The sequence below is a fragment of the Wolffia australiana genome, chromosome 6, assembly GCF_029677425.1.
Source record: "Wolffia australiana isolate 7733 chromosome 6, ASM2967742v1".
Classification (NCBI taxonomy): domain Eukaryota; kingdom Viridiplantae; phylum Streptophyta; class Magnoliopsida; order Alismatales; family Araceae; genus Wolffia; species Wolffia australiana.
Window position 1 is genome coordinate 3098896 of NC_135840.1, and position 70686 is coordinate 3169581.

Genomic DNA, 70686 nt, shown 5'->3' on the forward strand with positions numbered 1-70686 from the left:
TGTGAATATAAGTTTCATCAAATTTTAAGTTAAAATACTATGTACAAATAACCAATAACATGTTTATTCATTAAAATACTTCAATTAACGTACCACATACAAATAACAAATCATGTACTTCTAACTCATTGACACGAGTACATTATTATTTTATTATTCTATATGTACCAGTTTAATCACCGCTCCTCAGAATGATGATAAATATAATTCTTAAATTAAAGCAGCATGTACAAATTATCTATCATATACATCTTATTGGCTAACTTAAGGTTACAGTCGATTATTTAATCATCACATTCGAATTAATCGTTAAATCAATATAATTGAATGATAGGTCCAAGTTTCTAAATTTTTTGATCGAACTATATTTAATAGATTTATTTCCTCATCGGACCCACTAAATAGTATGGACGACATCATGCTTTAAGACGGAAGAGTTATTTAAACATGTATGACTTTCTCAAATTACAAATTATTCAAATGAATATTTAAACAAGCAGAATGTATTACTCAAATCACCACTTATTAGAATGAGAAATAAACTATACTTCAGAAAATCACGAATATTTGAGTTAATAGAAAACACGAATTTAATTATATAATCAACGAATGACCTACTGGCATATTTATTTATTGGATTTTTGAAATAAAATTTCTTAGCTAAAAAAGCGATCCACTTTAAAACCCCGCTCCATCATTAAATAGCGAAACGACCCTGCGCTGCTGTCACGTGCGGCACGTGCGAGCGCTCCCCTTTCTCAACCACTCTCTTTCCCTCACAGATAGAAATCCGATTCCAGGAATCGATTCCCCGCCCTTCATCTCACTCTATCAAGTCCACAAAATACTCTCTCATAGAGAGGAAAAAACTAGAGCAAGAAATTAGAGAGAGAAACAAGAGAGAGAAACTGGACAGAGAGAAAGTATAACGAGAATCTAGAGAGAAGCTAGAGAGAGAGTAGGGAAGGTATATGCTGAGATCAGAGAGGCCAATCCGTAGTGTAGGCGATGGAGAAGAGAGATAAATAGAGAGAGAGAGACTAGAGAGAGAAAATAGAGAGAGACTAGAGAGAGAAAATTGAGCTCAGAGAGGTCAATCGGTAGTATGGCGATGGGCTACAGTGAGAAAGTAGACAGAGTTAGAGAGAAAGTAGAAAGAAACAGCGGAGAGGAGGTAGAGAGAGTATAGGCATCCAGCATGGCATTAGGCAATGGACCACAGAAGGAAAGTAGAGAGAGATAGGAGAGGGGAAAATAAGAGAGAGAAAGTAGAGAGAGATAGGAGAGGTGAAAATAAGAGAGAGAGAGAGAGAGAGAGAGAGAGAGAGAGAGAGAGAGAGAGAGAGAGAGAGAGAGATAGGAGAGGGGAAAATAAGAGAGAGATATATATATGAGAGGTGAAAATAAAAGAGAGATATATGAGAGGGGAAAATAAGAGAGAGATATATGAGAGGTGAAAATAAGAGAGAGAGATATATGAGAGGGGAAAATAAGAGAGAGATATATGAGAGGTGAAAATAAGAGAGAGAGAGAGATATGAGAGGGGAAAATAAGAGAGATATATGAAAGGTGAAAATAAGAGAGAGATATATGAGAGGGGAAAATAAGAGAGAGAAAGTAGAGCGAGAGATACATGAGAGGTGAAAATAAGAGAGAGATATATATGAGAGGGGAAAATAAGAGAGAGAAAATAGAGAGAAATATGAGAGGGGATAATAGGAGAGAAAGTAGAGAGAGAGAAATAAAAGAGGAAGTAGAGAAAGAAAGTAGAGAGAGAAACAAAGAGAAAGTAGAGAGAGAAACAAAGAGGAAGTAGAGGAAGAAAGTAGAGAGAGAAACAAAGAGGGAGTAGAGAGAGAAACAAAGAGGAAGTAGAGAGAGAGAAAGAAAGAGAGAAACTAGATAGATAGGAGAAAGAAAGGAGAGATAAAGTAGAGAGAGATAGGAGAGAGAAAGTAGAGAGAGAGGAAGCAGAGAGAGAAATCAGAGAAAAGAGAGAGAGGAAAAGTAGAGAGATAAAGCAGAGAGAGAAAGGAAGAGGAAAAGTAGAGAGATACAGCAGAGAGAGAAAGGGAGAGGAAAAGTAGAGAGATAAAGCAGAGAGAGAAAGTAGAGAGAAAGCAGAGAAAGAGAAAGCAGAGAGAGAAAGTAGAGAGAAAGCAGAGAAAGAGAAAGCAGAGAGAGAAAGTAGAGAGAAAGCAGAGAAAGAGAAAGCAGAGAGAGAAAGTAGAGAGAAAGCAGAGAAAGAGAAAGCAGAGAGAGAAAGAAGAGAGAAAGAAGAGAAAGAGAAAGAAGAGAGAGAAAGTAGAGAGAAAGAAGAGAAAGAGAAAGCAGAGAGAGAAAGTAGAGAGAAAGCAGAGAAAGAGAAAGCAGAGAGAGAAAGTAGAGAGAAAGCAGAGAAAGAGAAAGCAGAGAGAGAAAGTAGAGAGAAAGCAGAGAGAGAAAGTAGAGAGAAAGCAGAGAAAGAGGAAGCAGAGAGAGAAAGTAGAGAGAAAGCAGAGAAAGAGAAAGCAGAGAGAGAAAGTAGAGAGAAAGCAGAGAAAGAGGAAGCAGAGAGAGAAAGTAGAGAGAAAGCAGAGAAAGAGAAAGCAGAGAGAGAAAGTAGAGAGAGATAAGAGAGAAAGTAGAGAGAGATAGGAGAGAGAAAGCAGAGAAAGAGGAAGCAGAGAGAGAAAGCAGAGAAAGAGGAAGCAGAGAGAGAAAGCAGAGAAAGCGAGAGAGGAAAAGTAGAGAGATAAAGCAGAGAGAGAAAGGAAGAGGAAAAGTAGAGAGATAAAGCAGAGAGAGAAAGGGAGAGGAAAAGTAGAGAGAGGAATGGAGAGAAAAAGTAGAGAGATAAAGTAGAGAGAGAGAGTAGAGAGAGAAATAGAGAGGTAAAGGAGAGGGAGAAAGTAGAGAGAAAGAGAGGAAAGTAGAGAGAATATAGAGAGGAAGAGAGAGGTAAAGGAGAGGGAGAAAGTAGAGAGAGGTAGGAGAGAGGTAAAGGAGAGGATCAAAGTAGAGAGAGAAAGTGAAGAGAGAGAATGTAAAGAGGTAAAGGACAGAGAGAAAGTAGAGAGAGGAAGGAGAGAGAGAAAGGAGAGAGGTAAAGGAGAGAGAGAGAAAGGAGAAGGGTAAAGTAGAGAGAGAAAACAGAGAGGAAAAGGAGAGAGGAAGTAGACAGAGAGAGAGAAGGGAGCGTAAAGATTGAACTCAGAGAGGCCAAGCCAATCCGTACTATAGGAGATAAACTAGAGAGAGAAACTAGAGCTAGAGAGAGAGAGAAGAAGAAGGTATATATAGAGCTCAGACAGTCCAAGCCAGTCCGCAGTTTAGGAGATGGCCTAGAGAGAGAAAATAAGGATAGAGAGAGAGAGAGAAGGGAAGGTCGAGATTAAGCTCAGAGAAGCCAATCCGCAGAGAAAGTAGAGATAGAGAGAGAGAGAGAAGGGAAGCTATATATCGAGCTCAGAGAGGGCAATCTCGTAGTACTGGCGATGGACTAGAGAGAGAATCTCGAGATAGAGAGAGAGAGAACGGAAGGGTATAGATAGATTGAGCTCAGAGAGGGCAATCCTGCAGTATTGGCGATGGACTAGAGAGGGAAACTAGAGAGAGAAAGTAGAGAGAGAGAGAAGGTCGAGTGGAGTGGCGATGGGGGAGCAGAAGGACAGATGGACGTGGGAGGTGGCGGGGTTCGAGCCGAGGAAGCCGGTGGAACAGGAGAGAGCTGCGCGCAGGCAGGCTTCGCTCGCCGGAGGGCTTTCTCGGAGGTACTCCATCTCCGCTTCTTCGTCCTCGCCTCGATCCGAGGTTTCTAAGCTGGCCCTCGGCTTGAAGCTCCAGAAGTTGAAAGATCAACTCAAGGTATTGTTTCCGCTTTCTGTTCTTGCGTTTCTGCGTAGAAAATTTCAGGAGTTTGCTTTTTTTTTACTCTGCAAATAGTTTTATTTAGTAGATATTGCGTGTCGAATTGAACCGTTGGCCATTCAAAATGTGTAGCTAATGTTTCAGAAGGGGAATTATCAAGTGCAGTTTGTCTGAAAACAGTTTTGATTTGTGGCTGGTGTGTGTCGAATTGAACCGTTGGCCATTCAAAATGTGCATTTAAAGGTTCAGAAGGGGAATAATCAAGTGGAGTTTCTCTGAAAACAGTTTTGGTTTGTAGTTATCGGGTGTCGAATTGAAGCGTTAGCCGTTCAACATGATTATTTAATGGTTCAGAAAGGGAATTATCAAGTGGAGTTTGTCTGAAAACAGTTTTGGTTTGTAGTCGCTGGGTGTCGAGTTGAACCGTTAGCCATTCAAAATGTGTATTTAATGGTTCAGACGGGGAATTATCAAGTGGAGGTATTGTTTCCGCTTGCTGTCCTTACGTTTCTGAATGGAAAAAATCGAGAGTTTGTTTCCTTTTTTAGTCTGGAAAGAGTTTTGATTAGTAGATATTGCGTGTTGAATTGAACCGTTGGTCATTCAAAATCTGTATTTAATTGTTCAGAAGGGGAATGATCAAGCGGAGGTATTGTTTCCGCTTGCTGTTCTCGCGCTTCTGCATAGGAAAGATCAAGAGTTTGTTTCGTTTTTTTTTGAAAACAGTTTTGATTAGTAGATATGGTGCGTCAAATTTAACCATTAGGAATTTAAAATTTGTAGTTAATGGTTCAGAAGTTGAAAAGTCCAGTGGAGGTATTTACACGGTTGTTCTTGTTTCCCTTGGAGTCAGAAAACAGTTTTGATTAGTAGGTATTGCGTGTCAAATTGAACCATTTTTTATCAGCTGCACGATTATTTTTTGAATAATGAAGGATGTTTTAAGATACCATTCAAAATTGGTCATCAGCTACTGCATCAAATTGGTCTCGATATTATCCCAATACAATACTTTTTGAATGATCCCAGAACAATATTGCTAGAGATCTCTGACTATAACCCCTTCCGCAATCAGAACCGACATTATTGGTGCCTACAGTTTATCCATTTTTGAGGTGGGCAATTTTTGAGGCATGTTTAGTCAATGATATCAAATGGTAGCAATTTACAATTCTGTTCAACTGCGTTTAAATGCATGGTCCAGAAGAGCAGAAATTTACCTACATGTTACCGGAGGCTAAAAACTCAACCCCTTCAGGAAGGCCAATTACTGCTAACATTGAGCATAATTACTGCTAGATTGGCTTGTTTCAGCCTGATGGAAAATTTCCATGTGTCTTTTTTGTTTTATTAATAATCACGCCAGTATATTGTTCTGTCTTCTCTTGTAGAATGCGAAAGAGGAATACTTGGAACTAAGACAGGAGACTAGTGATCTCCGAGAGTACTCCATCGCAAAACTTGATCGTGTTTCACGTTATCTTAGTGTTCTTGCCGAGAAGGTCCAGAAGCTAGGTAACACTTTTAGCTACTATATGCATTGTTAAAGAATTATCTGCCATTATTCTTGTTCTTTCTTGTTTGAACTTTTCTCTGTTCGTCTTATTCATTTCAGATAAACTTGCTGTCGATTCGGAGGCAAGAGCCAATCCTCTAGTTATTGAGCGTAAGCAGTTGTTCAACGAACTGCTAACAGACAATGGTACAAGATATTTATGTTTTTTTGACATTATTCCTCATTTTTTAACTCTTGATTTCAGTTCAGTCTGATGAAGTGTCATGATTTTTCAGCGAATATAAGATTCTTTTGCCGCACTAGGCCGTTGTTTGAAGACGAGGGTTTGTCAGTTGTTGAATTTCCCGATGAGCATTCCATTCGAATCAAGTCCAGTGATAGATCATTGTCGGGCCCTAAGGAATTCCAATTTGATAAGGTTTATGGGCCCCACATTGGTCATGGTAATGACACATGCCTTAGCTTATTCCGCTGTGTTTTTTCCTGTTAGAAGTATTTTCTTGACAATCTTCCTCTTAATGGTTTAAACGTTTTCAGGGGAAATATTTAATGATGTCCAGCCACTTGTACAGTCGGCCCTGGATGGATTCAATGTCTCTATATTTGCATATGGATCGACTCGTGCGGGGAAAACATACACTATGGTTGAATTCTGATCAAAACTACGCCTTCTGTTTGCGAATTCCTGAGTCTTATGAATTTAACTTGAACTTCGATTTTGGCAGGAGGGATCGAGTCATGATCGTGGCTTGTATGTACGCAGTTTTGAAGAGCTATTTGATTTGTCTTTTTCTGATACGACTGCCAGATCCCAGTATGACTTTTATGTGACCGTTTCAGAACTTTACAACGAACAGGTTTTTTTTATCCATATACTTTATCCTTTTTGGCGAATTTCCATTACATTAGATTTTTTAATGAATGCTGCTTTATTTATTGGTACAGGTTCGTGATTTGTTGTCAGCAGCTGGTTACCGTTCTCCAAAGTTTTTGATGGGTCCCCTTGAAAGTTATACAGAGCTTGTCGCCCAAAAAGTCGATAATCCACTGAGTTATTCACGTATACTTAAAGCAGCTCTTAGATATCGTGAAACAGAGGCTTCCAAGATCAGCTTATGCCATTTGTACGATCTGAATATCTCTATGTGATTTTTTTTCTTTCCATCCACACGTGGACATTATTTATAATTTATACTTTTTAATTGAAGTTTTATAGAAGTGTTTATGATTGTCGAATCATAAAAAATAAATGATTGACGAGAAGTAATTTTTCATGGATGGTCTCAGGATGGTGACGATCCATATAAGGTGCATTGATCAAGTCAGCCAGGAGCAACTGGATAGTAAGCTTTCTCTCGTTGATTTGGGGGGAAGTGAAGAATTACTTGGAGAAGATAGCTATGATATCACACACTCTCCTTCAAAGACAAAGTCACTATCCGTGTAAGTGCTATCATCTAGGATCTTCTTTCCTTGACCTAGTTCTTTTCACGATAATGAACTGTTGAACTTTGAGAGATTGCTGAGTGAAAGAAGGTAATGGTGGTGGGGGTCTCCCCTGCCTCCCAGGACAAGAGATTAAAGCTTATAACGGTGCAAGTCTCATTACATCTATCTACCTTAAGTACATAGGAGGTTACTACTTTGCAGTAGACACCCTAATTAAAACAGGAAAGACTTCTTCTCCTTCCTGTCTGGAACCGCCTTCAAGTTTTATCACGCCTTTGACCGCACTGGCACCAGTGATCGTTCTTGGGTTCACCATCGAATGAAGGAGAAAGGTAGTTAAAGAATTTTAACATTTTCACTGTCCCCAATATTCCGATAAAGGCTAATTCTCTTTTAGCAAATTTGTCGCTGGTTTGCTCTGTTCCTGGTGTTTACTGTGATACGAAAGTCGAGTCACATCATGCCCAAAGTAGTGTAAGCTGATTTTAGGATGCCAAATTTTGCTCGCGAGACTGGCCATTATATTTACGGAAGCTGTTGTTTCGTCTAACGTTCATTTGGATCATTTCCTTAAAGTAGAATTTATCCATTTGAAACTCAGTTCTGTAGACTGATGGCCGATGTGAGCCATTTAAAATCGTGTTAGGGTTCTATTTAAAAACCAACTGGCCACTAGCATGTGCGCCACCTTTGTTTTCATGTATCCATCATTTCTTTGATTTTTTGCTCTTTAGATCAGTTTTCATGCCTAGATTGTCAAAATTTACTTCAAAAATGGGGACTTATAGTTTTTTTTTGGTGGAGATGTAACAATCTTCACGGTGGGTATAGTATCCTTGGTTCTTTCATATTTCTTGTTTCAATATCCTGAAACTGTCGGGTGACCGCCTTAACTAACTTTTCAAAAAATAAATCCTGAGACCGTATCCCCATTAACTTTCAGTATGTTTCAGTTTTGAAGTTTTCTTTATTATTTTTGAAGGTTAGGAGACGTTTTGTCTGCCGTGACTTCCAAGATGGATAGTATACCTTACGAAGATTCGATGCTCACCAATCTTCTGTCAGATTCCCTCGGTAATGTTCTTGATTTCATGCTAGAGGAAGTCTAAATAGGTTTTGGAATTTTTCGAAACTAGATTTTCTTTGTTTTTTTGGAGAAAAGACAGAAGATTACCAAATAATGTGCATCAACCTGTATGAAACATGAAATACAAAAATCCTCACTGATAATGATACCGGCTTTCTGATATGTTCTTGAAACGTATCTATGTAATTTGACAATGGAAGATTTCCAATTTCCTTGGGCAAATCTTGAATATGTAACTGTCACCAAGATTTTTCGATATGATAGAATAGAAGGAGAGAGAGAGAGAGAGAGAGAGAGAGAGAGAGAGAGAGAGAGAGAGAGAGAGAGAGAGAGAGAGAGAGAGAGAGAGAGAGAGAGAGAGAGAGAGAGAGAGAGAGAGAGAGAGAGAGAGAGAGAGAGATAAACAGCTATGGTGTGGGTGATCGTCACCCTTGGAGCAGCAGCTTCGATTCTGCTGGATAGGGGTTGCTGGCCTGGTGGAAAGATGTGAGTGGACGGGAACAAGAAGAGGTAAGGGTTAGTGCGAGAGATGGTAGGAATTAAGGGAAATTCAAGAAAGGAGAGGGCGACTTATGGTGGAAATTCTTCATGTCCTTCTTTCTTTCTCGTATGTGTATATATATGGGAGGAAGCCCAACGGTTTGGGCCTAGTTGGGCCGATAGAATGGTTTGGATGATGTACAGGGCCACGTTTGGCGTAACAACGCCCCGTTATCGTATCACTTTCATATAAGTCTGCAGGTGAGGACGATTGACTCCGCCACCAATAGGCCATCCGGATCTACTTGTATGCATCCTGAACTAAAAAGGATGGGCCTCTCCACACCCTGCCGTCCCTTGTCCCATCCACAGGTGTAACAGAGACTGCTGCATGCTCAACAAATCTTCCACCCTCTGGTCTGAAAGAACGACCTCCATCATATAATTCCATCTATTGTCACAACATTATCTAACCTACACTTGAGGGAATAGGCGTGTGAGTTCCTCCCGTATGTTACTGTGGCCAACCAGTCGTCCATCCTATACCGGAATAGTGATCCATCCCCCAGTCTGGCTTCCAAGGGGACCTGGTTTGAGAAAAATCTGTCTCATGCCCTGCCAGAAAGTGGATACTCCTCTAATTGGGGCCATGAGCCATTCCCAATTCATCTCTGTACCATAACTTTCTTTCAAGATCTTCTTGACCATGTCCTACTTCTGACTCCATAATCCTGCTCGCTCACTTTGCCAACAATGCTGTGTTCATGGTTTGTTGGTGTAGATTTTCTTTGTTATTGCCTTTCAAAAGTTTCCTCATACTTAGTGTTAGAACTGCTCAGATCTTGATCTTCTCCCTTTTATGCTCCTCTCTCTGGTGGCGGCAAACAAGAGACTGACAGTTAGGGTTTGAATTAGCCAAAAGTGTCATTTTCATTACTCCACACTTGCTTAATACCAGCCAATAAACATGACTTATCCCTAGAATAAGTAACTTGGGCCATTTATAACCATGTCCCACATACAACATTTTAAAGAAAAAAAAGCTATCTGGGCCACTTGTAACATGTGGCTCATTTACAGGAATAATGACGAATAAAAGACATGGACAATGTCTCTAATCAACATTTATATTTAAGAATTTGTTGTAATACGTGACTTTGAGGCGTTGGTCTTGATATCATTATTACCAAGTTGGGTATCAAGTAAGAGAGATGATCATTTCCTTGATCACATCAACCTTATTTGACATTGGATCGTCCACTCTAAGGTAAATATGCAAAAAATCATAAAAAACTGTGGTCGCTAGTAGCTTTGTCTGTTCCTTAGATAAAAATAAGACGTCAGCAACTAATTTGCAAGAGAATAGCGGAAAAACTCCAACCCGATGTTATCATTTACAGGAAGACTTGTTGCCGATCTCAATGATTTTGACATCCAAAGTTTCTGTAAGCCATATGACATACAATGTTATAGGTGAGATAAAAAATTTGTAGCCAGGAATGTTCGATCTAGCATCACGATTTGATAGTTCACATCTTCTTTCAATCGTTTGATATTCTTGTAATTATAAATTGATTATAAATTGATTAATTATAAATTTCAATCGAGTCCTACAATAATTATAAATTGACTCTATTGGGAATCATGAAAATTCCCAGAGTCATTACCGTCAGTAATGACATTTCTGAAAGCTTTTGCTTTCAGGCTTTTTTCTGAAAGAAAAAAGGAAGGCAACCCAAATTGGTGATCAACCCTGTTTGCTGTTAGACTATGGTTATGATTTTTTGAATCCTGAATTAATTGTCACGTTTCAGAAGTGGCGTGTAAAAAACAAGGTAATTATAATTTACTGCCGAAGCGCGTAGAAATTTTTTTTGTTGAAGTCTTATAACTTGGTACCTTACACAAAAACCACTCTCTCATGCTTTATCTTAAAGACATTGTCCGAATATTGTGGTGTCTACGGCTGATTTTAAGTGTGAAATCGATTCTTTGTCTTGAACCCTATCTTGATTTCTCTGTTGACAGATTGTTTTTTTTAGGACTCTGCCGATTCACAGAGTCGTAACTCCGATTTGGACAATCTTAAAAATAGATCTGCTCATTCAAGAATTCACGAATCCAAAGAAATGAACTGAGTCACTCAACAAATAGAGAATACCAGTTCAAGAGTAGAAGAATAATAGAAATGAAGATAGATGACAATGGCCGGTAGATCTCGACCACTGCTTGGGCGCGCGACGACGGCTGCCGAATCGGAAGACGCCTAGCTCGGGAGGATCTCCTCGGTGACTTCAAGAATTCCAAAAATCGTCCTCTTCCTTCTGCTGCTCTCCTTTATTTATACCCTTCACTGCTTCCTCCTCCTAACTGACTTTCCCGCCTTATTTTCAAATTCTCCACACGTGTGGGTTACTCCGCTCGTGCTTCATCTTGGACCAGGGTCTTTCTCTTCTTTGATTGATAGGTCCTTAGAAGACGTCTATCAGTTTTCAGCATTATAGAGAAAAAAGTGAAAAGAATATCAAGAATATACCGTTGGCGTTTTTTAATTTTCCTGTTGGTGTGTTCCAGGAGGAAACTCGAGAACACTGATGATTGTCAACATCTGTCCAAGTGCGTTGGATCTATCCCGGAGCTTGTCATCCCTCAGTTTTTATTATAGAGCACGTAGCTCTGAAATAAATTCAACGAACCAGGATACGGTTAAAAAGTGGATGGATACGGTATTTTTACATGCTTTACCCATAAAGACTTGAATATTTCTTACCGATGTGACTCGACCTGAACTTTTAGATATAAGAAGATTTCATTTAAATTGATGATAAAGGTTTTAACTGTGTCAGGCGAACGGCTATCAGAAAAAATTACGTGCAAAGGAAAAGGAACTCAATGATTTGACACACGAGATTATGAATATGAAGCTGGCATTGAAGGAAGCGGATGATCAGTGCTGTCTGCTTTTCAATGAAGTCCAGAAAGCTTGGAAAGTATCTTTTACCCTTCAGAGGGATCTGAATGTAATTTTCCGTATTTTTACCTCTATAATGCATACCTCGATCTATTTTACGTTTGTTGATACTCAATTATCTGTTAGTCCTCCGGCCTTCTTTTGTCGATGCTTGGTTTTTTAAATTCAGTTCAAGCTACAGTGGCCGATCCGATGCTCCTATCTCATGCGATAACATGTTTGTCTATTCTTTGTAAAGTTCCTGTCTAAAGTTATCCGCCAACCAAGAAGAAACTTCCCAACACTCTTCCAGCTTTCATTCACCGTTATCACACTTACCTGTCATTATCCATTCCTGTGGCGTTTCTAAATTCTTTGATTTCTGACAAAGTATTATTCTATTATTTATTGTATGCCCTGTCGTTTGCTCTGTAATTATTTATATATTTTTATTATTTCTCAGAATCAAGGAACCATAATGAGCGCTTGTCCTGTCTCTCTACTAGACTTATGTGTGGTTTGGTTTTAATTTTTAGAAGTAATAATGAACTTTATATAAAACCTTTTTGTGGTGAAACTTCATTTTTTTCCTCTCCAGGCGGAGAATACACTGCTATATGATAGAGAAAGAACAGAGAAAGAGAAGAATGTGCAGCTGAAAGATCAGATTGCTCATCTTCTACAGTCTGAACAAGAACATAAAATGCAAATCCGTGAACGTGATTTGACCATACAGAACCTCCAGGTACGAGAACGATTATACATTTTCTTATCGTCTTGGATGCCTGATTCATACATCTCTTTGTTGATTGTTATGTTTTCGTAATGACAGTAGTTTGATGCTCAAAAGGTTGGAAAGTTAACGTGCAGCTAGAATCTCTGGTTGAGTTGAAGTACTGGACATAATCCCAAAACTTGAAGTGGATTTTGAAAAGAAAGTCATTCATTCATCTACAGTCAACTCTGAGTTCCTCTGATAAGGTTCTAGACTGAGTTTTTTGACAGACGATCCCAGAAGGGAGGATAGTTGAGTTAACAGCCATTGAGCATGTCAGCCTAACAGGTTAAGAAAAGGACATATTAGGAGGATGAAGTCAGTGAATGTGGGGTTCTATTTTTTCTTCTGTTATTTTGGAAATCTGTTTCGTTTTATCCAACATATGGACCATAGCGTCATTATTCAAGTCGTAGATTTATCACGAGACTGAAAGTTGACATCATTGCTCTATACATGATTACCCTGTTCATGTAGCCCTAAATTAGTCAGATAATTATTTATATCGCTATACTGAACACTTGGAAGGTTCCACTTGCCTTTGGGAAATGCCTTTTTATGTACTGTTTATTTTAATGAGAATATAGGTTGTATATGCGTGTTTCCATAGTTAATATTTAGCGGACTGTATCTGAGTGCGAGGTGTTAGACATTGGCGAGATGTCTTCTTCCCCTTCAGTTGATGCTCTTTGTCAGCCACAGAGACACCTTGGCGGCATGTGTTGAATAAACCAAAAAGGCATGCATTCTATTCTTCTCCGCTGGATTAAATACCGGCCACTTACAGGGATAGGTGGGCCCTCCAACGAACGTGACTTATTCTCAGAATAATTCATGTGAAACTCATTCTCGTGGGCCTCTTATAACTGTGGCCCGCATACAAAGTGAAACGGTATGAGCTACTTATTATACATGGCCCATTTAGAGTACAAATAAAATAAAAATAAAAATAAAATAAATAAAATAAAATAAATTAACGACTCTAATCGATAAGAGGAATTAAAATTTCTCTTATCAAGTATTTACACCATAACCTTTATGAGGCCAATAAGTTTTCATCCTTAAATGACTGTACTTATCTCATTTCTTGATCCTGTGCCTTCAACTGTCTTTCATTTAAAAGCTAAATGTATTCTATCTCTCTTATAATTCAGTACTGTGACTTCTATGCTAATATCCGACTAACGTAGGGCTTTTAATGTTTTAAAATTCTATGTAATACTGCCTTTATCTGCGTTCAATGCTTGGACTCATTTAAGTACCTCCACCAGGCTAAAGTCCAAGGCATTGAGTCACAGCTGAATGAAGCCCTTAAAGTTGCGTCTGCTTCAGAGTCTGCGTCCACTGGTGTGTTTTCTTCATCTAAAGGGGTCGATGAAACTGTAGATTCTTCTTCTGTAACTAAAAAGCTTGAAGAAGAACTTGCAAAGCGGGACGCTTTAATTCAGGTTCATTACTTGGCTGTGATTTTTCATCTTTCCTTTTGATGTTGGTTTATTGAATTATAAGCCTAAATAACTTTGACTAAAAATTCTGAGAAATTCTTAAATAAATATGCTCTTTATCTCCATCCGTTAGTTTATTTCTTACTCTCTCTCAGTTTTGGAGGCTCTTTGTGAAGTATTGAACCTACGTACAAAACCAAAAGGGCATTCTGTTCATATTCGATTATTCATTGTTTACATTCCTTTCGAAAATAATTCGTAATCCTCTGTGTGGTCTCTTATTTATGAACATTCTAGTTAAATTTCTGGAAATGTCAAGAACTGAGTGGGAGGCAATGGCTCCAAACTAATCATAAAGAGGCTCAACTCTCATAAACTGTTTTAGGGTTCAATTTACAATATTTATAATGAAGAGGAGAGAGAATCCAAAATGGGCCCGTGCTAACGGGCCATTACAAAGAGATATAAGAAAAACTGAAAACAAACCCATTTTTATTTAAATGAACTTACCATCTAGGTATTCTTTCAAACATTGCTGTATTATTTTATGCTTTGAAACTGACTAATTTTTGTCCTGTTATTGCGCCCATACTGTGATCTTAACTCCCCTTTGTTTTTCCTTCATGTTGGTAGATTTTTAAGTCCCTTCAATTGTATTTTCTCTCGACTCCCTTACGTTACTGGGGAGCTCTAGATGGTTATTTGTTATTCTTCTACCATTATATATTTATTTAGCATTGGCATGTTTTTTCCGTGATAGACTTCTTTTGAACTAGCTAAATCTGGATAATTTTATTTTGTGATAATATCATAATTATATGCATATAATGTTCATCAAAGTACCGTCTGGTGGGCTGGGGTAGTTCTTTTTTCTCATGGATTTTCCATTTTGCTAACTCTTTGAGCCACATGAAATTTTTGACTTGGCAGGCCAGATATCTTTTGAGCTTGTTTCCCCGCTGCTTTCTTGTAGATACTTTTGTCATTGCTGCACCTTATCTGATTTGCCATCCTGCATATTTTGGGTACTTGCAACGCATTTCCTTTGCATCAGGGCTTCTCCTTGCTGATGTAGTTTGAGAGACCCATGAAACAACAGAAATCTTCAAATGCAAACCCTAATCGTCCGCTACATGGTACTTCTTGCAAAACCCCTAAAGAGAGATTGAGAATGTCTTTTGGCCCTTAGGCTGGGCAGAACCAACGGTTATCCTGGCTCACCGTGTTGGGCCCGGGAGTGCTCCTCTTCCTTCTTTACCATAAGCCCCCGAAGGATCTTTACAGACGTCCATTCTGTCATTCCTCTTTCTCCCTCCTCGGCGGCAACACTCTCACGGCTGGCATCTCTCCAAGTTCTCTCTTCTCTTACTGTGTGAAATTGCTCTCCTCCCATCTTTCTCCTTCTTGAATGGTCGAAAATCAGGGATCGTCCTCGTTAAAACCATTGGAGTTACATTGTCACAGGCTCCCGATTGGAATCTCATCATCTAGATAGTTAGATTCGTTTGATATCATGCATCTGTTGCCAAATGCCATCTACTTAAAGATAGATTATGATGCTCTCGGCTCAGATTTATTTCCTATTATGTCTTATCATTCGTGTAAAATCATTACAGATAATCATTATTTGGAGTTTTTTGGTGGCTATTATCCATGTTTATTTAAATTAGATGTCGTATTTAATCTAAATCTAGCACGTCATCTTTGTTCTCCCGTTTTCAGAAACTGCACGAAGAGAATGAGAAGCTGTTTGACAAGCTGAAGGAGAAGGCTTCATTGCCCGGACCAAAACAGGTAGTGAAATAATATTTATTTATCATCTGAGTACCCAATGAGAAAAAAAAAATTATTGTTCTATTTTTCGTTGTGAAACTGGTTGTATTTCTTACCGGCCTTAGATGATAAATAACTTTTTTGAGTGTTTTTCATTTGTCGTCGATCTCTGATGTGGGTTTTAAAATGTTTTAGCAATTTATGAAGCTGTTTTAAGAATATCATAGGATTATCCCCCTGCATGTATACTCACGACATGTTTTGTTCCTTAGGTTATTTTAGAGTAAGTAGTTTAATTTGCGGATCTTTTTGAAATAACAGTTTCTTTATGAAATTTTTTTGGATTCAAGGACTACATCAATAACGTTCATAAATTGTACTAATTATTTTTGCCCATCATTTTTATGCCTTCTCATTTTCCCTCACAGGCATCAAGCCCATTTGTTGCGAAGCAAGCCAAGGATACCGGGAGGTAATGACTTTCAATAAAAACTAAATTATAAACATAATTTTTGCAGTAGGTATGGGTCTCCTCTGAAGTGCCACTCTCAGTGCTAATTTTATTCACCTCACCTAAATGTGACATAGGACGTTGATGACACTGAAGACTGCTTGACAATTTGTTGATGATGGTGTGACCATCATTATCAAACACCCAAGAATTGTTATCTGTCATTGTCAACGTGATGATGGTGGATGCATGCCTCTGTACGTTTGGGTCATCCCGTTGACGTTGACGTTTATGCTGTCTTCTACCGCCCAAGTCAGTCACCCTTGAAGCTACCAAAATCATGGTCAATGATGGTCGATGATGTTGCATTGACAATGACAATGACTTCTGCCGAATCCTACACCTAATGTGTTGTTTATTAATAATTTATATTGATTTGGAAATGTGGAGTTCTTGATCTGACATTCACGCAGGCCTGAAAGTAACAAAGGGCAAGCTTCGAATTTGCCAGCACTGCCAGCGCCAGCAGGGAAAAGTGATGCTAGTGGGGCCATAGTTAAAGTGGGCCCTGAAAAGGGAAAATCAACCCCGGCAGGGGAATATCTAACGGCAGCACTGATGGATTATGATCCTGATCAATTCGAGAGTTATGCGACGGTTGCTGATGGTGCCAACAAACTTTTAATGCTGGTGATTCTGCTAACTTTTATAGTTTTTATATAATCTGTGCCTTAAATCTCACCGCCAAAAGGGTGAAGAAAGCTAAAAAAAAATTCTCTGTACATGGAATAGGTTTCATTTTTTGTTTGTTTAGGAGAGATTTCTTGGACAAGTTTCCCTGGACTCCTCTTTTTATTTGCAATTTGTATAAACTTCGACTTAACAGATGGCTTGTGTGTAGCCTGGTTGAAACTATTTGTTGGATACTGTACTTAGGTAGAATCATTATCCGTTTAAACCTTCTTGTCCACAATAGGAATTATATTTTCTACCGAATTCCTGTTTTTGATTAACACTCTCTGATGTTTATGCAGGTTCTTGCCGCTGTTATCAAGGCTGGTGCTGCAAGGGAACATGAAATTTTAGCAGAAATTCGAGATGCTGTTTTTTCGTTCCTCCGGAAGATGGAATCAAGGCAAGTGATGGACACCATGCTCGTGTCCAGGGTCAGGATTCTATATGTTAGATCTTTAGTCGCTAGATCTCCAGAGTTGCAATCGATCAAGGTTAGAAGTCATTCTTCCTTATTTTTGTCCTTATAAATTTATACCCAGCACTTGTTTATTGTTATTCACTAGAAATTTTGGATTTTTGAAGGTCTTTCCTGTAGAGCGATTTTTGGATAAACCTAGTCATGGAAGGACCCGAAGTCCAAGCAGGAGTAACAGCCCGGGCAGGTCGCCTGGTCGTTATGACTCTAACATGAGAAATGCTCTTGTCGAAGAGAATTATATTCACCCATTTAAGGTCAACATTAAGCATGACAAGAAGTCAAAGTTTTCTTCAATGGTTTCAAAGCTTCGGGGCATTGATCAGGTTCTTACAATTTTTTTGTTTATATTCTCGCTTGATTGCATTTCTTGCTTGATTCAGAGTTTTTGGAGATTGGGACTGTTTATGAGGGCCTTTTGAATTTTTTCAGAGGGTTCTCATCTTGAGACGTTGAGAGAGTTTCAAAGAAAAAAGTAGACTTTAATGTTATATTTGCATTCTCTATCGATTGCCACAAATGCCCCTTTAGATTTGGGGAATGATGGATATAAAATGTTGAGTGAGGAGAGGACTCCAGACAGAAAATAAACCTCCACGAGATGTCGACATCAGAGAAGCCGGAAGAATAAGAGAAAAAAACGAATCATCTATTTTATCAGGCGAATGCCCTAATTTATGCAGAAATATTGGATCCTCAATTGGTTAGGCTGATCCGGACTTCACTGGATTTGAGGTACAACGGTAAAAAATTGTACGGGGACATGTACACAATTATATGGGTTTGCGTGTAAAACTGTAAAATTTAAAGAAAATCTTCTGGCCAGCAGAGAATGTTGAGGTCTGTAATTTTTTTTTTATATTTATATTCTTGTTTTATCTTTTTTCCTGTACGACGCCGTTTGAATGGAAAAGAGGAATTTGATGATGGTAGTTTCTCTGAGTAAGACCGGTTGTAAGGGTTTTCTCTTTTTTTATCGAGGAATCTCTTCTTTGGACCATTAAAAGAATTTTCAATATTTTTTGCATTGCCTATTGATTCCCATCAGGTTTTTAAAAATTCTTTTATGTTTATATTATCTCTTAATTGCTTTCCCTTCGTGACTTAGAGTTTCTGGAGGTGTAGGCTTCTGTGATCAAGACTGTTTATGAAGGTTTTTCTTAATTTTTTTCATGGGTTCTTGAAGGAAAATATCTCACTGTATAGTTCAGGTACCTGAGGCGAGCTTAGCAATAGCAACAACGATTGTACAGAGGTGCATGAACTGCCGAGAAAAGAAGAGGGAGAGAGAGGAAGCGAGTGAAAGGGATAAAATAAAAAAAAGAGGTATTTGTGAAATTTATCGTTGGCAAAAACCCTTCCAATATAGTACAGTTATCTGATCATCTATTAAATGGATGATCCCTACCCATTACAGGAATACAATGATAAAGTGAGTTCAGAAAGGGAACTCAATTACTCTAGATTCTCAGGCGGTGAACTAATATTTTTCATGTCGAGCTTGCTGACCAATCATTGAAGAGTCTGGCTGTGCAAGCCTTTTGTCAAGAATTGGGCAAACTGTTCTTTGGATCAGAGACATGTTGTATTAACCACCTGCTGTGCAGTTTCTCCTTAAGGAATGGCAGTCAATTTCCACATTTTTTGTGTCATAACGGATTGGATTATGTGCGATTTCAATTTCAATCAGAGGCTCCATAAGGATAACTTAAAGCTCTTCAAGAATGTACTTGATCCATAGTGCTTCACAGATGCCATGAGTGGATGGGGCAATTCATGGCTGGGGTGAAGCTGAAACAACGCAGCGATGGTTACGAGTTTGTGGTCATTTTGGTATATAATCCCATTTCAAGCACTCTGAGAGATTTGCTCTGGGAAGAGCTATATGGAGTGGTAACCGCCTTCCCAGGTCTTTCATTGTTGTTTTGGCCAATTTCAAAGTCACTCTGTAAACATTGGTCTTCCATTCAAGACTCTGGGTCAAAGGAATTCTAATCTTTCATTTCAGATGTTGGGCTGCAGGAAATGGGACCTATGTATTGTGTTTACACATGGAGGAGCACGAAGACACACAACACATGGTCTCAATTGGACAGATTTCAATGCTCAATGGAGCTGCTTGAAAGATTTCCCATATTCGACCACTCTCCAATTGTGTGGCAGATGCTGGAGAGTTGTGACCGGTCTACATATTTCAAGATGGACAGATCTTGGCTGAAGGTGCAAGGTTTCAAGGATGAAGTGGAAAAATGGTGGTCATCCCAGTCCATACTGGGTACTGCTACAGCTAGACTGGCTATAAAATTGGAAGGGCTCCGAATTCGTCTCCTGGGCGTTAGGTAGTGTATTCAGGAGGAGAGAAATTAATGACAGTAGAGGCTTTCGAACTGTTAGCCAGTTCTAGGGGCTAAACAGAGAAGGAGCTCTGGGTCCTGACGGATTCCCAGTGTTTTTCTTCTGCGAGTTTTGGGAGATGGTTGAAGCAGAAGTTATGGTTACATTGGCGAGATTTCTGCAAGGATACTTTGGCTTTGAGCGCCTAAACAGGTCGCACCTCTTTCTTCTACTGAAATGCCAAGTGGCTGTTAGAGTTGGTGATTTCTGGTCCATATCGCTGTCAAACTCCATCTACCTCATCTTGGCAAAAGTAATGGCCAACCGACTCTGTTGAGTGATTGGCAGTCTGGTCGGACACTTTTATTCCAATTTCATCCCAGATCTACAGTTGATCGGCAATGAGTAGTTGGGGGGGGGAATCATAGCCGTGTGGTAGAGAGGGAAAGAAATGCTTCATGCGGAAAGTTGACTTTGCAAAGACATACAATCCGCTCGACTGGGGCTTCTTGTGGGCCTCGACGAGAAAGAGAGACTTTCCAATAGAATGGGTGAAATGGATGAGGAGATGTGTGACTTCCCATTCTTTCTCGGTGTTAGTGAATGGTAAACCATAAGGATGATGGATCCATCCCCAAAGGGGAGTCAAACTGGGATGCTACTTGGCACTGCTATTATTCGTCCTGCCAGTGGACGCACTGGCCACATGTACTGTCAAAGTATGTGCACAAGCCATGCTGAAGGGGTTTCAGTTAGAGAGTTTTCCAATGGGGATTCCTCTACTTCAGTATGCAGTTAGTACCATTGTTTTCATGGAAAGTTCAACAGAGGAAGCTCGAAACCTTTTCAATGCTATTAGTCTTCTCAGGATTGCAGATCAATTGAACCAAATCTGTTCTTGTGGGGTTTGACTTTTCGCATTAGGAATAAATTCAATGCTCTGAGGCTTTAGGGACCCCCATTGGGATGAGACTGAGGGCTGAGGCTTTATGGTTTACCATGCCCTTTCTGGGATTGCCCTTGACGAGGGGGTGGGTGTCGAGCATGGATTGTGACTAGTGATTGAGAAGGTGGAGATGAAACTGAGGGCTGGCAGAGCGGCGTGCTATAACAAGCTGGCCAGCTGGTATCACTGAGACCGGTGCTCTCTACAATCCCAATCTTATACCTCTCTGTTTTCAAGCTGCCTAAGGGGGTGGGATGTTGCCTAGAATCCTTGACGAGGCATTTATTTTGGAAAGGACCCGGGCAGGAGAATGGTTGTGGATCTGCTATGGTATCGTTGGAGGTGGTTTGCTGACCTGTTGAGCAAGGTGGGCTGGCGTACTACACCTTAAAGACATGAACACTGCATTTTTGACAAAATGGGTGAGAAAGATTATGGGACCCAAGAAAGACATGGCCACAAAATTAACAAACCCTCAAGAACTTCCAAATCAGGAGTTCTTACCCTCACGACAGTCAGATGCAGCTACTTGTGCCAAGAAACCACTAAGTGATCGTTCATGAAAAGTTGTGTCTAATGACCTTAGAAGGATTAAAACCCTTAGATTTTCAAGAATCAGTGATTTTCTCACCTAAGGCTCAGTGTCACGCGGTCAAATCCGTAGCTAAGAACAATGCTCAGATTAGGCGCACGTGGGTGTCAACTCATGGACAGGAACATTGAACAGCCTTCACCTAGGGAGGTTGGGCTGGGCCCGTAGCAGAACATTGAGACGTTTTATTGCCACACGCGTGAAGATATATTGGTGACCACAGCCATTACGTTGAGCATGCCGCCTGTATGGTAATGTAGAGACGGGGCGCAGCCTACACTGTGGATAGTACCCGCACTTTGGGGCCCACAGCGACACACACATGCACTGGCAGGCGCCGCCACTCTAAGCATTCCCCTCGGCAGGGGGCTTCACTCGCCTGTGGGCCATAGCATTCAGAGCATTCGCCTTTTGGTTGTACCATATGCACCGAAGTCCACCTGCTGCAGAACTGTTCGCGGAACCTAGCCTTGATGCTTCATGCGCCTCCAGCGCCTACGCTGATACCTCTTCCACTTTGGTCCTCGTTGGCTCCGCCATGCTCGGCGCCCCTAGCCTTGGTGCCTGTGCCCCACAGCACCACCAGTAGGAACACCACGTGCTCCACATCATTCTCAGCGTTCTGCACACCATGGCTACATCCTCTGTGCTCGGCATCTTGCACGCCTTTGCCCTTGGGGGGGATACGGCTCTGGCCCCCTGCAGGTAGTACCCGAAGACGGCGCCTTGATACGGCCCTCTACCCCCAAGGGTATCTTAGGAATTTAAGCCCACTAGGGGCATTTTAATCATCTCATGTTTAGGGTAGATTGCTTCCTTCTCTTATAAATATGTATAGCCCGCCCTTGAGGAGGGCAGTCAAGAATTACGTTAAGATCGGCCCCTTGGATCACTATCTTGATCCTCCCTGTCTCGGTCCCATCCCCTTGACCGTCCAACGATCCCCTTTCCCCGTGATTGTCTCACCGGATCTTCAGCCGGCTCCCCTCCAATCCGATCCCTACCCTTGCTGTTCGGTTCTAGTCTCCGACGATCCCCGTCCCCGCAATCGTCAACCCTTCATCGCGTCATCAGGCGGCTCGTCCCTGGTCGATCCCTGCCCCATCTGTTTGACCCCTCCTATCATTCTCGTCTCGACTCTCCTACCCCAGGACCGTCTACCTCGCCTCGCCTTCTACCTTCCTTCCGATATGAACCTAGACTGAGGTTCTTGTCACGCCGCAGGCATCAGCAGACCGCATGCACAGCCTACCCCTGATCCGCCATGCAGGCACGCCAGTGGGCACGAGCACCGTTGACCTTAAAGATCAGGGACATGCGTCACCACCCGTGATGTGTGTTGTGGTAACATGACAGACTCAGTTGTCTATCCCCGAGTCTAAGTTTATGGGGTTTCCTCTCGGGCAAGTTCCCCCGCACACTCCATGTGATTGGTGCACAGGCCTCCGTGCAGGAATGCCACATACTTTGGGGCATTACACTCAGTTATTGACTCTAACATAATGCTCCATTAAAAAAAATTCGCTAGGGGGGTTTTGTCATATCAGTATTGAAAAAGCATCCTTGATTAAGTTTACCGACCAAGTTTTTGTGAATTAACTTAAGTATTCATGTATTTAAAAATTTTAAAACCTAAAATTGTGCTCCCTAGCTTCTCATACTTATCATTATGCCCTCATTTTGGCCAGGAGCAAGGACGCCAACATATTACTGCAGGAAAGCTTAGAGAAATAACAGAAGATGCCAAAGCCTACGCAAATGGGAACAAATCCCTTGCAGCCCTCTTTGTCCACACTCCAGCCGGCGAGCTTCAGCGCCAAATAAGATCTTGGCTCACTGAGAACTTTGAGTTTCTCGCTGTAACAGGTGGTGATGCTAGTGGAGAACTAGAACTTGTCTCTACTGCAATCATGGATGGCTGGATGGCTGGGCTTGGAACTGCTCAGCCTACCAGTACCGATGCGCTGGGCCTAATTCTCTCCGAGTACACCAGACGGGTCTATACGTCTCAGCTACAACATCTCAAGGTATGCAAATTTCATTTTATTTTGTACTTTAGTTATCAGGTGTTACTCTGAATAGGTGTAATGTGTTTGCCTTCTGTTTTCTAGGACATTGCTGGTACCCTTGCAATGGAAGAGGCAGAGGATCCAGCTCAAGTGCTCAAACTGCGGTCCGCCCTGGAATCGGTTGATCATAAGAGAAGGAAGGTAAATATAATCTCCAGTTTTGGAAATATGCAATGGATGGAATCAATAGAGATTGAGATCAAGATAGATGAGAAATATCTCAATAGTAGAAGTTGATAGAAAGAAGCAAGAAAAATGGGGACAAGGTGAAAGGAGCTGCCACCCTGGAAGGTCAATAGTACAGGACAATAGCCACAAAAGGCTCAAGTTAAGTGGTCTCATCTTCCTTTTTTACGGGGAGATAAGAACCATGAGTCCAAAACATACAAGGCCCCAAAGGGCAACATAATGACGGACTAAGCTAGCCCCCCACTTTTAAGACTCCTCTCGCTTCCAACTAGCGTTCGCTGTCTCAGGACAACGTTGACATTGTCAGAGTTGACGATGATGATTTTCTCATCCAGTAGTAGAGAACGTAATGCATAAAAACCTTGGGACTTCATTGATATTTATGCATTAATTTTTATGTGTTAAGCATATTTGACTGTTCATATTTTTTACAATATCATTTCCTGCAATCAGCTCTTACAACAAATGAAGAGTGACACGGGTTTATTGAGCAAGGAGGATGGTGGTCAACAAATTCTAAATCCATCCACTGCAGCTGAGGATGCACGTCTTGCATCCCTTATATCCCTTGATGGCATCTTAAAGGGAGTGAAGGTCGACCAGCTCGAGCCTGTTCTTTTCTTCATGCACAACCATTTTAAACTAATCATTTCAGGGGACTAATTGATGCCTTATTTGTGTTGCAGGAAGTGATGAAATATAGTTCAGCTCATTCTCTCACAAAGTCAAAGAAAAAATCATTACTTTCTTCTCTTAATGAACTTTCTGAGCAAATGCCTTCATTACTGGACATCGACCATCCTTGTGCCCAGAAGGAGATCACTGAGGCTCGTCAAGCCATCGAGGTACTTCTAGGCTTCTTAAATTTCTCCTCGGTTTCTATTTTTGGCTCTACACACGCTGTCCCTTAAATATTCTGAACCAATAAACAGAAAAAAAGTGACCGATTAGGTTTTAAGGATTAGTAATCTATACTTCTATGTACACACTAGGAAACAGAAGCCCAACTGTTCATTCCCTCGAACATTATAAAAAGATTAAATTGATGTTCAAGTACTTTAAAGAGTTCCCCCTTATATCGTGATGACGTAATTAGTAGATAATTTATTCAATTTGTCAGAAACATCAAAGGTACGTCTTGGATGCTTCGTTTTGTGCAGGCTATCCCGGAAGATGATACCCGCCTTCAAGAGGTAGCTTTATCCCTTCAGACCACGGAAACAGAGGTGAATCAGTGGAACATCCTCCAGTTCAACACTGGTTCATCCAAGCCGTTCATCATAAAATGCGGGGCCAACTCAAGGTCAGATCTGGTGGTGAAGGCCGACGCCCGGGTCGAGGAACCAAAGGGAGGTGAAATTATTAGGGTTGCCCCAAAGCCATCTGTCGTTGCCGATTTGAGCTTGGAGGAGATAAAGGAGCTGTTCAGTCATCTCCCAGAGGCTCTCAGCCAGCTTTCATTAGCTAGAACAGCTGATGGAACAAGAGCTAGATACTCCAGATTATACCGCACCTTGGCAACGAAGGTTCCCTCCTTGAAGGATGTGGTTAGTGAGATGGAGAAGGCGGGCTTGTTCAAAGATGTCAAACAGTGACTGGGTTGATTGTCAGGTATGGGTGGAAAGTTGTGAATTTGATTTTTATCCAGCTCCTTGTCTGCGTCCGTTGTGCAATTTTTTTAATTACATTCGGATATGTGCTCTCTAAGGTCTGACGTGTTTGTTACTTATCGTTACCATCAGAGTTTCATAAAAAGTGAACATGAAAGGGGGTGGAATGTTCAGTGATGTCAAGTAGCGAGTTTTGGATGATGACCCTTGATCGATTTTCTGAAAGTGTGTGAAATGGATTGTGCAGGGTTTGACATATTTGAATTACTTCTGAAATCTTAAGTCATGTGTTTTGTTTTAGGAAAATGAAAGCTTTCATCTAGAGCAATTGATGTGATTATTATCATCATCCTCGGTTCATAAACAGTGAGCAGGAAGGGAGTAGCATATGCAAAGATGGCCCAGGATTAATTATCTGAAGTGGTGGTAAGCAATGTGAATTGGATCCTTGTCCTGCTCCTTGGCTGCAAGGGGGCTGTAACCTCAAGCCTTATGCGGTCTGTATCTGGAAAAATAAATGTATCATCATCATCATCATCGTTGTCATCATCATCATCAGCATCATCATCATCATCATCATCATCATCATCATCATCATCATCATCATTACAATCACAGACAACATAGCCATAACCAGTTCATAGACAGTGAGTTGGACTCGAGCATATGTTCAAGGATCCCAAGCAGTGAGGGTTGATGTAAGACCCATGATAATCTGCCTAAGATAAGTCCCTTAACATCCATTTAGAGCATCATAAACTTTTTAGCAAATGTATATTTTGAAAAATATGCCACGAATTCCTCAGCATCAATATGATATTCACATTTTTTCTTAAAAAAAATCATGTTTTCATTTAAACTGCACATTCGCAACATGCACTTAGTGTGTTGATACGAACCTCCCAAGGACTTTCTGGAGGAGATGCAAGAAGCAAGCTAGACACGAGGCACGTGAGAGTGCACGTGGAACCTCATTGTACCAGATTCATATTGGATATTGGAATTTCCTTCCTTATGCATATTGCAATAGTATCTAGGGAAGGACACGGTCCGGTCTCTGTCTAGTTTTACCGAAAACCTAAACCTAAACCTGAAGTTCGGTCCGGTCTCGGTCTCGGTCCGGTCCGGTTTTCGGTCGGTCATGTTGACTAGTCAAGGCTAAGTTGACCTGGTCTTCTCACTGCATCTAATGTCACTTCTAGTGCTGAAGCAGTGTTGAATGAGAATGAGAATGAGAGCGAGCGAGTGACACTGAGAGAGTGCAAAGGCAGAGAGAATACCATAGGGAGAGAGTGAGAGATGGACAGAGGGGGAACGAGACGGGGAGAGCCAGAGAGGGATGTGAGGGGGAAGGAGAGGGGGCAGGCGAGAGGGAGGGAGTTCAATAGAGAGAGATTGTGAGAGGGAGAGGGTGTGAGTGAGAGAATGAGAGAGGGAGAGCAAAAGAGAGGACTAGAGGGAGAGAGGCAGAGAGTGAGAGCAGGAAATAGGGTGACAGAGAAGGGGAGAGAGAACAAGAGGGCTTGAGAGAGAGGGAGAGAGGAGAGAGTTTGAGAGAGAGGGGAAGAAAGAGGGAGAGAGGGCCTTGAGAGAGAGGGGAGAGGAGAAGAGGGTGAGAGAGAGGAAGAGAGGGAGAGAGGGTGAAAGAGAGAGGGAGACAGGAGGAGAGGGAGAGCGGGTAAGAGAGTGCGAGAGAGAGGAGAGGGAGAGAGGGTGAGAGAGAGAGGGAGAGAACGAGATAGAGAGAGGATGAGAGGGAGATCGAGAGAGAAGGTGAGAGAGAGGGGGAGAGGACGAGATAGTGAGAGGGATAAAGGGAAAGAAAATGAGTGGGAGAGAATGAGAAATGGAGCAGTGGAAAGAGGGAGCGAGGAATGGAGAGAGAGAGAGAGTAAGACCGGAACAGGGGGGGAGGGAGAGAGTATAAGACCGAAACAAAGGGGGGGAGAGAGAGGAGAGAAGAGAAGAGAAGAGAGGGAGAGAACGCGAAAGGGAGACGGATAGAGAGAAAGAAAATGAGAGGGAGAGAGTGAGAGCGGTACAGAGGGCGAAAGGGAAGGAGAGGAGGGAGAGAGAACGAGAGGGAGAGTGTGACCGGATCAGAGGGAGGGAAAGAGAGGGAGAGAGAACACACGGGAGAGTGAGAGAGAACGAGCGGGAGAGAGAACGAACAGGAGAGTGAGAGAGAACGAGCAGGAGAGAGAGAACGAGCAGGAGAGAGAGAGAACGTGCAGGCGAGGGGGAAAGAGGACAATAGAGAGGGAGAACGAGCGGACGAGAGGGAGAGAGGACGAAAGAGAGAGGGAGAGAAAACGGGAGAAAGAAAGGAGGGAGAGAGGGGGAGAGGGAGCAGGTGAGAGAGAAACGGTCTTCTGTCTGGTTCGATGTGTGAACCAGACCCGGACCGGAAGGTTCGGTCAGCCCTAAAAAGGCAGAACGGTTCGGTTCAGTCTGGTCTGACCGAACTTCGGTCAGACCGTGTCCTTCCCTAGTTGTATCTCCATGCTCCACGATTACTCCGGGTTATAGACCGAGGAAGATACGATCAAGAGGACGGGGATTGTAGATGAAAAAATTGGGACTTGGACGTAGAGGGGAGAAGGAACATGAATAACCACTAACATAACCTTCAGTCTGCCCTTTTAAAGGATGGCTGTGCTACTTAAAGGAAACATGGGAGGGAAGGGGCACAGATGACGTTAATGATCAAAAGGCGAGACTGCCCCAGTCTTGTTAAACAAAAGCCTCCTCACCATCAATCTTGTTAAACACCATACATTTATTTCAGAGCGCCTTTAAATCTTATATATCAGATTCACCCTACTTGCCATGTATTTAATTTTATATCCGTTATAACGGCTACTAAGTTTATGACTGTTGTAAGGCACTCGGATTCAAACTCTCTGTGCTGGTTATTAAAGGCATTGACCCTAATCAGTAATACAATGATCATCTTCACTCAATTTTCTCCAGCAATTCCTCTCGCCTAATCGTGCTGCTGTAGAGCTGCTTCACATCGTGTCTGCTGGAGCGCAGGTGGTGAACAGAGATTCCAACAAACATAACCAGCCATGAAGAATATTTTTCGTACATGATCCAAATGGCTCATAGATCCAGATTTATTACTGATGCTCTTGATCTTTGAAATATTTTTATGTCAATGAGTACCACTCTAATCCACCTTTAACTACTTCATGTATCAGTCTTGAGAAAATAGTTGGGGTAAACTGAAAGGTAAGTTTCCTTTCAAGCATGATAAAAACCTTGATGTAGGTTTCCATCTAGGAAAGTGTTTTCCAGAGGAAGAGAGAGAACTACAGGGGACAGAGAAGAGGTTGATCAAAGACAGGAGGGATCTTCAATTCATTCTTTCATGTTCTTCAATGAGGTAGATGACCAAAATACTCCTCAGAGAACTGACAAAGGTACCTTGGGAGTTGCATAAGATGCATATTTCAAAATATCCTTGGATCCATCTTTCTTTGGCACAAGAGAAAACATCATGGTCGACAGCTGATGCACAGTGACTACTTCAGTTACTTTCATGTCTGGTGATGAAAGTAAATCCAAATCATGGGGTTCTGTAGATGGCCTTTTCCTATTTGAAGCATGGTGCCACATTATGCTATAGAAAGAGAGATGATACATGAGAAGGGGGGGGATGAAAAGAAGAAAGGAAAAAAGACATGGTTCCTTGTTAATCAGAAATTTCTTATTCTTTAGCACATGATTCCAAATCTAGGTCACTTGTACTCCAAGAGCATGTTGTTCTCCGGGGCGAGACCGATGCAGGCCCTCATGATGTTCTCCAGCATTGCCCTCTGCTTGGACAGAGCATTCACTACTGGCGTCCCTGGCGGCACCTATTTCATCATCAGCAATAATTAATGATCTCTTATCACATACGAGCCAACCTATTTCTCAAAATCCCAACATTACTCAATTTGGAAAACATACCAGTGGTGCCTTGCTGAGGTAGCTCAGGATAGTTGCAACCGGGTGGAAGGAGTGGAATTTACCCTTCAAGAAGAAATTGAAATCTTATCATCTCCACCGTCATCAAAGGTGATTATGATATTGTTCTTCAATTCATCAACAGTTAAAGTCTCAGTATGTCTGCTCAGAAGATCACACTCTTTTAAATAGAGAAATGAACAAGACTGAATTATTTCTCTCTTCTGCTCACCATCATCACAGGCATTTGTATTATTATTCTTAAATTCATCATAATCAGGACCTCATTATGTTGATAGTCCTCGCAGTAAACTAATTCATCGTTTTGCTCATAAAATTGCGTTCTTATAAACAGACGAAAAATTTAGTTTAGCCATGGATTGAGTTAACTGGATCATTCTTCTGAACCTATCTAGTCTGACAAATTTGTTTTTTCCAAAAAAAATGACATAAGTTTGTTCTTAAATTCATCAAAGCTCAAAACCTTTGATGGTGGGGCCAGAAATTGCTTGATTCTTCTGTATGAATCAATTCTTTCATTCCTACCCCTATATAATTTAACACATTGATCTTCTATGTATAAGATCACATACTTCTTATAAATAGACGACCATATGAATTCCTTTGCATAAGACATTATTCTCTATTTATCATCACCATCATCATCATCATCGTCATTATGGGTGAGATGAATGAGAGACATACCTCTCCTTCGGCCTTGAGCTGGATTCTTGTGCTGAGCTCGGCCAGGAGAACAAGGTCGAGAATGATGGGGGCGGCCAAGAGGGAGTCTTCACAGGTGTTGTGGAGAACGATAGTGCTCTTTCCCCCCATAAAGATCTCCGATGTGTATTCGTCCATGGCCCTCTTGCTGTCCCCCACGTAAGGCACGTACTGCACCAACCATCCAGAAAATTGAATGAGTTAAACTCGCTCATTCCTGTATTTCATTGTTTTTTATTTGAAGAAATGTATTTCATCGTTTATGATCAGTAGTCTATGAATTTTCCTATTTCTTCAAAAAGAATATGAATTTTCCAATATAGAAAACAGAAAAATTTTTATCATCCCTGTTTTTGCATCAGCAGCAACTCTCCAGCATTGTTGAGAAAAAAAGGGGAAAAAAGAGAAAAAAAAAGAGAACCGATGTACTAATGGTCCAATACCGGATAACAAATAAATAAAGAGAATGATCAGAGAGGGAGAGAGAGATATGTAGACGCCTCTTTATAGCAATGATGGATACTACATGAATTGTACTATGCACGAAACAATCTGAATTTGATGTTATGCTCCTGTCTTTGCAACACTTGGGATGGATATCATAGACAATAAAGATACTACATCATGAATTGTACTATGTAGAAAACAGTGTGAATTTGATGTTATGCTCCTGTCTTTGCAACACTTGGGATGGATATCATAGACAATAAAGATACTACATCATGAATTGTACTATGTAGAAAACAGTGTGAATTTGATGTTATGCTCCTGTCTTTGCAACACTTGGGATGGATATCGTAGACAATAAAGATACTACATCATGAATTGTACTATGTAGAAAACAGTGTCAATTTGATGTTATGCTCCTGTCTTTGCATCACTTGGGATGGATATCATAGACAATAAAGATACTACATCATGAATTTGATGTTATGCTCCTGTCTTTGCAACACTTGTGATGGATATCATAGACAATAAAGATATTACATTATGAATTGTACTATGTAGCAAATGGAAAGAATGTGATTTTCTGATTCATGTTTTTGCATTATTATAGCCGATGAAGGATTCTGCACTATGAGTCGTATAACATGGTGTACCTTGATGACGACGACGTGATCTGGGTGCTCCCCCGGTTCATAGAGGATGCCGTTGCTCGAAACCATGTCATCGACAACGTTACTCTTGGAGATCTCCTTGGATCGGAAAGTCTGAGGAGCTGAGAGGTTCATCCCGTCGTTGTTGCCCAGATGGTTGTAACTGACGATTGATGTGGGCTGCCATCACATGGGGAGAGAAAGATGCACAGATGAATTTAGTGATGTTTCACAGAGATAGATCTGACTGATGGGTAGATTACTGGAGAGATATTTAGCTAGAACGAAAGTGGGCAGGTGAATATATTGATGCTTAGATCTTACTGATGGATATATTCATAGAAAGATAAATATCTAGAAGGACAGAGAGATGGAAAAGATGACGTAAAAGGATGGATTGATGAAAAAGATTGGAAGGGAAGTATGTTAATGGTTTTGTTCTTGAAATAGATCAACTCTAATGGGTCAACACTTATAGAGATACAGAAGTAAACAGAATGGCAGAGAAACAGGGACGTAGATGGATGAACTGGACTGGTAGAGAGACACAAAGAGAGATATTCTAAGGTAATAATGCGGGTCGAAACTGCTGGGTCTAGGCATGGAGATAGATAGAAACAGGGACATGAGAGCATAGATAGATATGGAGATGTAGAGACATTCGAAGAGAAGTATGTTGGTGCTCTTTATGGAAATCAGTCAATATTATGGATGGATATATGACAGAAAGAGTGATGGATAGATCGAGAGAGAGGGATTGGCAACCTTAATTCCAGCGCCAACAAGGAAATCGACATGGAGATAGATAGAAACAGGGACATGAGAGCATAGATAGATAAAGAGATGTAGAGACATTCGAAGAGAAGTATGTTAGTGCCTCTTTATGGAAATCCGTCAATATTATGGATGGATATGTGACAGAAAGAGTGATGGATAGATAAAGAGAGAGAGAGAGGGTTTGGCAACCTTAATTCCAGCGCCAACAAGGAAATCGACCAGAACGGATTTCATCTTGGTCTGCCCACTCTTGAAGTCATCCCCTCCAATCAAGCTGTTCCTGCTTATGGCCAACTCTATCACACCTGCAGATCAAGCATCCATCGTTCATCCTATTATTCACAGGTTGAATGAATATAGAGAGAAGAAAAGAGTCATGTTCTAAATTATTGTTTCCTGGTTGCCAATGATGATAACTCCTTCACCCACTTTAAGATGACAATGACAATGACCATGATTTCATCAACACTTGCAGGATGACTATGATGATGATGACGACTTTTTGTCATCGCCTTTTGTCATCTTCCCTTTGTTAACCTCGCTGATGGCGAGAGAGGATGATGAAATTGTCAATGTCATTCGCCAGCGGCACGATGACAACGACGACGATGATGACAACGAAGAAATTGACATCATCATTCAACATGCAAATGATGACGATGACAATGACGAAATGGATATCTTCATGCAAGCTGAGGATGACAATGGATTTTTTTGATGACGATGACCATATCACTAGAGAGAGAATAAGCTCACCGGGGACGAAGGTGTTCTGGGGGCTGCCATTGATGAAGGGCACGCCCTCCATGATGCAGGCAATGGCGTAGAGTGTGGAAGGAGAGATTTCAGCCTCGTTTCTCTCTAATGAGGCCAAGAGGTTGTCCATGGTATCATTGAGCCCCACAATGACGTTGCTGTATCTCTCTGTGTTTGCTGTCCACAGCACCACCACCTTGTCCACCTTCTCCTTCTCCTTGAATTCCCTGGAAAAAAAACCAGGTAACCATTAGCATCCAGATACCGTCGAAGATGAATATGTTATAACGATATACGGCCTCATACTTCATTATTGTAATGCTGATGCGGATGAAGATAAATGCCTGAGATGATGGGATCAAGCTCCGCATCATAATTCATGATAGTAATGATGGTAATGATGACGGTGAAGAAGATCAATAAACAAGATGATTGGGGCATGCTCAACAAAAAAAATTATGATCCGTGATAAAAGAAGAATTTGCAGAAACTGAGATCGTCAGAGCATAAGATGATGAGGGCATAATCGGTATCATTAGTCATGATGATGAAGATTAATATGCTAAAAACATCGATACCAAAGACTACGGGATCATGCTCTGCATCAGAACTCATGATAGTGATGCGATAATGAAGAAGAGGATAAAGGCCCCAAGATCACCAATGCCGAAGGTGATAGGGGCTTGCCCTGCATAACCATTCATGATGGGTAATCAAAAAGAATAATTAACAGATTCAGATAGCATCAATGCAAAAGATGAAGCTGGATGAAGATAAAGATCCCTAAACCATCAATGAAGAACCTGATAGTGGCATAATATTTATTATCATCACGATAATTCATGACATTGGCATACTCGGAATCACAATTCATGATTGAAATGGTAATGACGATGAGGACGAAGATAAATATCCTCATAAGGACACGCTCTGCAAGTTAATTCATGATGGGCGTAAAAGATGAAGATGATGGGGGCATACTCAGCATTATAATCAATGATGGATGGAGATAAAGATCTGAATATCATCAAAGAATAAAATAATGGTGATGATAGTGATGATGGTGATGATGATGATGATGATGGGGGAGAAACCTGATGTCGTTGATGATGCACTGGACCTGAAGCTTCTTGGGGCCTGAGATAACATGGGTGGCACGGGATCCCTGGTTGGCGGCGATGAAGTCAGGGTCGTAGATGCCGGGGAGGGGGACGAGGGACTCCATGTAAGGCCGGAGCTGCTTCTGCAGGTCAACGTCGAGGACCTTGGCCCGAGCCATGGCGTCCGCCAAGTTCATGTCACTTATGTCCCACCCTCCGAATACAATCTCATCTGGGTTCACCTGTGCCACCAGCCATCATCAGTCCCGGTATGTCAAATCCATCTCTAAACCCATCTTTCTAATTCATTTCTCTACCCATCCAAGATGGAGATTCCAAGATGCAGGTTTTGAGGTACAATGGCAGATTTCTGAGACAAATTATCATCTGATCATTTATAGAGAGAGATAGAGAAAGAAAATTTTGAGATCAGAGATGGGGAAGAGGGAGCCCAAGAGGATATCTAAGACAGAAGTTTCTATAATTTTTTTACAGGGAGAGAGATCCAAAAGTGGCGGATGTTATGATTTTACAATAGTCCGGGGGGGGGAAGATTTCTATGAGTTTTTTCTTGGATTTTTTTCAAGAGAACGCAAAGCAGAGAGATGGAAGAGCTCAAGAGCCAGAGACAGACATGCCCATCTTCAAATATTAGCAAAGGGAAACAGGGAAGAAGGATAGATGGAGAATTGGGCTGAGTTGTAGAGAGAGAGAGAGAGAGAGAGAGAGAGAGAGAGAGAGAGAGAGAGAGAGAGAGAGAGAGAGAGAGAGAGAGAGAGAGAGAGACCAGATCGGTCAATTCAGGAAACAGAAACATCCAGACAGACTTGCAAGGTGAGAGAGAGAAAGAACAGCGACAGGGAGGGTCAAGAAGCGGGAAAGAGAGAGAAAGAGTGCCACGAGATAATCTCCCAAGTGGACAAAGACACCACTTAAATGTATAGATACATGTATCTATCTGTCCATATACATGTATATAGATCTGATAGAGAGCTCAGACAAATGGGGTCCAGAGAAAATTGAGGAAGAGAGCCCTCAAGCTTATAAAGAGAGAGAAAGCAATGAGACATGGTCAAGGGAGCTAAGTAAGACAACCCACAAAGTCATAGAGAGAGAGAAATGAAATGGTATCAAGAGAGATGAGGAAGACAGCCTCAAGTTTTATATAAACACACACACATACATAAATATATATATATATATATATAGCGAGAGAGAGAGAGCAGATAGCCCTGAAAACTAGAGCGAGACAGAAAAAGAAAGAGAGAGGGGGATTACCATGGGAAGATATCAAGAGAGATGAGGAAGACAGCCCTCAGGTTTTATATAAACACACACACATACATAGATATCTATATATATATATATAGAGAGAGAGAGAGAGAGAGCAGATAGATGAGTTCAAGAGACAAGAAAAGATAGCCCTGAAAGCTAGAGAGAGAGAGAAAAAGAGAGAGAGAGGGATTACCATGGGAAGGTATCAAGAGAGATGAGGAAGACATCCCTCAAGTTTTATAGAAACACACACACATATATATAGATATATATATAGAGAGAGATCAGATAGATGAGTTCAAGAGACAAGAAAAGATAGTCCTGAAAGCTAGAGAGTGATAGAAAGAGAAAGAGAAAGAGAAAGAGAGAGAGAGAGATATAGAGAGAGAGGGATTACCATGGGAAGGTATCACGAGAGATGAGGAAGACATCCCTCAAGTTTTATACAAACACACACACACATATATAGATATATATCTAGAGAGAGAGAGCATATAAATGAGTTCAAGAGAAAAGAAAAGATAACGCTGAAAGCTAGAGAGAGAGAGGGATTACCATGGGAAGGAGGCTCTTGAAAGGAGCGTAGATCTCCTCACCATTGAAGGAGCCAACTCGGACAGAGGAGGACTGGGTGAGAGAACCAAAGTAGTTGGCCTGCTGCACCTTCTCCTTGGTCACCCATGAGATGCCCCTGCACCAATCTCTCTCTCTCTCTCCTCAGATTCTTCTCAACAAGAACAATCCCAGGCTCAATTTTCAGATCAGAGTTTCAACAATTCAACTCACTCTCTGTTGGCGATCACTCCAGCCGTCAGGGTCGACCCGTTGTTCCCTCCCCACCCCACCAACATCACCCTGAACGCCACAGAAATTAAAGAATGATGATCTTGAGGGACAGATTAAGAAATTATGTTTCCAAGTAAGAAATTATGTTCTGGAATTTTGAAAAAAGTGGGTGAGATCGGAGGAGAAGAGAGAATTAAGTCTACAAAATGAGAACAAGAAGAAGATAAATCGATAGATTGATAGATAGTTTTATCAGCTGGGGTTGCCAGAGAGGATATCAGGAGAAGGGAACTCGGAATTAAAAATTAAAATTTGACAAGGAACTCCACAATTAAAAATTCTGGAACAATTGAAAATTTACAAGGAATAGATAGAGAGAGTAATCTAGAACTGGAATAGATATATATATCAAGCTGGGCTTGCCAGACTTGATATCAGTAGGGAACTCGGCAATTAATAAGGAGTTAAAAATTAAAATTTGACAAGGAACTCCACAATTAGAAATTCTGGGACAACTGAACACTAAAAAGGAACGGAGAAAAAAGTTTTTATTAGAAAGAGAGAGAGAGAGAGAGAGAGAGAGAGAGAGAGAGAGAGAGAGAGAGAGAGAGAGAGAGAGAGAGAGAGAAGTAATCAAGATCTCCCCATTTCAAAAGTTCATATTAAAAACGACGCCAGACAAGCTGTTTCAATTCCAATCCGCAAGCAAAAATTCAGGGACAGCTGAATGTAAACAAGGAGCCCAGAAGAAAGATTCAAAGAAAAGATGGAAATATTTACAGATTTTTAGAGAGAGAGAGAGAGAAGGGGTAGAGAGAGAATGGGAGAAGTTAGTAGAGAGAGAAACAGAGAGATAGAGAAGGGGTAGGGAGAGAAAGAGAGAAGGGAGTAGAGAGAGAAAACACAGGGAAAGAAGGGGTAGAGAGAGAAACACAGAGAGAGAAGTGGTAGAGAGAGAAACACAGAGAGAGAGAAGTGGTAGAGAGAGAAACACAGAGAGAGGAGTAGAGAGAAACACAGAGAGAAGGGGTAGAGAGAACAAGAGAGAGAGAGAGAATGGGTAGAGAAGGGGTAAAGAGAGAAGGGGCAGAGAGGGAAAGAGAGAGGGAGAGAAGGGGTAGAGAGGGAAAGAGAGTGAGAGAAGGGGTAGAGAGAGAAACACAGAGAGAAGGGGTAGAGAGGGAAAGAGAGAGTGAGAGAAGGGGTAGAGAGGGAAAGGGAGAGTGAGAGAAGGGAGTAGAGAGAGAAACATAGAAAGAAGGGAGTAGAGAGAGAAACATAGAAAGAAGGGAGTAGAGAGAGAAACATAGAAAGAAGGGGTAGAGAGAGAGAAACATAGAAAGAAGGGGTAGAGAGAGAAACAGAGAGAGAAGGGTTAGAGAGGGAAACAGAGAGAGAAGGGGTAGAGAGAGAAGGGAGTAGAGAGGGAAAGAGAAGGGGTAGAGAGAGAAACATAGAAAGAAGGGGTAGAGAGAGAAACAGAGAGAGAAGGGGTAGAGAGAGAAGGGAGTAGAGAGGGAAAGAGAAGGGGGAGAGAGAGAAACATAGAAAGAAGGGGGAGAGAGAGAAACAGAGAGAGAAGGGGGAGAGAGAGAAGGGAGTAGAGAGGGAAAGAGAAGGGGTAGAGAGAGAAACATAGAAAGAAGGGGTAGAGAGAGAAACAGAGAGAGAAGGGTTAGAGAGGGAAACAGAGAGAGAAGGGGGTAGAGAGAGAAGGGAGTAGAGAGGGAAAGAGAAGGGGTAGAGAGAGAAACATAGAAAGAAGGGGTAGAGAGAGAAACAGAGAGAGAAGGGGTAGAGAGGGAAAGAGAAGGGGTAGAGAGAGAAACATAGAAAGAAGGGGTAGAGAGAGAAACAGAGAGAGAAGGGGTAGAGAGAGAAGGGAGTAGAGAGGGAAAGAGAAGGGGTAGAGAGAGAAACATAGAAAGAAGGGGTAGAGAGAGAGACAGAGAGAGAAGGGGTAGAGAGAGAAGGGAGTAGAGAGGGAAAGAGAAGGGGTAGAGAGAGAAACATAGAAAGAAGGGGTAGAGAGAGAAACAGAGAGAGAAGGGGTAGAGAGAGAAGGGAGTAGAGAGGGAAAGAGAAGGGGTAGAGAGAGAAACATAGAAAGAAGGGGTAGAGAGAGAAACAGAGAGAGAAGGGGTAGAGAGAGAAGGGAGTAGAGAGGGAAAGAGAGGGGTAGAGAGAGAAACATAGAAAGAAAGGGTAGAGAGAGAGAGAAGGGGGTAGAGAGAGAGAGGCGGGGTAGAGAGAGAAACAGAGAGAGTACCCAAGGCGGGGGAGGCGGGTGTCGGTCTTGAAGTGGTACTGGAGGGATTTGGGCTTGACGATCCATTGGTAGGCGCCGTCTCTGAGCTCATGAACCAGCTCCGTCGTCTGGTAATCGTACACCGACTCGATCTCGCCCTCTCCATACCTCACCTTCGGGCTCTCCACCCTAAACTTCTCGATAAACATCCTCTCTCTCCCTCTCTCTAAATCCCCCCTCTTTCTCTCTCTACAAATCTCTCTCCAAATTCCCAGCAGAGGAAGGAGACCCAGGAAGGAGATCTCTCTCTCTCCCTCTCTCTAAATCCCCCCTCTTTCTCTCTCTACAAATCTCTCTCCAAATTCCCAGCAGAGGAAGGAGACCCAGGAAGGAGATCTCTCTCTCTCTCTCTAAACTTCCTGCAAACGAAGAATACCCAGGAAGGAGATCTCTCTCTCTCTCTCTAAACTTCCTGCAAACGAAGAATACCCAGGAAGGAGATCTCTCTCTCTCTCTCTCCCTACACTTCCTGCAAACGAAGAATACCCAGGAAGGAGATCTCTCTCTCTCTCTCTAAACTTCCTGCAAACGAAGAATACCTAGGAAGGAGATCTCTCTCTCTCTCTCTCTCTCTCTCTCCCTACACTTCCTGCAAACGAAGAATACCCAGGAAGGAGATCTCTCTCTCTCTCTCTCTAAACTTCCTGCAAACGAAGAATACCCAGGAAGGAGATCTCTCTCTCTCTCTCTCTCTCTCTCTCTCCCTACACTTCCTGCAAACGAAGAATACCCAGGAAGGAGATCTCTCTCTCTCTCTCTAAATTTCCTGCAGACGAAGAAGGCCCAGGAAGGAGAACTCTCTCTCTCTCTAAACTTCCTGCAGAGGAAGAAAACCCAGGAACTCTCTTTCTCTCTCTAACCCCGTGGCTGTCCTCGCTTCTGCAGGCGCAAGGAGGAAGGAAGAAGCCTCTATTTATAGACAAACTCAAGCAGAAACAAACACGTGGCACTTGAATGGATCTGATTGGTCCACGTGGTGCCTCCCCGTCGCCACTTGCAGACGTGTGGCTGCCACGTCGCGTGCGCATATTTATCAATATCCACGTTCCAGGGTCCGAAATGCATTTTTCTCAAAAAAAAAAAGAAAAAAAAGAAACCATGTTCCCCCGGAACATGTTATCAGCGCTTATCGTGAGCCACATGTTTTATGTATTTTATTTTAATTTTTATAACCTGAACTGTTGGTGGCTCATAAAAAACAAATTTCTACATTGAATAAATGGAAAAAGTTATTAGTTAAATGATTAGAAAAATATTTGGCCCTTGAGAACTGAGGAGAGAGAGACAACTAGAGAGAGGAAGAGAACAGTGAGGAGAGAGATGGACAGAAAGAGACAAAGAAGAGAGAGAAAGAGAGAGGGATGCAGAGAGAGAATGAGAGAGGAAGAGCAGAGTAAGAGAGAGAAAGAGTGAAATTGGAGGATAGAAAAAGAGAACCATGTGAAGGGAGTGAATCGGAAGAGAGTGAGAAAAGAGAGTGAAATCGGAAAGGAGGTAGAGAGTGAGAGAGAAATCGGAAGAGAGAGAAAGTGAGAAAAGAGAGTGAAATCGGAAGAGAGAGAAAGTGAGAAAAGAGAGCGAAATAGAAAGAGACAGAGAGAGAGAGAGTGAGAAAAAGAGGGTGAAATCGAGAGAGAGAGAGAGTGAGAAAAAGGGAGTGAAATCGAAAGAGAGAGAGAGTGAGAAAAAGAGAGTGAAATCGAAAGAGAGTGAGAAGAAGAGAGTGAAATCGAAAGAGAGAGAGAGTGAGAAAAAAGAGAGTGAAATCGAAAGAGAGTGAGAAGAAGAGAGTGAAATCGAAAGAGAGAGAGAGTGAGAAAAGAGAGTGAAATCGAAAGAGAGAGAGAGTGAAATGAGAGAGAAAGTGAGAAAAAGAATGTAATGGGAAGAGAGAGAAAGTGAGCCATGTAAAGGGACAGAAAAAAGAGGCAGAGAAAAATAATTAAAAGGGAAGAGAGAGAAAGTGAGCCATATAAAGGTGCCGCTTTACATACATTACATGGGTAAGAGAGAGAGAGAGAGAGAGAGAGAGAGAGAGACAGAGAAAAGAGAGTGAAATTGGAAGAGAGAGAAAACAGCTACACAGGGGGAGACAGAGAGAGAGAGAGGTAGAGAGAGAGAGAAGGGTAGAGAGAGAGTGAAGGTGCCCTGTGACTCTTGCAAGCCGTCCTCTTTGACTCCCATGTGTGGCTCCATGAAATGGCTCTCTGCTTCCCACTTGAGGAAGCTTCCACAACAAATCTTTTTTTCTCTCTCTAGCTCTCTCTATCTCTCTCTAGAGCTCTGTTCTTCTCTCTACTTGCAAATGGGGATGATTTTAGAGAGAGAAGCGTCAAAGTACACACGCCGGTGCCGCCACGTGTCCATCTCCCAACTGGACATGTAAAACAAGTTCGTCTTTTGTCTGTCTCAACCTGAAATTCAGGAGAAATGAGAATCTTTCAAAAAACAGCTCAGTGTTTAACCATGAAGCCAAAACCAAGAAAAAATCACAATTTTTTTACATATTTTCCAACGTCGGAGAGAAAATTATATTTTTGAACAAATAGAAGTGAAACAGGGCTAGGAAAAATTCCAGGATATTGACTTTTTTTGCTAATTGAAGTTAATTATTTGATAGTCAACTACAGAAATTGGAAAAAAATATTGAAGAATGACATCTCAAACATTTTAATCTGTAGAATATCTCATATATTTGTCATAATCTGAAATTCGTCCTAATTTATTTTTTAACAAATAGAAGTTGAAGAAGGGCTTGGAAAAATCCAAGACCGTGGCTTTTTCTGTTTATTGACGATGACCATGACGTTCGTTACTTCACAGTAAACTAGAGAAATTGAGAAAAAATGAAAAACAGCATTGAGAATATTTTAATCTGAAGATTTTGTCATGATCTGAAATTTTATTTCTCATGTATTAGTATAATTTACTTGTTAACTAACAGAAGTTGAAACAGGGATTTGAAAAATTCCAAGACGGTTATTTTTTTTAATAATTGATGACGACCATGACATTGATTACTTTAGAATAAACTAGAGAAATACGGAAATCATTGAAGAACAACATTGCAAACATATTATTCTGAAGAATTTGTGATCTATCCGTCGTAATCTGAAACTTTAATTCTCATTTATTTGTCATAGTTTTTTTTAACAAGTAGAAGTTGAAGCCGGTCAAGGAAAGTTCCAAGATTTTTTGCTTATTGACGACCATGACGGCGATTTCTTCACCGTAAACTAGAGAAATTAAAAAATATGGGTGAAAAACAAGGTTACAAACAATTTAATCTGAAGATTTTATCATATATTTGTCAAAATATGAAATTGTATTTCTTCATAATTTCTTTTCTAACAAGTAGAAGTTGAAGCTGAGCTTGGAAAATTCAAAGCCCATGATTTTTTTGGCTAATTGACGACCATGACGGGGATAACTTGACAGTAAACTAGAGAAAGAAAAAATAATGAAGAACAACATTGCAAACATTCTAATCTGAAGTTTTAGTCAGATATTTTTCATAATCTGAAATTTTCTTTCCCATAATTTCTTTTATAACAAATAGAAGCTGACACAGGGCTTGGAAAAATTCCAAGCCCGTGATTGTTTTCCCTAATTGAAGACGACCATGGCTTTGATTACTACACAACAAACTAGCGAAATTGAAGAAAAAAATACTGAAGAACAACATGGCAAACATTTTAATCTAAAGAATTTGTCGTATAGTTCTCATATTCTGAAATTTTACTTCTCATTTATTTGTCATAGTTTTTTTTAAACAAGTAGAAGTAGAAGCGGGGCTTGGAGAAATGCCAAGTCGGGGACTTTTTCCGCTAATTGACGACGATCACGACGTCGATAACTTCACCGCAAACTAGAGAAATTGGGGAAAAAATATTGAAGAACAACATTGCAAACATTTTAATCTGAAGAATTTGTGATATATTCGTCATAATCTGAATTTTACTTCTCATTTATTTGTCAGAGTTTCTATTTCAACAAGTAAAGTTGAAGCGGGCTTGGAGAAATTCCAAGACGGAGACTTTTTCCGCAAATTGACGACGATCACGACGTCGTTAACTTCATCGCAAACTAAAGAAATTGGGAAAAAATACTGAAGAACAACATTGCAAACATTTTAATCTGAAGAATTTGCGATACACTCGTCATTATCTGAAATTTTACTCCTCCTTTATTTGTCATAATTTCCTTTTAAACAAGTAGAATACAATCAGGGTTTGAAAAATTTCCAAGCCGGCGTGATCAGAATTCGTCGTATATTTCTCATAATCTGAAAATTCTGAAGAAAAAAAAGGGGATTGAGAACGAACCCGTGATCAGATCCGAGTGCAGGAAGAATCGAAATCATCCGGGGCCACTCGGGCAATCCAAGAATTGAGATTCTTCTTGATCTCGACATGGTTGGCGAAGGCCAGTTCATACATGCTGCAGAGATTGACGACGGCCGTCTCGTTCACCGCCGCCGTAGGCACGCGCTCCAGAGCTCCTTCAAGAACTTTAATGGAGTCGGACAGATCGCGAGAATACATCAAACACAAAGCTTTGTTGTTGATCGCGACCACATCCCCAGCATCCCGCTCAATGCACGCTTCATACTCCCTCAACGCGCCTCGATAATCCTTGCCCGCGATCATCCTCAACGCCCTGTTCCTCCCGACCAAGTTCAACTCCCGATCTTCGCAGATCATCTCCACTCGATCAAACGTCGAATTCGCTCCGTCGAGGTCTCCGATCTGCAGTTGCACGTACCCCAACCTCGAGAGAAGAATTGGGTTTCTAGGGTTCTTGGACAAGAGATCTCGGATGAGCAGCAAGCAAAGATCAAATTCCCCTTTGGAGAAATGGTGCCGGCAGAGAGATCCGACGACGAAGGCCTCCCGCCGGCGCCACAGCCGGTCCGATCTGCCCCCGAGCTTCCTCCTCGCTAGATCCAGAAGCGCGTAGAGCCGATCTAGGGTTTCCGATCGGTCGCCGTTGAGGCGGAGAGGGAGCTCGGCGTGGAAGAATCGGAGACAGAAGGGAATCATGGATCCGGATCGATTGGGGTAGATCTCAGGGTAGGATTCGAAATTGGCGACGGAGGAGTCGAGATCGAGATCGAGATCGAGATCGAGATCGATGGATTGGAGCTCGCGAGCGGCGTCGGCGTAGCGGCGGAGCTTGAAGAGGGCGAGAACGGCGATGGCGAGGAAGACGAAGCGCTGGTGCGGAGGCGCAGAGGGGAGGTTAGGGCGGAGGGATTCGATCTTGTCGAGGACGGTCCGCCATTGCCCCCGCGCCGCGAGTTCGTCGAAGGAATCGAGATCGAAGCAGAGATCGGAGGCGGAGGTGAAGAACACGGCGGGGGAGAGCGGATAGGAGATCGAAGCCTGTTCTTGGATCGATAGCGCTTCCGCCATAGCTAGGGTTTCTCCGAGCTCCCCCTCCTCCGCCATGGCCGGAGCTCCAAGAACACCCTCAGTCTACAAAGTCAGATCACTGATATAAATAATATAATATAGTTCTTTGGTTTTATGTATACTAGTGGGGCCCGCTCGCAATGCTCGCTTCGGTATAGAGAGAAGGGAGAGAAAGCAGGGCATTAGTAAATAATTAAAAGATGGAAAAAAATAAGGCCATGGTAATCATCTGTCCGCTGTAAAAGAATGATGAAATTCAGACTCATCAAAGAGCATTATAGATTCCGACATAAAATAGCATTGGTAATTCTTGTCAAAGACTTGTGCTCAACCCGGAATTCGAATGGTAAATAGAAGCTTAGCCTCAGGCTCAACGTAGAATCCACCTTTCAATCTGGCCTCCGACTTCAACCGTATCTGTTCCTTTTCCTAAGAATCCAAAAGAAATCAGGAGATTGACAATACAAAATGGTTAATCTCAAACTATCTAATGAACCCGATGCCATCTTATGAATTTGTACTCCTCGGCGTACTGGAGAGCCCAGCTGAAAATAAGTTTGCAGTTTTTCGCATTCTTCTTATGCTGCTCGAGATCTTATTCTCGGCGGATGCCCACGCCTCGGCGCGCTTCCTCTTCTTCAGAACCGACTCAGGGATGATGGCAGTCTTCGCCCCCTCGGCCATGTCGATTACCTCTGGTTAGCGTTCCTGCGAGAGATCACCCAAGAGAAATTTGCGAATTTTTAAAAGGGAAATGCCATGCGGGTAGGAGAGGCAAGGAGAATTGAGAGCGCCGGTGGGGTTGCTCACGATATGGTCTGGCGGCCGGCATCCACGAACAGGAAGAGAGGTGTAGGAGGAAGAGCGAGGGCGCAGTGGAATGTTATACCTTGGCCTAGAATTCAATCCGATGGCTAGAGAGGAATGCGCTTTGATAATTCATCTTGACCGTTGATTGATAAACCACGGGTATCCGATGGCTGTGGATCTAGCCACTAAATGATACGTTACGCATGGTCGTGAGTGATAATCCTTGGCTCACGGGAGAGTCCGTCACCCAACTGACAAAATTTGTTGAAAGAGCCATCGTGAGCCAGGGAAGAACGCAGAGGAGATCCGACTCTGTGAGGTTGAACTTCCAAACCTGTGAACCAGCCATTTCAAGAAATTGGAAACAAAAAAATTAATCTTATTCAGCTTCTCCAATGACTTTATCAATTGTACATAGTTGCTGACCCGATGGTAGTATGTCGGCACCCATTTGAGAAGGATGACGGTTACCTTGTTGTGGCAGAAGTGGGAAAAGGTGAGTGCCCATACATGCGGCTTGGACAACATCTCCTTCCAGGGTATTGACTTTACGGGCTCCTTGGAAAGTCTTAAAATCACCAAAAGATACTTCATTACTACAATTACGGGTTGGATATCAAGAGGAACCTCCATGGAACAAATTCTGCATGAAACTTCTTCGTATTGAAAATTAAAGCACATCCCATATTTCTCCCTCCACCAGAAAACTAAACAATTCAACAGAATAATCTACAGAAATAGCAAATTAATAACGATTTCTCGCCAAAAAATAGCAAATTAATGATGCAATCCGCATCGAGAAAAAGGGCAGAATAAACCGACTTACCTGGGAACATGCCATACGGAGTATCACCATTGCCAGAGACTCGATGTGGCTTAACTGGGTTAGGAAGAATGCAGGGCTAAGAAATTCCCAAAATCATACTACCAAAATCTTAGACATTGGATTAAATCGCCAAAAGATACTTTATTACAACAATTACGGGTTGGATTTTTATCCAGAAAAAAATTATCTGAAGAACGATTGCGATGATCAACAGGAACCTCCACGTAACAAATTCTGCATTAAACTTCTCCGTATTGAAAATCAAACCACAACCCAGATTTCTCCCCTCACCAGATTTCTCTGTACGCGAAAAACTTAGACATTGGATTAAATCGGCAAAAAATACTTTATTCTATAATTACAGGTTGGATATTTATCCACAAAAAAATGTATGAAAAGAATTGCGGCACAAAAAAGGTCTTCTTCCCCACCTTGGCCCCGCCGGCCAAGGCGAGCTTTAGATAATTTATTTCCTGCCTCTGTGCGGTGCGATGTGCGAATTTTGCACATCGCACCACACAGAATATTCGCACACCGCACCACACACTGCACACGGGCCTGTGTTTGATTGCAGAGGCGGTCAGCGCCGTGACCGGCTTCGGATTTAACAGGAATCAGAAAACAATCACCAGTGACAAAAAAACATTCATAATTGCTCGTGAAAAAAATAAAAAGTTTATGCTCATAATTGATCCTACACAGCTATACCTGAAGATCTGTGGCGGGGGACTCGGTTTCCTCAGCAAATGGAAGCCCAGCGCGATCGCATACGAAGGATAAGAGAGCGTCCCGGCTGATAAACTCTTCCAAAGAGGGTGAGATTCTTCCCAACAATGGGAGGGCATACAGGAAGATCTTCTATGGAAACGTATGGATCAATTTCTCGTTAGAGCGAGAGGAAGAAATGCCCAGCACTAAAAGACCAAGAACTCCAGGCCTCCCAAGCTTGAATTCCTCTGGTCCTGGCTGTTTGATCTACATAGAGACAGAGAGAGAGAGAGAGAGAGAGAGAACTGTCCCGCACGCGCCCTCCCCCGCCGCCGCCACCCCGGCCCTTCCCCGCCGTCCGTGCCCCCTTCCCGCCGCCGTGCCACCCCCCTTGTCCCCCCCCCTCCCTCTTCCCCGCTTCCCTGGGGCGGCTCTGCCGGCTCGAGCGGCTCGACCTCTGCCCGGCTCGAGAGGCAGCGAGGAGGGGGGGGGGACGGCGGGGAAGGAGGTGGCCGCGGGGAGGAAGCGGGAGGCCAGGGGAGGGGTGGGGCGGCGGCGGGGAGGGGGCGCGAGAGACCGGGGGAGGGGCGGGGCGGCGGCGGGGAGGGGGCGCAGATGGCCGGGGAAGGAGGGCGGGGTGGCGGCGGGAAGGGGGTGCTGGAGGCAGGGACGGGGGGGTGGCGGCGGCGGGGAGGGGGTGCGGGAGGCCGTGGGAGGAGGGCGAAACGGCGGCTGGGAGGGGGCCCTCTCACTTTCTCACTCTCTCTCTCTTCTCTCACTCTCTTTCTCTCTCTTTTCTCTCAGCCAATCAGAGGCCAGAAGCGCACATGTATTTGCTTTATAGTAGTATAGATTGCACGGACGCGGACGGGACGTGAGTTCGAACGATTGACGGGACATGGACCGGGACGGGAGGAATTCATAGCGGGGTGGCGGATGGGACGAATTTTTCGTCCCACGGTACGAAAACCGTCCCGTCCAGTCCTCCTAGGATGAATTTTTGTCCCAGCGGGGAAAAAACCGTCCCATCCCTCACGAAAAAACCGTCTCTCAAGAAAAAAACCCCTAATATATATTCAATATATTAATATAGATTTTTCCAAGTTTTTTAGAGAAATATAGAGGAGAGAGAATGCAGAGGGGTGTATGTACAATTATTTTTTAGCGCCATCAGTTTACACGTGCATAAAAATACAAGGACTTTGATGTAAATTGTCATAGTGAGGCCATATGGCTACAGATCAACCGTCAGATATGAATCTGGCAGTTTTTCGTCCAGATTCGTTCGTCCATCGTCTGATACCTCTCGACGGACGGGACGATTTTCTGTCCCGAATTTCATCCAAACCCTTGGGCGGCCTGATTTTTTGGTCGCCAGACAAAAAAATCGGCCCATCCACGTCCCTGCACTATAATGTCAGTCTCTGCATGGAACAAGATAACCGTCCCATCCAGGGCCGTGGACAACAGACGGGACGGTCTCTGCATCCTGTGGTAGTCTAGTCTCCGCCTGAGAGCTCCAACTTGATTTCGTCACATGTCAAATTCCGAGTGGCCTAACGCACTACTTCGTCCCAATTATGGGACAGGATGAGAATGTCTTGGACGAGATGTTTTTTTGGACAGGACGGGACGTGGATGAAAATATTTGGGACAGGATGAACTTTGGACAGGACAATTCAGACAAACTTCTAAAATTTGGATGGAGGACGAAACGATGTCCGTCCCGTCCCATCTTTCATCCCCGTCCTGGACTATCGTGCACTATAATGGTATGTACATGTCTATATTTTATTTTTTCATTGAATGAGTGTCTTGGTCAAAATTAATGTCACTTTCTCCATTATCTTTCATCATTGTGCATATGAGTGACATCTGTTTCATCCCTTGTCTAGTTTGCTTTTGCTTGTTGCGTTTTGAGGATATGATTGGTGATCCAAAGATATTCACTCACAATATTTGCCAGTCACAAGCCCGATATCGAATGATGACATCTGGATGGATGATTGTACTGCCAATATCTGGATATCAAATGACAAATCTCCTCAAATGGGTTGCCATAAACCACAAGTTTCCAACTTGCACTCACATGTGTGTGATCCTCGACAAGTCAAATCTCATCATCGTAGACTCGCTAAGAGTCACCATCGCACCGGGATAACTTTCTTGGCACTCAGGTGGCATCAAGAGGGGAGGGCACCCATGGAGAGAAACATAAAGGGCACCCAATGAAATACAAGCATCTACATGCTTTGTCTAGGGTTTCTTCTTATGTACTTTGTTTAGATATTTTCATAAAAATCATTTCATCACTTCGTTCTCAATCTATAACCTGATGGAAATATATGTATCTGACAACCAATCATACATTCTATATCTTGTTCTATGTTCATTAATATAATATATTTATTATAGTACACATGTAATGCCTATTTGAAGGATACTCGAGAAGGACATCGAAGTATCCGGATAGAATATCACCTTGTAGCCTCACTCATATAATGAGTACGGCTATTCTCATGGTCATTATTGTGAAAACAATAAGGATAGATAGTGGGTGCTCTTTAGTGGTAAGAGTTCATTGAATTAATCCGTATGAATCTCTCTATGGTATTATACTAAACTATCGATCAGGTTGATTCATGTCACGGTTGTGTAAGTGGTACTTAGACGTGAAACACCGAAGACGTCTTGTCGATGGACCATTGTACTTAGACTATAACCTACGTGTCCCTAATCATGGGACTAAATAATCTTAATTGGTCCCTAATCATGGGGTGCACCAAGAACTTTACGAAGACGGTTAAGTGGTCAAGATGGGATTGCCTACCCTCGGTATAAGAGTAGACTGCTCGAGGAAAGGTGATACAATGAAGTCATTGGCAAATGTGGTGAAATATCATAAAAGAGTTCTATGGTGATTTCTGAACGCATCAATACTAACTCAAATGCCTAATTAGGGTTTGAAAGTTGACCATGCCCTAATTTATCCATGGAGCATCAAGTGGATGAGGGAGTATATATGTTCACAGTAACCAAAGATGAACATGTTCCATGAGTGAGTCGATACACATTCCTTTACATCTTTTAGAGCACGAGGTGTAGCTTGGCACCCACGCGTTGGACACTTAATCTATCAATTGGGTTAAATTGATACAACTATAATTAATATATATGATGATATAATTAATTAATTTAGGAGACCAATAAATGTTATTGGCCATTGGAGTTGTTAACTAGATAGATGCATGGGCCTATAGGGTCACACACATATGGTATTTTAGACGTCGGAAGATATACTTAAATTTGGAGGATTTTCTGTAAAATACCACTTGAACAAAATTTACTCAATAACATCATTAAATGATTGAGTGCAATGTGGCGACACCTTAGCATTCACCATGTCCCCACTTTTTTTCTGTCATCCAGATATGAACATGTGTGCACCATGTAAATGTGTCCTTCCGTTTGTTTACATGGCCATGTTCTACATGAGCAACATGTATGACACTACAAAATTGATTTTTTCACAAAATAAAATTATTAATGTTTTTAATGTTCCCTTTTCTTGGTGGTTGCAATTGCACTTATTCTTATTCAAGTCTGGCATTTTTTCTTCATTCATCAGTGTCACCCACACACATCATTAAAAACTCGTCAGTCAATGATTAACCATTATGATGTCCTGATGTGCAATGTCATAATGACATCCTTTCAATGATTGGAAGGGCAAAAAATTGTGAAAGTTAGTTTCATTGGTTGACATTCAAAAAAATATAATGGTGACATGTGGCATGATTGATGATTAATTCTTAAAATATATTAATTAATCAAATATGACTTAGAGAAAAAATATATCTGAAAATATGATGTCACCAAATTCATAAAAAATATTTTATCACTCAATCTATTTTAATTATTTCTTTTCAAGTATAAAGTAATTTATTTTTATGTATCGTTTATAAAAGTATATGCTTCTATGTTTCGAAACATGTGCATCTAGGTTAAAAGTATGGTCTCTTTATCAATTATCTTTCCATGTTCTATATGTGATTTTCACATGTTTCATTCCTCTTCTGGCTTGCCTGAACTTGTTTCGGTTTGTGGTTGTGATCAGTAATCCAGAGATGATTCATGCAGTAGAAGTAAAATGGAAATGTGGGGATCCTATAAAACAAATCAAAACGTAATGATGGAATCACCCTGAATGGAATCTAGTATGGAATTCTTTTGCTTCCTCTAATGAGTTCCCATAAGCCGCATAGGGTTTGACGGTCCCGGTCCAGTCCGTACTTTTAGTGAGGACTTAAACCTTACCTAAGGATCGGTCCTGTTTCAGTCCAGTCTCCGACGGTCCCAGTCCAGTCACGTTGACTAGTCAAAGTTGAAGACCAAAAAGTCAGTATAAAAAAATGGTATTGATTTCTCATCAAATGGAAAATTTATTGCAAAGTAACTTGTAAAGCGCATCTTGAAAAATGAAAAGAAAAATAAAATAAAAAGAGGAAAAGAAAAGAATATTGAAAGAATAATAATTGAACAATAAAAGAAGTTTTAAAGAAGAATAAGAAAGGAAGATGAAACGGAAGAAGGTAAAGAAATATAATGAGATATAAGAAAATCAAGAGAAAGAGGAAGAAGGAAGAAGGTAACGAAGAAGAAAAAGTGAAAGAAGACTATAGAAGGAGAAGACTCAGAGAGTGGAAGAGAGAGAAGCGAGCATGAGAGAGAGAGAACGGGAGACAGAGAGAAGAGAGTGCGCAAGAGAGAGAGAGAAGGGGGAGAGAGAGAGCGGGAGAGAGAAGTGAACGTGTGAGAGAGAGAGAACGGGAGACAGAGAGAAGAGAGTGCGCAAGAGAGAGAGAGAAGGGGGAGAGAGAGAGCGGGAGAGAGAAGTGAACGTGTGAGAGAGAGAGAACGGGAGAGAGAGAGGGAAAGTGTGTGAGAGAGAAGAACGGGAGGGAGAGAGAGAGAGAGAGAGAGAGAGAGAGAGAGAGAGAGAGAGAGAGAGAGAAGAGAGCGTGCAAGAGAGCGAGCACCGGAGAGAGAGAGCGTGCAAGAGAGTGAGAACGAGAGATAGAGAAGAGAGTGTGAGAGAGAGAATGGGAGAGAGAGAAAAGAGAGTGAGAGAGAGAACCAGGGAGAGAGAGCATGAGAGAGCACAAGTAAGAGAGAGAGAGAGAATGAGAGAGAAAAAGAATGAGAGCAAGAGAGAGCGTGTAAGAGAGAAAGCGAGAGAGGGAGGGAGAGAGAAAGGGAGGGAGCCAGAGGGAGAGAGGGGGACGTGATCGGTGAGAAGGGGGAGAACGACCAAGCAGAGGGGGAAGCGGGAAAAAATGTATTAATTTTTAAATAATTAGTTAATCCAGCCCCGGTCCGGTTTGACCATCAGACAGGATCCGACCTGATCAACCGGTCCACCCTAAAATGGTGGACCGGTGGTCCCCGGACCTAAATATCAAAGCCTAGACACGTGTATGCTCCTTGACAAGTTGCACCTCCTCATATTCAACTCCGTAAACACCGTCAACACTATAATATGACTTTTTATCGACGTTCTGATCAGACCAAAAGGGGAGGGCACTAGAGGAGAGAAATATGAAGGTCACACACAAAGAAATATTGGCATGTGCATGATTTGTTATGGGCTTCCTTCCTTTTATACTTGACTATATCTTTCATACAAAAAATGCATTTTAAGTATATCCGCAACATCCAATAAACCTTATGAGTGTGTCCTCCCTAGGCCCATGTACCAATATAAGCAGTATCTTCATAAGCCAATAACTATTTATTGGCTTGAAAATATTTAACCGTATAAAGCATGTATATTAATCCATCTTGGATCAATTTAACGTGATATAAAGGTTGAGTTGCTAACAGGTGAGGTGCCAAGCTTAACTACATGCTCTAAAAGCTACAAAGGGTTCATATGCCCTTTCGTAGAAACTTCCTACCGTTAGTTTCTATGTTTTCTCCATTTTTCCCATGTTTCTAATTAAAATATTCAAATAATAGAAGTTTTAAGAATCCATAATTATGGACTTCACAAATTTGTAGTAGATACTTCAAAACTTTAGCTTATTAGTTATTTCTAACGAGGTATTTCAATGCTAGTGAATATTTTGTATCCCTAATCTTATTGGTCACACATCATTATCCAATAATGGATCAATACAAATCATGTAATTTTGTAATATTAAAATTTTTTAGTACTTAAACTTTTTATAATGAACTGCATGATTTATACATGTTTTTCTAGAAAATTTGATAATGTTGTCAGAGTGCAGGGTTTCTACACTACCTACGTTACATTTCTAAGTTGCTTGTCGGATTATCAGATCACTGGGTTTTATTGATGCTGATTAAGTTTATTTTAAAAAATACATCATGTTTAAGTGTGGCTACAAGTAGAATTCATATATGATAAAAAACATATTATATAATTGATTGAAATACCTTCAGAGGTCACTTATTGCATCTATTGAATAAAGTTAAATGCCTTAAAGTTAGAACCTATCATTTTGGTTTACTGACTAAACATTCATCAGTATTAATTCAACACTATTTTGAGACATTCCAAAAAGATTCAACCCTTTTAAATAGTGTTTGATTCAATCATAATAATAATTAGTACTTGCTTTGTCATATTAAGATTTCATTTTAAATATTTTAAATTACATATCAATTTAAGATTTTATGTTGAGGAATAAATATAATTAATTTGGTTATAATTGTCAATCCATTTCATTGTAGAGAGGTATTATAATGTACTTTATACTTCAAACATCAAAGATGTTTTTTAAAAAAATTACACAAATATTATAAGTGATGTCAAATACTTTTTCTTGACCACTTTTAAAAGGCATGTAAACATCAATTCAAATGTAAGTGATGTGCAATCCATTTTATGCAAAAATTGGAATTTCTGCCGCCACATTTGATGAATGTCCATATATGGTCATCCTGCATTGGGCATGATTTGACCTGAGTGGCAGATGACTCTTAAACTGGCTTATGTGCACTTAAATTGGGATGTAAATATTATTTTATGGCTCAATGGTGATGGCGCGACGCAGCCCGAGGTTCCAAGATCGTCTTCGGAGACGTCAACCTCGTCAGCGACATCACCACCAGTTCGCGTCCAGCCCGCACGGCAAGCTAAAGCGACGGCGCACACACCCGGATTCAAATATACCGGGTAACGGGCCTCTTTATCGTATTTCCCTTCGTTGTTTCGTTCGGACTTCCTTCGTGTCTTTTCTTCTTTTCCGTCATTTTTTCTTCGTTTGCGCCTCTTTATCTCGCCGTACTCGCTGTAGTGAGGGGAAATCCAACCTATAAGGATTTCCCCTCCACCACCACAAAAAGAGGTAGACAATTTGACACAGCCTTAGCACAGGAACGTTGTAGGAACACGACTTGAGTCCACAAGCCTTGCTCTACTTGAAGTAGTTAAGTCCTGAATCCACAAAACTAGCTTCTCCAATCCTTGAGTCCACAAGGGGTTGTACTTGAATCCACAAGCACACAAGCACTCTCTAACAAAGAGAACACTCATAGGGAAGAAACAACAGTTTCAACAAGAAAATAGAGTTCAATAATGCTCATTCAGGGGTACATGGGGCCCTTATATAGGCCAGAAGAAGTGCAGGGTCGTCCATAATGACTGTACCCATGATAAGACAACTCAAAACATTGAGAAAAACAAATCTGACAAGCTAAAACAGAGGATAAGCAGCATGTCAGGCCTGAGCAGAGATATCCTGCAGATTCTAGGGCCTGTAGAAGTTGTTAGGAGATATTTGTGTGGCTCAAGAAGATCCTGATGTGACAAAACAGAAGATATGCAGATCTAACAAGTTAGAGCAGAGATCCTGGCAGAAAAAGAATCTGCAAAGGATTCTGTCAGAAGATCTTGTCAGACGAAATCCTGTCAGAGAGAATCCTATCAGAAGATCTTGTGAGGGAAAATCCTGTCAGAAGATCTTGTCATAGAAAATCCTGTTAGAGGATTTTGAGGGGCTCTAGATATATTTCTGCAGATTCTGTCAGTTCTAGAAGAGTCTCCTTCTTGGGCCTACAACTTGCTAATGGGCCTAAAAAAATGGGCTTATGGGCTACATCACAATTCCCTTCTTCTTCCTCAACCTTTTCTTTTTCTTCCCCTTTGGTTTTTTTTTCTTCCCTTTCTTTTATTTTCTTTTTGTGGGCTTAGGCCTGTTATGTTAAGGCCCATCCAAGCCCTCCCCTATAAAAGGGACAGGATGGCGCCCTAAAAACTTACCCTCATATTTTGTCTAAGTATTTTCTTCATAGAGAATTTTTGAGAAGAAAGGAGGGTCGCTGCGCATGATCGAGAAAGGAAGAAGAGGAAGAGGAAGGAGGAAGGAAGGAGGAAGAGAAGGAGGAGGAGAAAAGGCCGCCACTTTGCCAGCCCGCTCGCACGCCCATGCCGCTTGTGCGCGCGTGGTTCCACCAAGCCACTAGCCGTCGCTGCTCCCCTCTACCTGCGCGCAGACGCCGCCGCCCGCGTGCGACGCTGTAGCCCGTCTCGCGGCCGTTGTCCCACCCGACTGCGCACTGATACTGCAACCCGTGCGTGAGCCGCGGTCTCCCCCGCTATCGTCGCTCGTGCACCCGAGTGCTGACTCCCCGCCCGCGCGTGACGCCACGAGATCTCCAACTGCCGCCCGCCCAAGCGCGCCAACACCGCCCGTTCGCGCACTACATTGCAGGGCAGCCAAGCACGCTGTTTCCCGCTCTCTAGGGCACCAAGGACATTCCGCCCGCGCGTGCCCCCCTCATGCTCCGTAGTTGTGCCCTCCGCCAGTTGCTGTCACCAGTGCACCTCGCGCCCGTCGTCGCTGCTCCGCCTCGGCCCTGCGCGTTCGCACCTGCCAACGTCTACCTCGCTCTCCCCTCGCACTCGTGAGTCATCGGGCGTTCGCCCTGTTGACCCTGCCACCACCTGCAGTCGTCACCTATGCTGTCCCGGCGCCCGGCACACGCCAAACCATGTGTGGGACTCGGCGTACACCGCGCCCGTCTCACCACTCGGCTTGCAGTGCGCCCGTGTTCGCCGTGTAGTCGGCGGCCCCCCTGCAGTCATTGTCGACGCGTCAGCCCGGCCATCTCCAGTGCTCCGTGCCCGACGATGTCGCCATCATTGTGCATTCCAACGCATCTACTGCCTCACGCCGAGCCCGCTCTGCCGTACTCCAGCCTCCCGACACCCGCATTGTCATGCTAGGACGAACGCACGAAGCCAGGACAGCAGTCAACATGCCCTGACGAGGTACGCCCGCTCTGCCCCATCTTTTATTTCTTTCAATGCATAGTCTTTTTGCCTCCACCGTGCTCGGGTTAGACGTAGGTGAGTGGGACAGGACGAGTGAAGACAAGCGAAGTCTTGAGAGTCATACCTGTTTGGTACGAGTCGGGCTTGCCCGTCTCGTGCAAGCAACACCCGGCGGGGAATATCCCGTTCGGCGCCGTATCGTCCTCGACCCCCTCGGACGAGGCTCAAGAGGTCTAACCTCCCACCATCAGGCGACTCCGTCGACCTCTCAGGGGTTAGACTTCATTGTTCGTCGGCACTTGCACGTACCACAAGTAGATGCATTTCACATTCCATTGTAGTTCCTAAATGTTAGGATTCACTGTCGGACGACGCCCCCAGCTGTAGTCCGATACCGTCATCTACTTATCGGCACCGAGTCAACTCGCTCGGTGATGACCGGACGACGTCCCGACGAAGTCTTGCATCAAATGGCCTCTAATATAAAGTTTTCAATGTTTTGTATATTTTTGAGTGACACATTTGTGTTGGCAATTATCTGAAGAGGCGAAGAATCATGATTGAAAACCCAGGATGAATATATGATAAATGTAATCACAGAGACTAGTGCATTTGCTGGAATCTATACAAGGTGGGCGGTTTCTCCCAAGAAACACAAGGTAGAAAAGTAGTGCTAGAGTCTCTTGATATTATTCCATAATTTTAATTTTTATAAAAAATATATCCAAGATTCATTGAGATATATTGAGGCTACTAACATTCATACATTTTTCCTATGTTTTTTGAATTGTTCATACATTCAAATAGTGGGTCTTTATCTTTAATGTTTGATCCATTTCAGAGAATTTTCTAATCCCTTATAAGGACTGCGATTATTTTAAATCAACATCCCTAGTTTTGGAAGGTGAAAATGGCCTTCATAGATTGTACTGGTGCATCCTTATGCACTTAATGAATGAATAATGTTTATGATTTCCATATTATTTATATTCACAAAGTCTTGAACAACTCACATCTGCAAAATATATTGAGTTATATTCATATTTTCATGTTTACATACCAAATTGATAAAGTGTCATCTTTTTGTGCCAAATCCAAGTGATGAGATTGTTGGTTAGGTGCCTTGGTTAGTCTATGGAAAACATGTTTCCATGGATGTGGAAGCATGTCGATCGATTCACAATCGATCTTTAAAATCAAACATTGAATGTACCTTGTGGGGAACTTGTTCCACCTTTGATTTTGCCGTTCCGAGGTCATTCTGAAACCGTTCACACGTCCGACCTATAGAAGTATCCACGCGATCACTCGACACTTGGATCTCCACATCTTTTTGTTCAACTCTTCTTGAAAATCTTGAAGATCTCCTCACCATGAAGACACTCTTCCTTGGATGAGCGGAGAAGAGAGTGGAGAAGGAGAGAAGCTCTCAAATTAGGCTTACATGGCTACTTCAAATGAGACCCCTTTCCCTCTTTATATTTCACATAAGGTTTTTCTCAAAAACCCTACAAGGTAAACTATATCCACCAATGCCCTTATGACATTGTACATGTGACCCTCTAGGCCCATGTATCATTCTAGTTAATAGCTTTAGTGGCCCAATAACATTTATTGGTCAACCTTATTAATTAACTATATCAACATATAGTTTAATTAAATATGAATCGATTTAACCCAATCGATAGGTTAAGTTTCCAGCCCATGGGATGCCAAGCTACACCTCGTGCTCTATAAGATACCGAGTAGTCTCAAACTCTTTCGTGGAGCCTTTACCGTCATCAGTTATCGTATATGTATTATCCATCATCCACGTAAAACTCTCAAACGACTTAGGGTATGGTTTATCGTCAAAACCTAATCCGTCATTCGATAAGTACTGATGCGTAGCAGGGATCATTGGAGAATGCCTTCTGCATAGTCTTCCTTGCGTCTATCTCCTCTTAAACCGAGGGTGGATGATCCTATCTTGACCACTCAATCATCTCTGTGAGCTTATTACTACATCCAAGCTATGACATATTTGAATCCCATAATTAGATGCTCAAAAGTCATAGTCAAAATGTAGTCGTCCATTCACGAGATGTCCTTGGCGTCTCTAGTCAGTGGATCATTTATACAACCGTGACATGAATCAAACTGATTGACGTTTAGGTATAATACCATTCAGGGATTCGTACAGATCAATTCAATGAACTCATTCTCCAAAGAGCACCCACTATCTGTCCTTAGTGTCGCCACACTAATAGATATACTAATTGTATAAGTTGGATTAGCTACTGCTATTCTATCCAGATAATTCAATGTCCATCTCGACTATCCATCGAATAGGAATATTTAAAATACATGTTTAAAGACTAATGATCACTGTATTATGATCTCATCTGATGCAACACGTACGGTCGGGATCGACGGCGTGCGTTGCAACACACGGTGTGAATACGGACAACGAGTATAATTCAACGTTAATAATATGATGCCACGTTAGTAGAAAACAACGAGAAGCACAAGGGAGCAATCGATGGACGCCGATGATGCGGGTATCCTCGGTCTAACTAGCTACTCCCGGGAGCGAGGGTGAACAGGATAATCAAGGCTAGTACTCTACCCAAACCCCGGGAAACAGGCGACTTGTTGGACGAGACTCGGCGGCGGAGCACACGAGGTTATATTGCAAGAAACAATAATACTCGATAGGGAAGGGTGTAGCGTGGTGACCTGCGGATTAATGGAAATATATATGGCCGGAAAGCCAATCACACATTCCACATCTCGTTCCATATTCATTAATAGAACATATTCATTATAGTGCACGTGTGATGCGTATAATGAAGTCCATGAATACATGATCGGACCTAGTGAATTATGATGAGATCGTAATGCGGAGATCACTTGTCTTTAAGCATGTGTTCTAAACATTCCTATTTGAAGGATACACGAGAAGGACATCGAAGTATCCGGATAGAATAGCACTATCTAGCCTCACTCATATGATGAGTATGGCCGGTCCCGTAGCCGTTAGTGTGGTGACACTAAGGATAGATAGTGGGTGCTCTTTAGTGGAAAGAGTTCACTGAATTGATCCGTACGAATCCCTGAATGGCATTATACCGAACTGTCAATCAGGTTGATTCATGTCACGGTTGTGTAAGTGGTCCTTAGACCTGAGACACCAAAGATGTCTTGTGGACGGACGGTTGTACTTTGGCTATGGCTAACGAGTCTCTAGTCATGGGATTCTAAACGGTCTTAGTTCGGGTGCATCAAGAAGTACACGAAGGTGATTGAGTGGTCAACATGGGATCGTCCACCCTCGGTATAAGAGGTGAAAGCTCAAGGAAGATGATGCAACGAAGTCCTTGGCCAAGGTAGTGAAATATCGGAGAAGAGTTCTCTGATGATTTCTGAATGCATCAGTGCTAACTCGGATGACCGATTAGGGTTTGATAGTTGACCATACCCTAAGTCGTCCAAGGAGCGTCAAGTGGATGAGGGATTATACATACACGGTAACTGATGATGAACATGTTCGACGAGTGAGTCGATACACACTCCTTTGTATCTTCTAGGACACGAGGTGTAGCTTGGCATCCCACGTGTTGGAGTCTCGACCTATCGATTGGGTTAAATCGATCCGACGTTAATTAATCTATAGGATGATATAGTTAATTAATTTGGAAGGCCAATAAAAGTTATTGGGCCGTTGGAGTCGTTAACTAGACTGATACATGGGCCTAGAGGGTCACACGCAAATGGTCTTTTGGACGTTGGAAGATATACTTAAGTTTTGGGGGTTTTTATGAAAAATACCCACTTAGTATAAATAGGGGAAGGCCCTGAACAAAATTCACCCAGGCCAGAATTGTTTAGGGGCCTTTACCCTTCTTCTCCACTCTCCCCACACCCCCTCTCCATCCCTGATGTGATCCGGACGACGTAACGACGCCGACGGAGAAACAACGGGGCTCGTCAACGAGAAGGAGGAGATCCAACGCACCGAGGACCGTGTGGATACGTCTAGAGGCTGCACACTTGAGCAGCTCGACTCGTCTCGCTCCGAGATCGAAGAAATCATGAAAGAGATTCGTGCAAGGTATGTCGTTTCAATGTTTTTTTTGTTGATGCCGTTTCAATTCGCAAAGAGTCTTCCGCTGCGCATCGTTTTGTTCTGTTCATCCATCTCAAGGCCTATAGAACCCAACACGGACGTGGTCCGGTAGTCGCGGTGGATCGAAGCCGAATCCAAGCTGGCGGGGGCGGCCGATTTCCGGGCGGCGGGGACGAGTGAGGGTAGTTGATCGGGGGCGCTCGAACAGAGGGAATCGGCCCGTCGGTGACTCTCGGTTCGGCACGGCAGGCCGGGGCAGGTGTCTTGAGCGGAGAGAGAGAGAGATTGCCCCAGGGGAGGACCACGGCAGGGCAGCTGGCGCGCCGAGCGGGGCGCGGTCGGCGCCGCGTGATCAATGGCACCATCGGGCGGGCAACCCCAGTGGCCGGCTGCTGCAGGCAGGGCTGCCTAAGGAGCTCCAGGGTGGCGAGGTGGGCTGTCCCACGTCGAGGCAGAAGCAACGATGACCAGGGGGCGACGAAGGGACAGTTCTGCGACCTCGGGTCGGGGCGAGAGCCACGACCTGTGAGAGGGACAGCGGCGGACGAGTCCCTACCTTGAGGTAAGGCAGAGAGCAGCACGACGGAGGCAGTGGCCAGTGGCACGGCGGCAGTGGTGGTGTACAGAAAGCAGCACGTCGCGAAGGCAGCGCCCGGCCGGGCGGCGACGGCGGCGACTCATCGGAGCGACCTAGGCCGCGCACGGCGAGAAGGATGGAAATGCCCCTTTCTGAAGAGGGTATTTACTAGAAGTCGCCCCTTCTTAAATCCAGGTCGACTTAGTCCGGTTGACCGAGTTGTGACTCGGTCGCGACGCGGATGGACCAGGTCGAACCGGGCTACGAGTTGAGTCGCTCGTGACTCGGCGTCCTTCCTCCTCGGCGACGAAGACCGATGGAGGCGCTCTGGCGGCCCTGGTTTCTTCAGGCGGTGGGCGGCGCTCAGGCGGCCTGTCGGCTGCGGTCCAAGAGCGAGAGGCCGGCGGACACAGCAACGGACGAAACCACGTCTCTCCCTAGAGGGGCGGCAAGAGAGCTGCGGTAGTGTCGAAGCGGGGGCGTGACCCAGCGGCGACGGCTCGTTCTGCAGAGCGATGGTGACGGCTAGCGGCGACGGAGAGGCGGCAACAACTCCCCCTCCTTTTCACTCTAGAAGCCCAGCCACCTCTAGGAGGGGTCCTCTCTCCTTGCGACCTGTTAGAAAAACTCAATGCATTCTTCCCAAGAACGAGCGTCAAAACAACAAATTCATTCTCTTTAACAAATCAACAACAACTTCTAATCGGTAGTCTCTTCTCCTTATATAGGGGAGAGAAAGGGGAGGGTTACCCTAAGGGTAACCCCTGTAATTGTAGGGGAAGGTGTGGCCCAAAAAGGCCAATCCCCCCCCTAGTGGACCCCCAGAACAGGTCCGAGAAATACCAGGAGGGGCCCAAAACGACGGGGGCCCTCCCAAAACACGCACACGCACACAAGTCTAGGGGAAATTAAAAATGCATAAAAGAAAGAACTCGCCGGGAGGACTGCATCATGCTGTATACTTGAATGCAGGGTCCTTTTCATCGGCTCGGGCTTCACGGCGTGGTCGTTGGCGTGCTACCGCGGGTTGAACTCATGCTTCGGCCCGCAGATGGTCCCCCATCATCATCACAATTCACTAAGTCATTGAACGTATTTGTTGTCCTCATTATAAACATTACAAAGAATAATAATAAACACAAATATTTTATTCAATGAACTTATATAGACATGGTAGTGTCATTGGCTTAATGACCACATAATATCCATCAATCTCCCACTTGGACTAAAGCCAATCACCCTTGTTCAACAATCCCATTGTTTGAAAATGATACTCAAAGACTTTATGAGCTAGTGACTTAGTTCGTGGGTCTGCTATGGTGTCGATTGATGGAACCCTTTCCATCACAATTGCTCCTCGTGCAATGATCTCCCTAATCAAGTGAAATCGCCTTAGAATGTGTTTTGATTTCTGATGAGACCATTGCTCTTTCGCTTCTGCTATTGCACCATTGTTGTCGCACATCAACGGAATAGGCTCCGAGATTGAAGGAACAACGCCGAGTTCTATGATGAATTTCTTCAACCAAACTGCTTCCTTGGCAACCTCGGCTGTTACTATGTATTCAACGTCCTTTGTTGAGTCTACGGTAGTACTCTGCTTGGAACTCTTCTAAGATATCACGCCTCGGTTCAATGTGAACAAGAACTCAGATGTAGATCTACCGTCCTCTAGATCTGACTAGAAACTTGAGTTAGTGTAACCCTAGAGCTTCAGTTCCACCTCCATAAATTAGAATTAATCCTTTGTCCTTATCAAGTAGTTAAGGATGCATTTCACTACTACCTAGGGTTCCTCTCGTGGGTCTGCCTAAAATCTACTCTTAACATTTAGAGCAAAGTCAACATCAGGCCTTGTACACAACATCACATACATGATGGATCCAATAGCCGAAGCATATGGAACTTTAGACATTGTCACTCTATCTTAAAGAGTCTTAGGTGAATTCTCCTTAGATATTTGAACTCCATGTCTCATCGGTATGAGACCTCTCTTAGAGTTGTCAATGTCAAACCTTTTGACAATGGTGTCTATATACAAAGATTGGGACAATCCTAGCAACCTCCTTGATCTATCTCTATAGGTACATATTCCTAATATGTAGGTTTCCTCTTCCAAATCTTTCATGGAGAGGTTATTGGATAACCATGCCTTTACTGACGACAACATTCCTACATCATTCCCAATGAATATAATATCATCCACATATAAAATCATGAATGTGATTGCGCTCCCACTGATTTTCTTCTATACACATGTTTCATCTTCATTGTTAATGAAGTCATAAGATCTGATAGCCTCATCAAATCTGAGATTTCAGTTCCTCAAAGCTTGCTTTAATCCATAAATGGATCTTTGCAACTCGCACACCTTATCTGGAAATTCTTTGGATTCATAACCCTCGAGTTGTATCATATACACCTCTTCCTCAAGGTTTCCATTGGGGAAACCGATCTTGACATACATTTGCCAAACCTAATAGTCGTAGTATGCATCTATGGAGAGAATCATTCTGATTGACTTTATCGTGACATCTGGCAAAAATGTTTCGTCATAGTCAACTCCTCCCCTTTGACAATAACCTTTTGCAACAAGTCTTGCCTTGTATGTGTCAACTTGTCCATCTGCACCTATCTTTTTCTTAAAGATCCACTTACACATGATATATTAGACATATTGCTTCTCGCCATCTCTGAGAGTTAGAATCTCAAACTGCCTCGTCGTATGTCAGAGGATCATTATCATTAAGATGTAGTGTCTTGACTCCACCTAAAGCAATATGTCTGATATATAAATCAGGTTGTCACACTACTCTTCCTCACTTACGTGGCTCTAGTGTATTTTCTTGAACATGTTCATGAACTGAGCGCTCATCTAATGAGGTATTATCTGTGTCTTGATTTGGAATTTCTTCCAAAATACTTTACTCCCAAATTTTCTCTTAGAAGATATTCATCCTCTAGGAAACAAAAATGGTTTGTTCTCGGGGCCAGTAAAAGTAGTATCCATGTGTCTCTTTTAGATATCCCACAAATCTACACAGCTCAGTTCTGGGTTCCAGCTTTCTTAGGTCATGCCCTCTTCACGTGGGCAGGACATCCCCATACTCTAGCATACATAAAATTTGGTCTTATCCCTCTCCCTATCTTATATGGGGTGGAAGTTACCGACTTGCTAGGTAACATTTTCAGTTACAAGTGCTATTTTTTCAAATGCATATCCCCAGAGGAACACTGGTAGTTTCAAGAAGCTCATCATAGATCTTACCATGTCTAACAAGGTTCAATTTCTTCTTTGTGACGCCCTATTCTTTTGTGGTGTATATGGAGGAGTCAGTTGAGTCAGGATACCATTATCTTTCATGTATTGGGTGAACTCTATGCTCAAGTATTCTCCACCTCGATCTGATTGAAGTATTTTAATACTCTTTCTGGATTGTTTTTCTAGTTCATTCTTAAATTTCTTGAATTTCTCAAGAGCTTCGGATTAATACTTCATCAAGTATACCCATTCATATCTAGAGAAATCATCGGTGAATGTAATGAAGTAAGAACAACCACCTCTATCATGCACATGCATTGGATCACATATATAAGAATGTACGAGTTCCAAGATGCCCTTGGCACGCTCCCCCTTCCTCGAGAATGGTGATTTGGGTAACTTACCCATAATGCAAGATGCACAGGTTGCGTATGATTCAAAATCAAACGAACCTAAGTATGCATCCTTATGCAACTTTAGTAATCTTCCATTTCCAACATGCCAAAGCCAACAGTGCCATAAATAGGCTGTGTTCACTGATTGTTTACTCTTCTTAAGAGAAACATCTATTTGGAGATTATACGAAGAAATCCATCAAGTACAACCCATTGACCAATGGTGCTGATGCAACCAATTTATTATGAAAATAAATGGAACAACATTTGTTCATAATAGTCACGGTGTACCCGAGTCTATCCAAACATGAAATAAATACGATTTTCTTGATGGATATTATGTTGTCGTCAAGCCAATCACACTAATATGTTTATTTAAGTTAATTGAATAAAATACTTATGTTCATTATAATTCCGTGTGATGTTTATAATGACGTCCATGAATACGTGCAATGACTTAGTGAATTATGATGAGATCATAATACAGTGATCACTGGTCTTTAAACATGTATTTTAAATATTCCTATTCGATGGATAGTCGAGATGGACATTGAATTATCTGGATAGAATAGCAGTAGCTAATCCAACTTATACGATAAGTATAGCTGATCCTGTGGCTATTAGTGTGGCGACACTAAGGACAGATAGTGGGTGCTCTTTGGTGAAAGAGTTCACTGAATTGATCTGTATGAATCCCTGAATGGTATTATACATAAACGTCCATCAGGTTGATTCAAGTCACGGTTGTATAAGTGATCTATCGACCTGAGACACCAAGGACATCTCGTGAGTAGACAACTATATTTTGATTGTGACTTACAAGCCTCTAATCATGGGATTCAAATAAGTTATAGATTGGATGTAGTAAGAAGTTTACGGAGATGATTGAGTATCACGATGGGATCATCTGCCCTCGGTATAAGAGGAGATTGACTCGAGGAACACAATGCAGAAAAATCCCTTACCAGGGTAGTGAGGATATTAGAGAAGACGTTCTCCAATGATCCTTGTTACGCATTAGTACTAATCGAATGACGGATTAGGGTTTGACGATAAACCATACCTTAAGTCATTTGAGAGTCTTGCCCGGATGATGGATTATACATATACGGTAACCGATGACGATAAAGGTTCCATGAGAGAGTTTAAGACTACTCGGTATCTTCTAGAGCACGAGGTGTAGCTTGGCCCCCCACAAGCTGGAAACTTAACATATCGATTGGGTTAAATCGATCTTTATTTAATTAATCTATATGTTGATATAGTTAATTAATAAGGTTAGTCAATAAATATTATTGTGCTATTAAAATTATTAAGTAGAACGATACATGGGCCTAGAGGGTCACACGCACAAGGTCATAAGGGCATTGGTGGATATATCTTACTTCAGAGGGTTTTTGAGAAAAATCTTAAGTGAAATATAAAGAGGGAAAGGGGTTTCATTTGAAGTAGCCATGTAAGCCTAATTTGAGAGCCTCTCCCCTTCTCCAATCTCTTTTCCACTCATCCAAGGAAGAGTGTCTTCATGGTGAGGAGATCTTCTAGATTTTAAATAAGAGCTGAAGAAGAAGAAGCATCCAAGCGCCGAGTGATCGCGTGGATACTTCTAGAGGCCAGACGCGTGAACGGCTTCAGAACAATCTTGGAGCAGCAAAGTCAAGGGTGGAACGAGTTCCCCAAAAGGTACACTCAGTATGTTGATTTTAAAGATCGATTGTGAATCGATCGACCACGCTTCCGCATCCATGGAAATGTGATTTCCTTGGACGAACCAAAGCATCGAACCCAACAGTTCTTTATTATGCTATGAACATAATAGCAGTCTTCTAAAGACAATAAATCTCCAAATGGAGGCTTGAGGTTAACTGTCCCCACAGTGATAGCAACAACTCTTGTTCCATTCCCCACTCTCAGCTCCACCTCACCTTTGCTCAGCTTTCTTCTACTTATCTGCATCTGCAAGTCATTGTAGATATGAGAGGCACATCTAGTATCTAATACCCAAGATGATGAATCTCTACAAGACAAGTAAGTATCTATCACTTGGATACATGAAGCATCGCCGTGCTTTTTTTGAGCTATCTCATTGAGGTACTTCTTGCAGTTCCTCTTCTAGTGGTCGTTTGTTCTGCAATGGAAGCAAGTGCCTTTCTTGCCATTGTCCTTCTTTGCTGGTGGTGCTTCCACCTGATTCTTCCCTTTGTCTAGCCTTGAGGCAGACATCACCTTTCTCTTCTTATTGGTCCTAGCAACAAAGAGAACTTGGGGCTTGTCCTTTTGAAGGTTACCCTCGATAGTAGTAAGCATGTTAAGCAGCTTCAAAAGAGTCGTCTGAATTTAGTTCATGTTAAAGTTAAAAATGAACTAGGAGAATGAATAAGGTAAGGATTCAATAACGAGGAGTTCAACTCCCATCACTACCAATCTTTCTATCCACTCAATCATCTTTAGTACATGACTTTATACCAAAGACGATTTGGTCATGCGAGCCCTTAATAGGCTTTATGATATCTCATATCTCTGAGTCCTACTCTGTTCGGCAAAGAACTCCATCGAATGGAGTAGCATTGGCCTTGGCTCACTATCTTCATGTTGCCTCTGAAATTCATTTCCCATATAAGCTAGCATGCAGCATTTGACCGTAGTGGAGTCATCTTTCCATTTTTGATACTCCATAATATCCACTTCAGTTGCATCTGATGCAAGCTCTCCCAGGCCATCACTCTCAAGGACGTAGGCTATGTGCTCAGACTTAAGGAAGATCTTTAAGTTCCTGAGCCAATCAGTAAAGTTTGGTCCAGTCAAACGGTCGATATCCATTATGCCACGTATTGGGTTGCTTGACGACATCTTTGCATGCATGAGATATATCTAATGAATTACTAGGTCAAGTAGATTCTAAGTTCATCGAATATATATAGCTCCCACTAAGAGTCATCATTCCATACAACCCTCGTGTACGAAAGCGGAGAAACCGGCTATCTCTTAGTGGGGATCAGAATTTCAACATGTGTAATACGACATGGAGTATACCCCCACCAATCATAATACACATTATTGAACACCCATCTCATGGGACTTGCAACTCTTTGCAATATTCAATCATATTTTGGTACCCAACACTCATGCAGCTTGGAGTATACCCCCGCCAACAACTGATTTTGGTCTGAGCAATACCATCGTTACTTGTCGAAGATAGATTTGCGTGTAATCTTGAAATATATCCGCACCAAACTACATAGTTCCTCTATCTCAACCTCGTGCCACACTCTAGCTCTTAGTTCCTCCTCCTGAAGAAGTAGGCCTGGAATTGACTCCACCAACCTAGCTTAATGGGACTTGGATCCTAAGACTATAACAAAGTAGGACCACGCTTAAGTTCGTCACTTTTGCGTTTTGGTTGTATACTGATGTGCCACTTGGAATGTTAATATACCATAACTAATCAATCCCACGAAACCATTCACTATGCATAAAATTGTGAATGCAATTAATAGCCCTTTTTGAAAGAATCCATAGATTTAACTGATACAAGATTTCCCAGCAGCCTAGTGGGAGTGACCATGAAACAGAACCACTATGAGGATGGTGGTTTATCGACTAAATTGAAGTCATAATTTGATTTTGATTATGAAATATTTGAGTTGAATTTTCTGGAAATAGTTTATTACTAGAATAAAGAATCTATGATTTTGAAGTAATATATCACTCAAAAATCTCAAAAAGTTGAAAAAAATAATGCCAGAGGGTTGTTTTGTTTATCTGGTAAGGATGACAATTTTCATTATAGATGTCTTTAGACATTTAGTAATACAGATACAAGACAATCTTAGCCAATTCCATGCAATTTTGAGATTTGCTGATCTCAATGATGAAACAACTAGAAAATTCATCATAACTGATAAGTCTTCAAAGCATTGAACTCCTCAAGATTAATATTGTTGTCACAAAAATAAAGAAAAAATCTTAAAAATCAAGACATGAAACCTAAAATGAAAATTTTAAGATAATTAAGAAGTATAATGCCGTGGCTCATTATTCCCAAAGTTAGAGGGACACCAAAAAATATCATAAAATTATAAACTTAAATAAACTAATTACAATTTAAGATACTCTAGAAAAACCATATAGTAGCTCATTTTCCCCGAAATAATAAAAATAAAAAAGAAATCCACATTATAGAAGTCTGCCTCGCGATGCACGCATTAAAATACGCTAGACTTAACACTTAAAAATAAGTATTTAACATTAAAAATACTATTTGTTACGCACGGGGGCAGGTGAAAATAATACGTACGAGACGCCCATGTAATCCGTTACGGATTAGAAGTTATTTCATTTCTATCGTGTTCGGAGGGGGGGGTTTAGAGCAGAGAGGGTTTAAGGAGGAGAAATGGTGTGGGAGGGGTTAGAGAGAGAAGGATGGCACGGCGATGAAGACGATCATGAAGACGTGGCGAGTGATGATGGAAGCTCCGCTTTCCGATTTGATTTCTCTGTTTTTCATGGACTGAAGGTGTTTCTTTTTCTCTAATTTTGTTGGTTTTTTGTGGGAAAGATCCGGTTTCCGATTTTGTTTCTGTTTTTCATCAGCTCAAGTAGCTGTTTTTTTCTATATTTTTATCATTTTTATGTGGAAAATAGGCAATTCGCTTTCCGAGTTTGTTTCTGTTTTTCATCAGCTCAAGGAGCTGTTTTTTCTATTTTTTATCATTTTTATGTGGAAAATAGGCAATTTGCTTTCCGATTAGATTTCTCGGGTTTTCATGGACTCAAGGTGCTTTGTTTCTCTAATCTTGTTGTTTTTTTATGGGAAAGATCCGGTTTCCGATTTTGTTTCTCTGTTTTTCATCAGCTCAAGCTGATTGTTTTTTTCTTATTTTTTCAAATTTTATGTGAAAAATTCGGATTCCGATTTTTTTCTCTGTTTTGCATCAGCTCAAGTAGCTGTTTTTTCTATGTGTTTATCATTTTTATGTGGAAAATAGGCAATTCGCTTTCCGATTTGATTTCCCTGTTTTTCGTCTGTGCAAGATGCTTTTTTTTCCTCAATTTTTTTACAATTTTTATTTGAGAAATCCGCTTTCCGATATTATTTCTCTATCTTTCATCAGTTCAAATTTCTACTTTTTCTCACAAATTTTTATCATTTTTCTCTGAAAAATAGGTGATTCGCTTTCCGAATTGATTTTTCTGTTTATCATCAGCTCAAGTTCTTACTTTTTCTCTCTCTATTTTTATCATTTTCATGTAACCAGAAGGTAGTTCGCTTTCCGATTTGAATTCTCTGTTTTTCATCGGCTCAGGATGCTACTTTTTCTCTACTTTGTCAATTTTCTGTATTTTTTGAGTCCTGTTATTGTAACGAAGAAGCAAGGTTGCCGTTTCGCGAATTGATTTCTCTATTTTTCATCAGCTCAAGGATCTTCATTTTCACTATCGTTATCAGTTTAAATGGGTTTGGGTTATCGCCTTTAATCTTTTAAAAAAATCAACTTTAATGAGGAAAATACATAATCCGTTTTGCAATTTGATATCTGTTTTTCATCTGTGCAAGGTACTACTTTTTCTTATTTGTATCTGCGTTTACGGGAAAATTTGACCAGGAAGTTGTGCCTTCTTGTTTTTCGGTGTCCCAATGGAGTTCATATTTATCATAACTAAACTTGATTTTTTTAAAACCTTGTATTGGTTGGTAATACCTTCTCAACTTTTTGAGTCATTACATTGTTACGTTTTTTAGTTTGTCCGTTTGTCAAGGTCTGTCTGACGGGAAAATCTTGAAATGAACTATAAATGAAGAAGCTGCGAAGGCGAAACAATTCATGGATTCTATGAAGCAACATTATTTAGAATATTCGAATAGACCTATCTTGGGTCCTAACCTTATAGGATTCTGATTCCTTTCAATCAGAGCCCAGCCCTATTGAAATTATCTCCATGTCTTTTACGAGGGCCTTGAAGTTTACAGAATATCATAAAGAATTATGAAACCGAAGGATGTTTCTAAACTGCTCTATTTCAGGTCAATTGCGATTGAAAATTTTGACCGAGAAAAAATACGGACTAATGCATACATTTGGATATGTTGGATTGGAATGAACGTTGACCGATAAGTTTCTAATATTTTCCATTTGTTCATTCTTATAGCTTCATGCTTGTTTGAAAATCAAACTGGATAATTCGATGCCCAGATAGTGTAATATTTATCAATTCAGGCATTATGCCGAATAATTGCTATCACTTCTTCTTTTTTTGCTATATTTAAACCCATTAATTGCATGTTTGTCAGCTTCTTGCTCTTAAACATTCTAAATGCTGTGCCAATTACATTGGTATCATGACATTCTATTTTCCTTTTTAGGATTACTACAGCATACTGGAGGTTGATTATGATGCTCCAGACGATGTCATCAGATCAAACTATATTCGTTTGGCTCTGGTTCATTAACCCCTCACTACCTGTTTTGATCAACTTTCATATTTTTTTCGGGTGAAAATTTTACTGGATTTAAATTTATTTTTTGAGCAGAAGTGGCATCCTGATAAACGGAAAGGTGATGATGCGGCTACCTCCAGATTTCAAGAGATTAATGACGCATACAGTGGTAAGCTGTTAGTTTCTGGCATAACTATCATTGCGTCATGGGTTCATATAGCAATATATTGTTATGATATTTTAGTGATTCAGTTCAATTAAACTCAGCCTTTGTTTATTTTACATAATTTAAGGTTATTCACAAATACACCTGGATAGGTTCTCGATTTTAAAACATGACTGATAATATCAATTTAAACCAAAAAATAGGCTCCAGATCTGAATGAATATTTAATTATATCCCAAAATTTTGGTTCCTTCACTACTCAACTTGGATTGGTTATCTATTTTACGACATGACTGATAAAATAAATTTATTTCGTTTCATTTTTCTGTTCGGAATCGTGTGAATAAGGTTTGAATTCCATTTATTTCCTTTGATGGGAATCTTAAAATTTAATTATATCCCAAAGTGTTAGGTTCTTTTACTAGTTTACTTGGATAGGTTTTCTATTTTATGACATGACGGATAAAATAAATTAAAACCAACAAATAAAAGTAGGCTCGAGAATTGAGTCAATTCCATTTTTCGTTTCCCTTTTTTTTCCGTCCACGGTTGTTTTAAATTTAAATTAAATCTCATATTTTTCTCTGGCAGTCCTTAGCAATCCTGCCAAAAGGCAAGAATATGACAAGATTGGAATATTCTTCATCCAAGATCATGCCGTGAATGTGAGATTTCTTTATCTAGCTATCATGTTACATTTCAAATTATCTAAGATTTCGTTAAATAAAATCTAATACAAACAAAAAAATTACTATTGCGTTTCAGGATTATCTGAATCGGCACAAGAGCTTGATTTTGACATGCAACGGGCTGGGCATTAGATATTCCCTATGGTAAGAAAATAATAATCTTCCCACTGTTCTAGGGATGTTTTTACCTCTTGTTTTTCGTTAATTTTTTTTCTTATGACAGTGTAACAAAATAATAATTTTTTAAAGGGATTAGTCATATCGACTTGAGCAATTGTCATTTGAAAGAAAAATAACATTATTTTCTTTTGAAAAAAAAGAGAAAAAAAAAATACGGTACATTTATGTTTAGCTTAGCAAATTCAAAGCAATTCGATCTCGAAGGTAAACAAGATTACTGCAAATGGAGTACTTCAATCTCGAAGATTAACGGAGAATTGGGCATTATCCCCCACGCAGGAAATCCACCAGCACCATAAGCATAGTCAGG

The 70686-nt window shown here is 41.7% G+C and overlaps 5 protein-coding genes across 5 annotated transcripts in view; 2 read left to right on the forward strand and 3 right to left on the reverse strand.

Moving 5' to 3' along the window:
* The first annotated feature begins 3318 nt into the window (after nucleotides 1–3318).
* On the forward strand, nucleotides 3319–24926 carry LOC144704927 (kinesin-like protein KIN-14L). The gene is made up of 23 exons (XM_078577516.1): nucleotides 3319–3846; nucleotides 5241–5364; nucleotides 5465–5551; nucleotides 5641–5808; nucleotides 5903–6009; nucleotides 6091–6222; nucleotides 6311–6489; nucleotides 6653–6808; nucleotides 7797–7888; nucleotides 10956–11107; nucleotides 11228–11401; nucleotides 11930–12076; nucleotides 13378–13554; nucleotides 15274–15345; nucleotides 15753–15796; nucleotides 16249–16465; nucleotides 16810–17001; nucleotides 17093–17311; nucleotides 22546–22884; nucleotides 22969–23067; nucleotides 23569–23709; nucleotides 23802–23960; nucleotides 24276–24926. The coding sequence occupies exons 1-23, from the start codon at nucleotides 3634–3636 to the stop codon at nucleotides 24708–24710; spliced, it is 3825 nt and encodes a 1274-aa protein (XP_078433642.1). The 5' UTR covers nucleotides 3319–3633; the 3' UTR covers nucleotides 24711–24926.
* A 3474-nt stretch (nucleotides 24927–28400) lies between these two features.
* Nucleotides 28401–38398, reverse strand: LOC144704928 (inositol-3-phosphate synthase). Its single transcript, XM_078577517.1, has 10 exons — nucleotides 37463–38398; nucleotides 35194–35262; nucleotides 34963–35098; nucleotides 33127–33374; nucleotides 32033–32259; nucleotides 31466–31581; nucleotides 30503–30679; nucleotides 29385–29573; nucleotides 28683–28745; nucleotides 28401–28588 (listed from the first exon to the last, which is right to left on the reverse strand). Exons 1-10 carry the CDS (start codon nucleotides 37648–37650, stop codon nucleotides 28469–28471), a joined length of 1533 nt encoding a protein of 510 aa, XP_078433643.1. The 5' UTR covers nucleotides 37651–38398; the 3' UTR covers nucleotides 28401–28468.
* Nucleotides 38399–39425: 1027 nt separating this feature from the next.
* On the reverse strand, nucleotides 39426–43000 carry LOC144704433 (Tetratricopeptide repeat (TPR)-like superfamily protein). Its single transcript, XM_078576852.1, has 2 exons — nucleotides 41827–43000; nucleotides 39426–39915 (listed from the first exon to the last, which is right to left on the reverse strand). Exon 1 carries the CDS (start codon nucleotides 42949–42951, stop codon nucleotides 41833–41835), a length of 1119 nt encoding a protein of 372 aa, XP_078432978.1. The 5' UTR covers nucleotides 42952–43000; the 3' UTR covers nucleotides 39426–39915; nucleotides 41827–41832.
* Nucleotides 43001–67254: 24254 nt separating this feature from the next.
* Nucleotides 67255–70470, forward strand: LOC144704496 (uncharacterized). Its single transcript, XM_078576938.1, has 5 exons — nucleotides 67255–67418; nucleotides 69267–69344; nucleotides 69435–69510; nucleotides 70099–70172; nucleotides 70273–70470. Exons 1-5 carry the CDS (start codon nucleotides 67296–67298, stop codon nucleotides 70342–70344), a joined length of 423 nt encoding a protein of 140 aa, XP_078433064.1. The 5' UTR covers nucleotides 67255–67295; the 3' UTR covers nucleotides 70345–70470.
* Nucleotides 70456–70686, reverse strand: part of FKBP12 (FK506-binding protein 12) — a 2540-nt gene continuing 2309 nt past the window's right edge. The window contains exon 5 of the mRNA XM_078576939.1: nucleotides 70456–70686. This exon is cut by the window's right edge and continues 6 nt beyond it. Within this exon, the coding sequence (XP_078433065.1) occupies nucleotides 70591–70686 (96 nt within the window). The 3' untranslated portion in view covers nucleotides 70456–70590.

Excerpts from the sequence above, each read along its gene's own strand:
- LOC144704927 (XM_078577516.1), top strand. The coding sequence starts at position 3,634 with ATGGGGGAGCAGAAGGACAGATGGACGTGGGAGGTGGCGGGGTTCGAG. Across the intron at positions 15,346-15,752 it reads CATTGCCCGGACCAAAACAG|GCATCAAGCCCATTTGTTGC; the intron begins GTAGTGAAATAA and ends TTTCCCTCACAG. Across the intron at positions 16,466-16,809 it reads CCAACAAACTTTTAATGCTG|GTTCTTGCCGCTGTTATCAA; the intron begins GTGATTCTGCTA and ends ATGTTTATGCAG.
- LOC144704928 (XM_078577517.1), bottom strand. The coding sequence starts at position 37,650 with ATGTTTATCGAGAAGTTTAGGGTGGAGAGCCCGAAGGTGAGGTATGGA. Across the intron at positions 29,574-30,502 it reads ATCACGTCGTCGTCATCAAG|TACGTGCCTTACGTGGGGGA; the intron begins GTACACCATGTT and ends TGGTTGGTGCAG. Across the intron at positions 28,746-29,384 it reads AGCTCAAGGCCGAAGGAGAG|GGTAAATTCCACTCCTTCCA; the intron begins GTATGTCTCTCA and ends TTCTTCTTGAAG.
- LOC144704433 (XM_078576852.1), bottom strand. The coding sequence starts at position 42,951 with ATGGCGGAGGAGGGGGAGCTCGGAGAAACCCTAGCTATGGCGGAAGCG.
- LOC144704496 (XM_078576938.1), top strand. The coding sequence starts at position 67,296 with ATGGTGTGGGAGGGGTTAGAGAGAGAAGGATGGCACGGCGATGAAGAC. Across the intron at positions 67,419-69,266 it reads CTGTTTTTCATGGACTGAAG|GATTACTACAGCATACTGGA; the intron begins GTGTTTCTTTTT and ends TTTCCTTTTTAG. Across the intron at positions 70,173-70,272 it reads TCCAAGATCATGCCGTGAAT|GATTATCTGAATCGGCACAA; the intron begins GTGAGATTTCTT and ends ATTGCGTTTCAG.